Below are 70,990 nucleotides of genomic sequence, written 5' to 3'. Positions count from 1 at the left end.
ACGTTATGGGGCAATAAAATGAAGTCAGCTGACCACCTGAATGTACTGAACCACCAGAGGATCACATCTATGGAGGGTTTCATTCCCTGATGGCACAGAGTGTAAAAAATGATTCTGGGAGCAGGAGCAATCATTTACACACACACACACTGGACACCAGACAGTCCTGACCTTTAACCCCGGTCAGATTCTTTGGGTCGCGCTGGAGAAGTTTACGGAGAAGTTTGATCTCACAGCATCAGTACAAGATCTCGACCAGAACTCACTGTAACTCTGAGAGAGTAATAAATGTCCTGTGACAGCGAGCGCGCGCTGCCAAGCCGACCTTGATCCAGACAATAGAGTCTGATGTTTTTTGGCCAGGACGTCTACAAACACAACATCTTTATTCTGGGATTTAACAGATTTGCTCGGTACGTGTCTGTGATCGTATTTCTGTGGCCGAGCGTCAGCAGTGATGTGGATGGTGTTTGAACGTGGAGACGTGAAAACAGTAAATAATAGAGCTGGAGAAGATCATAAGTAAAGAGTGGAGTGTCTCACCACACTTCCTGTCCCGCAGCACTTGTCCGGGGCCGCAGGGTTCAGGGCCGTCTGCAGGGCGCAGGGTTCTTTTGGCGAGTTCGTACTCGGAGCTGCCGAAGTGCAGGTGGAACTGTTCCCTGTTTATGGACTTGCGGAGAGTCCGGATGGTCTTCTTCAGTCGCTTCTCTGAACGCCGCTTCACACACGCCAGGTCACAACCTTCTGCTGACAGAGACACTCGATAACAACAGAGGAAAATACACACACACACACACACACTTACAGCATGCAATTCCATAGCAGCAGCAATATTCCACTCCTCCTAACAATACACACCCAGATATGATCCAAAGCCACTAAACAGGAGATACTTTCACGAGCGGACGCTTTGTAAATCAAGACGTTTAGTAACACAGAAGGAAGTGATGGGCAGAGACACGTCACACAAGCGGAGGAAGGCGAGAGGGTTTAATGCGTCGCGCGGTGCAGCGAAACCAACCTGTTACCTCCTCTGGGTCGACATCGAGCTCGAACAGCGCCGTGAGGGACGAGCTCTCATCCTCCGCCGCCTTCCGGCCGTGACGACTTCGCGGCCACGGGCTCGAGGAGTTACAGTGAAGCTTCACGAAGCTGAACTGCACGTTCTCCGTCGCCAAGGCCTTCTTATCTAAAGATAAGAGGAAAAACAGCCATTGTTTAGGAGAACATCGTGGAGCTCGCTGATGAAGAGGATAAACAGGAGGAGGAAGGGAGTGTGAGGGAGGAAGGACAGAACTCACAGGACAATCGCATCTGTTTCCCCTTTACACTGTTTGTAAATCAAGAATGTAAATCATGTAAGTTTGTCATAAAACTGAACTCTTACTGTTACAACCAGCAGGGGATTGGTTCTCTATAAAAGCATCTTTTATTCCTCTAAATTACATCAAACTGACAGCAATTACAGTTTATATTTATATACGTAAACACTCACTGTCCTCTCTTTTGAAGTTAATAAGTAACACACACATCTCACAAATGTCTTCTTACAAAAACATAACCAAACCACTAATCACACACACACACACACACACACACACACACATTTTAATCTGTTTATGATCAGCGGAGCATCTCCTGTACACGTCTCTGTGAGTGAGCCGTTGCTAAGGAAACAATAATGTATAAACGTATATTTCCTACAAGTCTACCTGAGTCTCCAATAACTACCTGGACTCCATATTAACATCAATTAACATCAACTGTTAAACTGAACTGCCACCTAACACTCGGTATGAGTGCAGTTCAATCCCTGCTCTGTTTCACCCAGATGAGGATGGGTTCGGTTTGCTCATCAGGGACGATCTGACCATTCTGATTCACACACACACACACACACACACACACACACACACACATTCCATACAAACTTAAATAATTCTTTTGATTGTGTAAAGCTGCTTTGTGACAATGACAATTGTTTAAAGCGTTATACAAATAAAATTGAATTGAATTGAAAAAACCCGCACTACTGTCCGGGCTGCTGTTATAGAGAATTAATCAACACCTTCTGACCAATCAGAGCGCAGGATTTAACAGACAAATCCCAGCGAACACTTAAACCAGAATCCTGTGAGACTGAGATTTGACGAGCCGTGAATTCAGGATTATTTCTCCCAGAGTTCTACAGATGTGTTTTGTCCCGTGAGGTTTACCTGACAGCGCCATGCTGAAGCTCTCGGTGAGTTTCTCCGCACTTCGTTTCAGACTGCATTTCCCCTGAGCCCATTTAAACGTGGCTGTGGTTTTGATCCTGTGAGCGCATGAAGAGTCTAAACAGGAGAGAAAATAAAAGTGTTAGAGTTTCTGATGTTTCATGACACTCTTTGGGAATTCATACAGAATATTAACATTAGATTCTTTGTTAAAAGTATGTAGTGACTGGACAAGTCATGTGACTCAGATGGATATGAAATGATGAGAACTTCCCAGACATTGGACATTTGCATATATAAAACTACATTTTCATGCGTCGTTAGAGAGACAGTTTGATGGTCAGATGAGACAAAAAGGTTTGTGTTTTCTGGCCACAAACCCCCTGAAAACGTTTGGTGTAAAAGAAGGAGCGAGCAGAAGGCAGCAGATATTTTACGGTATCCAGTTCATCCGCGGTTTCGTCTCATCGTTTCATTCTAAGAGCAATGCCACAGAGGTGAGGAGTGGAACCGGTGCGTGCGTGAACTTGCCTGAGCAGCGAGGCCCGGCGTCTCCGCGCTGTCCTCCTCCAGACGGGCCAGGCGGCGGTAGGCCACAGGTCACGGTGTAGGAATCCTCAGTGCCTGCGTGCGCGACATAGCGGAGTGAGAGAGACGCGACAGACGGCGGAAAGCGCGTGAAGCGGAACCAGAGCGTGACGCGCGCACTCACCGTTGCTGATGTTCACCTGAGACTGACAGGTGAGGAAGCAGTGTTCAGCTCCTCCGTGCTTACTGCAGTTCAGCGTCGGCCTCACCGGGACCATCGGCACCGCCGGACCGTCTGCTTCTGAAGGGTCGAGATCATGACAAACTCACAGATAAACTCACTGCAGCGGGCAGGACGGACAAGGAAACTCAATAAAGGTGGGTTTTAACCTGCATACAGTTGAGTGCAAAAGTTTGCATACCTTTAGGGCAAGAAAAGTCAGCGACATGATATTTACAGCGACATGACACCGAGTGTGTAACGAACCAAAAAGGTCAATTTGTTCTTGTGTAAGTGAGTCTCCTGGACGAGATGCCTGTGGGTTCAGAACCGATCCCAGGGAAACAATGGGCTTTTAGAGGAGCTGCTCCTGCCCCTGGGACTTTTAAAAACCTTTTAGACTAATATTCACCTCGGAGGATTTTGACTTATCATAATCATAACATAAACGTTGCCTACTTTTCCATTTAGAAGCCGTTAGGGATGCGGGTTATTTGCACTCAGCTGTATCTGAATCAGGTACAAAAGCGTCAGTGATAAATGTGGATTAAATGTGGATTAACGTTAGTTGCTTGAAACTGTTTTAAGGAGAGAAAGAGAGAGAGAGAGAGAGAGAGAGAGAGAGGGAGGAACAAAACAATTCAAACTTAAACTTAAAGTATCTCCTGTTTTCAGCTCCCCGAATTAAGAAGGAGCGCCCCTAGACTCCGCCCCTAGACCCGAGCTGGACGCCGCCTTACCGACGCAGTCCTTCTTGTTCCAGTGCAGTCTGTATCCGGCTCTGCAGTGACACTGGAACCCGCCCATGGTGTTCTCGCAGACGTGTCCGCAGCCTCCGTTATTCACGCTGCACTCGTTAATGTCTGATGTGAGATAAATATATCAGTTATACAAGTTACGCCTCGTCACGTTATACAGTACAGTGAGTTATCTCCATCAGATATCACAGCGTGTGATGTCACTGGGGTCAAAGGTCAGGGTCAGTCAGGACACAGCATGCCCAGAGCAGGCAGGGTTTAGGGCCTCGCTCAAGGGGCCGGACAACGGGACCCTGGTGGAGCAGAGCCTCGACCCGCTGACCTTCTGATCAGTAACTCAGAGCCTTAACACACTGATCTAACCCCCCCCCCCCGATTAATCCTCATCAAATAAACACTTTAATATTATATACTGTATATAATTACACCAAGTTTAAACATCTTCATAACCTCTGTTTCATGTGTATTGCTTGTGCTCCAAACTCTGTAAAAAAAATGTCAAATAAATTGTTGTTGGTCTTTCGGCTGCAGTGGGTCGCTACAGCAGACAATCCGGTCCGCACACAAGCTCGGCACAGGTTTTACACTCGATGCCCTTCCTGACTCAACCCTCCCGTTGTATCTGGGCTCGGGACAGACACTTCATCCAGTTGTTGGGATTCGAACCCGAGCCTTTCGCATGGCAGACGAAACACCTACACTGAGCCACCAGCGCCCCACTGCCCTGATGACATCAGACACAAACTCATAAAAAGATGAAGAAACTCTAATTATTGATATGAATAAGATTTCACAGACACTCCTCTGTATTACAGCATGACGCGTACGGCGCACACGCTGGCATAATGATCATTAACCCAGTATGTTTTCTTATCGAGGGTAAGGAGGTGTGGTCTGAGTGAGTGTGTAGAGCTGCTGTAACGTACGTGAGGACAGGAACTCTCCAACTGATGTTTCTATAAATCATCAAAGTTTATTATTGGACAATTTTTAGTTTTTCGGTGAGTCACCGTGGTGTAAGAGCGATAACACACTCGGGGACATGCCGTTAGGGGAGAATCATCAGCTCCAGGGCGGTACCCGTCCCTCTGCGTGTTGTTACTAACCCTGTTATTCTGTGCTTTAGTTCGTTGAGCTCAGCACCGCCGTCGCTCTTTATTATAACCTCATCATCTGCGGCTCAACACAGACGGAGCATAAACACGTAATCATTCAGGAGAACCCAGGCCTACCTCCGCAGTGTGCGAGCCCGTAGAGTGTGTATCCCTTATTACACACACACTCGAAGCTCCCCGGGGAGTTCACACACGTCTGGTCACACGTCCTCTCAAAGAAGCACTCGTCGATATCTATAATTAGGCAGATATACAGTACGTCTATAAATATACACTCCCCGTATACACACAACGTAATTACGCACATCTGTCCAGTCTGCATGCACACACTCATTTACAGCTTCAACATCAAATATCCAATATGAAAGAAACAATCCAGGCTGTGGGTAATAATAACAGGGAGACGTGCGTTCCTCCGTGGGCGGAGCCTGTGTGCTGTAGCGGAGCGTCTTCTTAAAGCTCGCAGAGTTAAACATCTTCAAAGACATCATGCAAGTCGATACGGGAGACGCTTCAAAAGGCGCTCTTATCTCTCAGTCCAGCTACACACACACACACACACACACCACTACAAACAGAAGAACAGAAGCCTGACCCTGGCAGGAGCGCTCGTCCGTCAGCAGTTTGAAGCCTTTGTGACAGTTACACTCGAAGCTGCCGATGGTGTTCCTGCAGAAGTGGTCACAGCCTCCGTTGTGGAACTCACACTCATCGATGTCTACACACACACACACACACACACACACACACAAACTAGCACTTTAGGCATAATGTAGCGTATTGCTTAGTGTCTATTGTCTCTTAGCAAATAATGAAACATAAATAAAGAAAAGGTTCTGTAATATTACTCAGTTTAAGAAAAACAATCATTTAGGTTATAAAATTAAACACACTTATAATAAGGAAAATGACTACATGTTGAAAATAATAAAAGAAAGTGAAATATTACACACACTTTCAGAGACATAAGACATTTTTACTTGATGAAATATAACTGTTTTCGGTGGTAATGAATTTTTTTACACTAACACGTAGTAAAGTATGTGCACCCTCACACCCATTATAACCCGATATAACAGCGTTACAACACACGGAATCAATCCGGAATGTTCTACATGCACATATGGGTGTAATGATCATGGGTGCACATACTTTTGGACATACAGATGATCAAAAAACCGGGTTCTGGTCTGACCTTTGCAGCTTTTGCCGTCCGGTTGGAGAGTGAAACCCACAGGACAGCTGCAGCGGACACCCGTGGACGTGTCCTTACACATACTGTCACACCCGCCGTTATTCACAGCACAGGTCTCTAAAAGACAACACACACACACACACACACACACACACATCAGTGCATTATAAACTATATTTATAAATATTTAAGTCATTTAAAGTCACTTCCTCCAGTCAGACCTGCACAGTTGGAGCAGTTGAACGGGTGCAAAAGTTTGTGCACCCATGAGTAAAATCATTGTCAGTAATACGACATTCAGTTCTGCAATGTTACAAAAATTATATTTATAAAGAATGTAACTGCATTAGAAACTTTCAGCTCAAATGTTTATTTAACAAAACTATTTCTTTAATTATACGATTTTTATTTTGTGAAATGGTTTCGTTCTAATTTACTGAACACTGTGAGATTTATTTCTCGTTGTATTTATATGACATTCGTTGTAAATAAATTCCTTGTAGATAACTGATGAATAAAACAATCACAATAAAATCAAACAGCAGATAAAAATCAAAGCGATGTTTTTGAGCGTCTGCTGTTTGTTTTGGACTTTTATTCCTCTCTCTGTTTTTATTCGTCTCTCTCTCTCTGTGTTTTTCTTCTCCCCTTCATGTCTCCTTGTTTTCTTCTCTCTCACTGTCACTGCTGCTCTCCGTAAACACTCTCCTATCTCTTTATCTCCTCTGCGATAAGATCGATCTTCCCCATGCGTGTGTAAATGCTGTATTTTTTTTTTCCAGACTGAACCTGTTTGTTTAAGAATGAAAAGTCTGAAAGCAAACATGTGATGACGGGTTCAGGTCACTATACACTGCAATAAGGCGGAAATAAAGTAAAGTGAATAGAGTACAGTGCGTCTGAGGGTGTGAATACTTTTGAGCAGGGTGATGGTGCTGACTCTGATGTACTGAATGTTCTTTTGATCAGACGGGTGAAGGTGTGAGTTAACAGACGGAGTGTAGAGTGAAGCTCCTCACAGACCCCCGTGTGATATTTACCACATGGATTGTACAGGAGAGACGTGAGCGCGGCGAGCGCCGACTCTCAGCCATTTCACAGTTTGCTCCGAGGCCTGAGGAATGCGGCGGTGCGGTCGGGAGAAACGCGCCTCTGAGTTTACAGTTACGAAAAACTTTACGCTCGGATCAAATGCAAAGTTTATACCCCACTCTGTATCCGATCATGGGAATTTGGGAAGTTTGGGATTTTTTACCCATTAGGAGTCGCCGCTTGACGCGTTTGTCCACCTCGGCGAGAGACGTGGCGTTGTGGTCAGAGCCGGTGGCGGTCACGTCATCTCTCTCTGGAGGGACAAAAAAAATACGTCAGTAAAAGAACAAGTACTGTTGTGATTATTGATCCAAATCTACAGAAATAACACCAGACACCAGGATTATTATTATTATTATTATTATTATTATTAAAGGAAAGGAAAAAAGAAATGGAGAAACAAAAGAGAGAAAAGTGAGAGAAAAGTAAAATAGAGAAAAAATAAAAATGCAACAAACAAAAGGAGTAAAAGAAAAAAACTACATTTGTTTAATTGTAGCAAATAAATTTCCTTTCAGCTTTGATAATTTTCTTAAAAATATATTATTATTATTATTATTATCACTACTACTGCTAATAACGATGTAATTGATTTATATAATGAATTGTTCGGCTGCTCGTCCTAAAGCCGATTCCTGAGAGTCTGAAGCTGAAGCTAGCGCTGAGATCTTTATTCCAACAAAAACACTTTGATTTATAGATCAGATCATTTTTCATTAAATCCCCTACAGACACAGTGAGCTGGGCGACGGTACCAACATTTACTGTGTATTAAATATGAACGAACCCTCAGCGTCAATCAGCAACAGTGATGTTTAAACTCGTCTCTTATTCGGCACCAAAACATCTGGATTAAAAAATAATACAGTGGGCGTCTCTACAGTGTGATATGCTGTGTTCTGATTGGTGAGAAGGTCTGATTAATAACGACGGCTCTGACGGCAATATTCACACACACACACACACACACACACACACAATGTATTTATGACCTACACAGGTGATAATCTGTTCACTGAAAGATCATTTTCTATGAACTTCAGTGTATCTAGTGTTTTGAGGAGCGAGACGCGAACTCACACCCCTCTGTAGTTACACTGCAGCTACGTCACTACAATAACATTACAATCAGCACTGAGGAAGTAAACAACTCAATCATTCAGCACAATCTGGTAGAGAGAAAGAACATGATTATGTACTGTTCATGTTGCTATAAAGCATGTGTTTTTACTACACACACACACACACACACACACACACACAGTAATAAATGAACCTCCAGAGTTCAGTGCGGGGAACCTCAGACCTCCCTGACGGTATAAACTTATTCTGAGCTCGTCTATGTGTGAGGAAGATAACGAGGAGAAAGCTGAAGAATGCAGGCGATGCTGGTGGAGTGAAAGGCAGAGATGGAGATGAAGCGATGATAAACATGGACCTCACACACACACACACACACACACACACACAATGAGCAGACAGTCTGTATGCTCCAGCTGTTGCTCCTCACTATCTGTGTGTGTGTGTGTGTGTGTGTGTGTGTGTGTGTGTGTGTGAGATCTCTATCACTTGCTTTATTTGGAGTTTGGCAGAAATGAAACCCGTCATTGTGCAGCTACGTACCTACACATGAGCGACCGTCGGTCTGGAGTGTGTATCTGGCGTGACACCTGCACACCGGCCCGTGCTCCGTGTCCTCACAGATGTGGTGACACCCACCATTACCGTGGTTACAGGTCACTAGGCAACAAGAGGACAGCCGGAGTCAGATGTTGACGAGGTGCATTTCTACACAGATTCTACTCAGGTTTGCAGCACAACAACAACATCATCATCATCATCATCAGTACCCCTGAAAGCTCTTCACCAAACACGGCACATGTTACATCATTTAGACTTTTAGTATAAAACCCGTGTGTGTGTATGTGTGTGTGTGTGTGTGTGTATGTGTGTCATGTTCCTAACACGTACAGATGCAGCCACGCTGGTTCTTAGCGAGCTCGAACCCTGGACGGCACTCACAGGACACTCCACCTTTGGGCGTCTCCCTACAGATGTGAGCGCAGCCGTGCTCTTTGTTCATGCAGCTCAGGCCTTCTGTGAGAAAGAGAAGCAGTTAGAAAGAATAAAGACAGAAAAACAAAGTTCCAGTCTAGAACCATGAAACCTTCTTCAGATGTCCATCACTGCTATGAACGTTTTAAAGGTTCTTCTGCAGACATTAAAAAGTGAAGGACTATGCAAAGAACATAATTTAGTATTTTTTTTCCTAAATTACTAAAAAATTAAAAAAAAAACCCTGCTCCCTCATCAGTTCTTCTTTATTTTTATGACTGCAGAAGGATACAGAAGACATCAGACCTGTGAAATAACACATTGAACTAAATACAAATAGGTTCATGTTTGAGATCCTTCAGAGAAGCCTGCATTCACCCTGATGACACTTTACACACACCTGGCAGCCCAAGTCCACAGGACCTCCCCAAGTGACTGCTGGAGAACCGTTTCAGGTGACCAGCTCATGAAACCCATGGGAGAACACCAAGAGTGTGCGAAAGGAAGCTATTTTAAAGAATCTCACGTATACAGCTAATTGCTACGCTCACACTTTATGTGTGTGGAGTTTCCATGTTCTCCCTGTGCTTGGTGGATCTCCTCAGGGTTATCTGGTTTCTTCTCACAGTCTGAAAACATGAGCTGTAGGCTGATTGGTGTTTCCACAGTGCACAAATGTGTAAGTGTGTGTGTGTGTGTGTGTGTGTGTGTGTGCTTGTGCCATCCAATTAATGCATGGATGTGTCATAGGTGTTATTTCAAAGCTAGAAATTTAGTGAAATAAACACATTTAACATTTAAACACCTGGTGCTGTACGTCGAATAGACCAGAATAAACTGATTGGAAGCTTTAAATAATGTTAAACTGAGATGAGAGAAATAAATTTAGTGAAATGTCGAGAGAATTTTATGGCTACTGACTCCAAGATCTATTTTTTCTAATTATTTTTTAATTATTTTATAAACGTTCGCATTTGAAATAGAAACTTTTTGCAGTTCTTCCAAAATCCTAAAGGTGGCGCACTCTAAATCATTCCCACACTGGCAGGCAGCACAGCACCCTCTGTGGAAGTGAGTGAATTATTAGCCAAGTTTGTTTAGAATTGTAACAAAATCCAAAATATATATATTTATATTAGATTTATTATTTAGTGAATCACAACATATCGTTATAATATAATATCAGGTGACCCGTGGTGAGGCCCGTCCCTACAGTTATACATATAATGAATATAAAAATAAATGTACTGAAGTTCTTTCTGCCATTGTTAAGACCGCGGGCATGAGAAAGGGAGAGGGGCGTTCACTGCTCCCTAAATTTTCTCTTTCTCCATTCGACTGGATTTAAAAGAGTGTTTTGTTTTGTTCCCTCAGCACATCTGCAGTTTGTCCGAGTGTGATCTGGCAGATTAATAGCAATCAGGGAGTAATTAGCAACACACACACACACACACACAAACACACATCTATCCTTCTCCATCTGTCCTTTTACATATGTGTGTGTGTGTGTGTGTGTGTGTGTGTGTGTAGAACTCTTTTCAAATCCAGTGCTATTTAGTCGGCTGCACTCTGACCCGCCGTGAGTGAGTGTAGCAGGTCGGCGCTCCTCATTCACGCCGAACCCCACGCTGAACGTGTTAATAGGATTTGGCGAGTTTGCCCGGAGAAACCCAATGGGGTGGAAAGCCTTGCAGTTCACTTTACAGAGGGGTGAGGGGGTGTGCTGGGGCTTTTGTTCGGCGAGAAGTGAGAAAGTGACAATGCTCGGGGCTGAGAAGCTCCATAAAAAGGTGCTTTATGTGGATCTACGAGCCCAGCGTCGCAGTTACTGACTCATTTTGTTTCACGTAACGTACGGACTCTTTTTCTCCCCGCGGCGTGGATAATGAACCAGAAGGAGAAAGGGAGCACAAAGTTTAAAGCTGTCACTCGCTATTCTGCTGTCAATCATCAGCTCATATGTGCAGACATTTACGAATTAGCCTGGGTTCTCCTTCGACCTTCGACCTGACACGGACCAGAGACACGTTGAACAAACACCCCAATACACAAAAACGTGCTTCACAGGTTTATCTCTCTCACCAGCGTAGCGGCGCTAAACTCTAACATCAAGTCTTTACACTACAGTCATGCTGAACTCCGATCGGTCAGAAGGTGTTGATTAGTTTCCTATAACAGCGGGCCTGGCAGGAGCGCAGCGGCAGGTAGAGGAGAACTCCATCATGAGCTCATTTAGAATGAAAGCACTGCTTTTAATAGTTTATATAGGAACAGCTTAATTAAACCGCTGAGTAATTACATTCAGTGAAGTATATAATGAAGGAGCGTTTCTCCAGCGTTAGGCAGAGATAAAACTTTTTTGCAGTTTGTCAATAAAAATGTGTAACAAGCTGAGCTTTTTTATCTGATTAAACTCAACAGAAAGTAAAAAGAGAAGCTGATGATGGAGTGATTATAGCTGCTATAGTGTAAGTGTAACTATCTTGCTTGAATAAAAAATATCTAATGATAAAGAAATAATGAAAACGATCCATGAAAAGCATGACGTATCATTCTTTAATAAATGAAAGGTTGTAATTGTTGGTAAGTTGCTTTTGAGTAAAAGTAAGAAGACATTTTTGTTTAAGGCTCACAGTGTTGGCCAAGTAACTGTAACTCCACTTCACCGCTCCATCCTGTCGTGATTTATTTCACATTTAAAACACAGGCTGTAGGATCACCGCAGGACTCCATCACTATACAACCGGTGCAGCGGTGGTGCGCTGTTGAGAAGGTGTGAAGTTACTCACCCACTGAGCGATGGATGCATGTGTGCTGATTGTCACTTAGGAAGAATCCGTGCTTGCAGCAGCACTCGTAACTCCCCACGGTGTTGACACACACGTGCTGACAGCCGCCATTGTTGAAAAGACACTCGTCCACATCTGATGGTAAAGAACGCACAGTACACATTCAGCTCTGAGACTTTACTTACTATATTCACCTTGAAAAAAACAAGACATTTCACTACTTAGACTTCTAATCAGGACGTATCTCAAAGAATTCTCATGCACTGTCTGAAATCATTGAAATCAATGCAAGAAATTCAGTGATACAAACATGTGATAGATGCAAAAAAGAGGTGTTTGTCTGCAGTAAACACAAACATTACTGTAGAAAACAATGCACTAAAACAAAGGCTAAATAAAAACTATTTTACAACTTTGATTTATGTTTCTACACAATAAGAAACAATCATAATAACTTCCTCATTCATCCATCTAAAGGTTGGTGTGTAAATCTGATCGTTACCGCGGCAGTTGTGTCCATCGTGTGCCAAATGAAATCCGTCATAACAAGTGCAGCGGTAATTTCCAGGAATGTTGTTACACTCATGCACACAGCCTCCGTTGAATTCAGAATCACACTCATCGATATCTACAAAGACAGGACACGAGTTAATACTGATTAAAGGTCCCGTCTGTACAGTAATGAGAGGAGAATCTCCAAAATCTTACATTCAGGTGTAACTTTAACAGAATAGAAAAATTCACAATGCCTTTATTTATCCTTCTGCTTAATTATCTCATGCTTCCTAAAATCGACCTTATATTTATAGGTAACCTGTTACACCCACACTCCATCTCTGACTTCATGTTCTTAACAGGAAATGAGGGCTAATAAAGATCTGAATCATAGGAACATTTCACGTCAGGTTTGGGTCGAGCAGGGTCCTGAAAGAATCACTGAAATGCCCTGGACTGGTCACCACCGCAAACAAAGGCAACCGTGTCGTCTTCAAATACTCTGGCTGGCCAAAAAAAAGTTACCATTTCAAAATTATTGGATGGATAGTGCTCAACTGTCAACTTTAATTAATAGTGAAAGGGCATTTGTACACACACACACTGATGAGAACTCACAGGTTTGGGACTAAACAGCTGTGTGTCCATAAGAAAACCACTCGTTATTGAGACTCATCAGAAAAAAGTCTTCAGTTTGTTAGGGATCATAAAGACTGGACTTTGGAGTGATGGAGAAAGGTCATGTGACCTGATGAGTCCAGACTGAGCCTATTCCAGAGTGATGGGCGTGTCAGGGTGAGAAGGGAAGGACATGAAGCGATGCTCCCATCATGCATAGTGTCCACTGTACAAGCCTCTGGAGACAGTGTTATGATCTGGGGTTGATCAGTTACTCAGGTCTAGACTCAGTAACGTTATGGGGCAATAAAATGAAGTCACCTGACCACCTAAATGTACTGAACCACCAGAGGATCACATCTATGGAGGGTTTAATTCCATATCCCAGGACTCGAGCGGTTCTGGAAGCATGAGGAATCATTTTCACACATGGCCTGGACACCACTTTCTGCGTGTGTGTGTGTGTGTGTGTGTGTGTGTAACCATAGCTCTTGGCCAGGCAGTGTATATGAACAAACAATACAGACTGTCAGGTGGATGACTTGCTTTTCTATTTCAAATCCAGCAGCCATTCCACACATCACAAAGGAATGCACAAACATTCTACAGCTGTGTGAGAAATGCAGAATAACTGAGTCCGTGTTAAAGTGAGGAGCCTTAAGGTACCTTCACAGTGAGACCCGTCCCCCTTAAAGCCGGATCTACACGTGCACTTGTAGGATGTTGGAGTGTTTTGACAAATGGCGTCAATGTGACAGGCATCACTTCCCTCTGAGCACTGGTCCACATCTGGAGCAGCAGAACACACACACACACGCATCAGGCGCAAAGTCACGGAATAAAGTTGCGCCAAAACCAAACGCACGCAGTGTAAAGCAGAGACACAAATAAGAAGAAAAAACACAAACTTATAACACACACGAGTAACACAGCAGAGTATATATTAGTGAAGTGAATAAAACAGAGAGACAGATGTAGAGAGAGACAGAAAGAGAGAGAGAGAGAGACAGATGGGAGAGACAGATGTAGAGAGAGACAAGGACAGAAAGAGAGACAGATGAAGAGAGACAGGTCGAGAGACAAATGGAGAGAGAGATAGAGACAGATGGAGAGAGACAGAGAGACAGATGTAGAGAGAGACAGATGGAGAGAGAGAGACAGATGTAGAGAGAGACAGATGGACAGATGGAGAGAGAGACAGATGTAGAGAGAGACAGATGGACAGATGTAGAGAGAGACAGATGGACAGATGGAGAGAGACAGATGGAGAGAGAGACAGATGGACAGATGGAGAGAGAGACAGATGTAGAGTGAGACAGATGGAGAGATGTAGAGAGACAGATGGACAGATGGACAGATGTAGAGAGAGACAGATGGACAGATGTAGAGAGAGACTATACAGATGTAGAGAGAGACAGATGGAGAGAGAGACAGATGAAGAGAGAGAGACAGATGTAGAGAGAGACAGATGTAGAGAGAGACAAGGACAGAGAGAGAGACAGATGAAGAGAGACAGAGAAAGACAGATGGAGAGAGACACAGATGTAGAGAGAGACAGATGGAGAGAGAGACAGATGAAGAGAGAGAGACAGATGTAGAGAGAGACAGATGTAGAGAGAGAGACAGATGTAGAGAGAGACAGATGGAGAGAGAGACAGATGGAGAGTGAGCAGATGTAGAGTGAGACAGATGGACAGATCTAGAGAGAGACAGATGGACAGATCTAGAGAGAGACAGATGTAGAGAGAGACAGATGGACAGATGTAGAGAGAGACAGATGTAGAGAGAGACAGATGGACAGATGTAGAGAGAGACAGATGGAGAGAGAGACAGATGTAGAGAGAGACAGATGGAGAGTGAGACAGATGTAGAGTGAGACAGATGGACAGATGGAGAGAGAGACAGAGAGAGACAGATGGAGAGTGAGACAGAGAGAGAGACAGATGGACAGATAGAGTGAGACAGAGAGACAGAGAGAGACAGATGGAGAGTCTCACCGGTGTTCCGGAGCGCAGCGCTCTTCCCTTCAGTGTGTACCAGCAGCAGCACACACACACATACACACCGCAGCGCAACACTCACACACACCATGATGTTCGGTTTCACTCTCAAACACGAGGCGAATCAAAACTGCATTAATTTACACACACACACACACACAGCTGTAACACGGGTTTATCCTGCTCTGGAGAGGAGCGCGAGCGTCCGCCTCATCCTCACACCGCACTGGAAATGAGAGACACACCGGGAGGGGTGTGTGTGAGTGAGTGTGTGTGTGTGTGTGTGTGTGTGTGTCAGGGGAGGAGGGGGAGGAGGAGGGGGTTCTCACATCTTCCCCGCCTCTTTTGCCCCTCTGCTCTCTGAAACCTTTTCTCAACTCTGAGATGGAACCTGGAACCATCAGCACCTCACCTTCAGTGCGCACTGCGCATGCGTCACCTGGAAACAACACCGGGAACCGGGGCACAGGAGGGTCCAGTTTACTCCCCGCTTTCTGTGGGTGTACAAACAGATGGATGGGGTGCAGTCCTGTTGCAGGACACACACACACACACACACACACACACACTCTTGGTGTTCTCCCATGAGTTTCATGAGCTGGTCACCTGAAACGGTTCTCCAGCAGTCACTTGGGGAGGTCCTGTGGACTTGGGCTGCCAGGTGTGTGTAAAGTGTCATCAGGGTGAATGCAGGATCTCAAACATGAACCTATTTGTATTTAGTTTAATGTGTTATTTCACAGGTCTGATGTCTTCTGTATCCTTCTGCAGTGTAGAACATCATGAACATAAAGAAGAACTCATGGGGGAGTAGAACTTCAGCTTCTGTGGGACTGTATTAAACACACATAACCACACATGGTGCGTTGCAATCACTGCATTTCTACTACCACACACACACACACACACACACACTTCAGGTTCCACTGGAGCTCTCACTGAGGTTCAGGCTATTTTAGGAGCCTTTAATGCTTCACCAGTTTTCCTAACAAGTTTCCTGCAGACTCATTTGTGGTTTCCGTCCGTGAAATAGTCAGAAAGCCCCTAAAAAGTGTTTTTCTTTCTTTCTTTTTTTCTTTCTTTCTTTCCAGAATTTAATTAAGTGGGACGAGCCTACAGTACCAGAAAGAAAGACAGTTCAGTACTGAAATCACCCTGTTGTATTTTATCTATAAGGTTTAAAGACATTTTATTTGTACCTAACTACATGTTTGAAGCTGTGAAGTACACCACATTGGTGTCATCAGTTTGAACGCATATTGTATATACAGCTACAAAGCGCCATCTACAGGACCAAGTCTGCAATAACATCCCAAATTACAGAGACAGAGGGAATAAAAACAGGATGATGCTGTACTCAAATTCTCCTGTGATGTGAACACACCAGAGGTGAGTCTGTGCCTTTACAACATATTGATTTTGTCATATGCAATGATGTGCCTTTTTAATCTTGTATATGAGAGAAGGACATTATTGAGGCATTTAGTGATTTTCCTCATTTATCCTCATTCCATCATTCCATCTTTCTGCCCTGCTGTCCAAATGCCACATTATTAGCCTTGATGGGGCGGCACTTCACTGCACATCAACCTGACGCTTTCTTATCTTTGTCTTTTGCATTCATCCATCCATCTCTCTAGGAACCTTTGTACACGGATTCCCCAACTTACGAACATTCAAGTTACAAATTTTCCGTGGTTCTACTTCCACTTCAAATACAGGAGGAGCTTGTGTGTATTGTACAAAACACAGACACTGCAGTATACCAGATACCAATATTTACAATTATATTCACGATTTTCAGTGTGTAAGTGAATGTATACAATGTCTAAATTCCAGCATATTGTGTGTGTTCACAGTCAGCGTTCACAGTCCAATACAGTGGAAAACAGCTCTGAGACAAAATGGTGTCTGGGATTCCTCTTACGATTTAAAGGCACAGAGACAAGACTGTTACATTTGTGTAAGATTTATTTCCTTAGAACCCAGGACCTGGAGGTGCAAGACAACAGTCCTAATCACTAAGCCACCTTTGTCCTTTCAGGGAGGAGGATTTAATAGTAAACAGTGGATGGCCTACCTCATTTGTTATCGAGTGTAAAGATCTGATAGTAAACAATGTGATGGAGAGACACAGATTTCTGAAATTCAATTAATTTGGAACTGATTATGATGAAGTTTGAATTGTTGAAAGTGACAAAGTGGAATGAAATCAGATCTGTGCAAAACATTAACCTTCTGAATGGCCGCAACATCCGGTCCATGAATTTGTATATTTATTATATTCTTCTAAAGCACTGGTTTGCATCCACACACACAACAGGACACATAAAAAATCCACTTCTGTTGCCATTTCACATTTAAGGTCACTAATACTGTGCATCTCAAATTAAATCTTTTAATTTTATCACATTATTGAATTTCCTTTTAACTTATTCATTTAGTCTCTTTATGAGGTCGTCAGTTCAATAGTCAACTCAAACAAATCTGCTGGTCTGGTTCAACACTGGATTTTCCAGAAAGGAAATGGGTGGACAGTTCTTAGACACCGAATAGCATTACATGGAAAGCTAGTGCACTGTGTAGGGTGTACAATCCACTTGTACTTGTTCCACGCACCAAGTAGTCCATGTGATCAGGGGTTAGAAAGGGGTTTGGGATTCAGTCTTATGTAAAAAGCTAGTTAGCTTTGTAGCTCGTGTTAGCACAGTTTCTTCTGGACCGTGTTTATCTGTTTAATAACAAAACCAGCTCTAATTTACCATCTGGAACATTTTATTTAAAAGCAAAAATGTTAAAGATTGAAGCTGAGGACAGAACCGGCTTCGTCTCGGGGTCTGAGGGGAGCGTCTCTGCTGCAATCTGGACTGCCTCCTCCTCCTCCTCCTTCTCCAGTACTCCTGACTCTCGCTCATAGTCTTGCTCTTGCTCAGTTTTCTCGACGTCTTCATTAGACATGCACTGATCTTCTAAAGGCTCAGAGATTCCTAAAGGGCAGATTGTAAATGTAATAAGTATATAAGACAGACTGTAATATTAAATGTAATAAAAATACAGTAAAATGTATGTGTAAGGACACACACCACTTTCATCCTGAGCTTGTTTTCGCTTCAGTGCATTTTCTCTGATAAGTCTCAGGGCATTCAGACTGTCCTCAATCTTCTTCCTTTCTCTTGCTTGCCATAATTCCCTTTCTTTACGTTCTGCTTCCAAACCTCCGACATGCCAAGCCTCTGCACAAGCCCTTAAACAATATAAGTATAGTTCATACACAAAGACGAGACACTCTTCTGATTACTTCTGCTAAATTTTATGTCCTGTAAATAGCTGCTGCTCCCAGTTAATTACAGGTTTTATTTAAGTACAAAGAAATGTACTGGTAAAATATTCAGTTTTATTATTTATCCTTTTGAGAAGTACTTAAAAAATAGGTTTAAAAAAAGGTTGGAATGTTCATTTAATTTTAGATTCATTAGAAATAATTTGACCATAGAAGCTCGAAACCTTTTTACATGCAATGATCCATCCTCACATGGCAGACTGTTCGCCACCAGCATGTCCCCAAGATCCTCAAGTGGGGTTCAGGTCAGGACTTTATATACTGGTGACTCTGGATTTATTTATTTTTTCACATTTAAACACACTTGACATCTGTTTTTAAGTAGTGATTGTTTTACGGCATCATCCACCATTTATCAGTGATGAAAATTTAGCCTAAAAATGCCCAGTCAGGTTAATGTATTAACGGACATCATTCGGAAAAAAGTGATTATTTATCATTGTATTATTAACAATTCAGAACCAAGATCCATAAACATAAGTTACATAACTTTTTAGTATTTAAAATCAGCCACTTATTGTCTAATTTCACACAGAGGTCACTGCTTTCCAATAAATCTCAACATACTGAAGATCAATCATTTGTATGTGCACCCTTGTACAGTTATTATTCACTCTCAGTCATCTTCTATACTGCTTTATATACCACTTTATCCTGTATTCACTTCTTAAACAATATACTGGGGGGGGGGGGGGGGGTGGAGTCTAGTAGAGATGTGTCTTATAAGAATGTGGAAAATCCATAGACACAAAGATTAATGTTATTATATTTCAGCAATAAATTTAATTAATCAAGAACGTGTTTAACAAATGTTTTCTCATCTGATTAGAAATCTGAAAATTAATGAATAAATAGAAAAATCCGCTTTAAAAATGGTGACAAATACTTTTTAAAAACCATTAAATGAATCCACTGTTATGTAAAGATGATAACAGACTTTAGTATCTACAGCACACACACACACACACACACACAGACTTAAATCATGTAGAATTTACAACTACGTCTTAGTGACGGGGTCACGTGACCGCGTGCAGCGCGCGCCTGCGGTTTTGTCATTGTGACGTCATTGAAGCGAGCCTTTATAGCGAGAATTTACTGGAAGCCAAACGCCATAAAAAGAAGAAGAAGAGCCGTTCGGTCGTCCTAAAGCGGTGTGAATGTGTTTGTTCATTGAGTTTCCCTGAGCGGAAGTGACACACATGGGGCTGGTGGTGAGCGCGCTCCTCTCCGGACTCACCGACATGATGCTGCGCCCTCTGCTGTACGCGACCGGAGCTGCAGCTGCCGCACTCGGCGGGTACATCCTGGCTCTGAGTGACCAGGGTACAACAAAGTTCTCCTTTAAAAAACAATGTTATTCTCTGTTAGCCAAGAGGCTTCAGTCAGACCTCAACCTGAGCGGTGTGTGTGGTGTGTGTGAGAGAGGTGTGGTGTAAGGGGTGTGTGAGCGGTGTGGTGTGTGTAAGGGGGGTGTAAGGGGTGTGTGAGTGGTGTGTCAGGGGTGTGTTGTGTGAGGGGTGTGTAAGGGGTGTGGTGTGTAAGGGGTGTGTGAGGGGTGTGTAAGGGGTGTGTGAGGGGTGTGGTGTGTGAGGGGTGTGTAAGGGGTGTGTGAGGGGTGTGGTGTGTGAGGGGTGTGTAAGGGGTGTGTGAGGGGTGTGTAAGGGGTGTGGTGTGTAAGGGGTGTGTGAGGGGTGTGTAAGGGGTGTGTGAGTGGTGTGTCAGGGGTGTGTTGTGTGAGGGGTGTGTAAGGGGTGTGGTGTGTGAGTGGTGTGTCAGGGGTGTGTTGTGTGAGAGGTGTGTAAGGGGTGTGAGGAGTGTGTAAGGGGTGTGAGGAGTGTGTAAGGGGTGTGAGGAGTGTGTAAGGGGTGTAAGGGGTGTGAGGAGTGTGTAAGGGGTGTGTAAGGGGTGTGAGGAGTGTGTAAGGGGTGTGTACGGGGTGTGTATGGGGTGTGGTGTGTATGGGGTGTGTGAGGGGTGTGTAAGGGGTGTGTGAGGGGTGTGTAAGGGGTGTGTAAGGGGTGTGTGAGGGGTGTGTAAGGGGTGTGGTGCCTCTGATCTTAGAGCTTCACCAGGATCAGAAGTAAAGCTGCTGCTTGTCTGTTTTTTTAACAGTAATAATCACAGTGAAGGAGACGATGATAAATACATGATTGATTTTTGTTTGTGTGTTTGTTTAGACACCATGTGGTCCCAGCATCAGAAGCAGGTGAGTTTGTTCTGCTTAAAACACTTCCATACAGTGAGAGCACTGTGAACCCGCTTTGGATTTTCACAGACATTCGGTTCAGAAGTTCTCCAGACTCCTTCTGATATCGGTTCTATTGATTTAGAACATTTATTCATATTTTAAAAAAATAAATACATTTTCAATTGTAACTTTTATTTACCTATTGGTTCAAAATCAGTTCTAAAATGCATCTAAAGGTTATGTACTCACATGTCCTGCAGAGAACACACTTCTTTTAATCAGATGTTAATCACTTTCTCATATATTCATTTATTTAAACACGCTATAAAGAGTTAAAACTAGAAAATCTTAGAAAAAGCAGATTAATAAACATTTCAGACACAGAACTAGTAGGAACAGAGAAGTGGGGAAAAAGTGAAAATCTTTACTGCAAAAAAAAAAGGACTGTCTACACAGGACCTTTAACTCTCTTGTAGCAAAAAAAGTCACTTTTCCTTTTTTCAGAAGCCTTACAGGAATAACCTAAATTAAATGTTAAATAATTTAACAATAATAAAGAATGAATTAAACAGTAAAAAGTAAAAATAACTAACAGATAGCGCTTGTGCTTTTTGGACACTCGGGCAGCTACAGCACTTCATCATCACTTGTGTTAGTTTATATCATTATTATTTTATCTGCGTGAGTTTGTACTACATGGTTTACAGTAAAGAATTTATTGTTCCTAAAGCTTTTATTGCTCTCAGTCTTATAACACACTGCTAGTATAATCCTCTGAGGATTTCACTCTGTACTCTGAGTCTCAGCTTTAACTCACCAATACACTCACTTACATACACCTACATTTGTGCTTTTAGTGTGTGTCTGTGTGTGTGTGTGTGTGTGTGTGTGTGTGTGTGTGTGTGCATTTGGGAGACATTTACTTTATGCTGATAAAAAATAATAATAATAATAATAATAATAATAATAATATAAACTCACACATGTGATGATTATGAACAGTGTAACAGTTTTACACAGAAGACATTAAAGGGAGCCAATCAGCACAGCACTGTGATATTGAGCGCACACGCCGCAAGAGTTTGAGCAAGTGGAAGTAAAATCTCAAAACAAAATAGAGAGTTTTAGACTAAAACAACAGCACACTACTCCAACACCACCAGTCTGTTTAGCTCCACCTCTGTGTTAAACGTCACATGAATGACTGGTGGATCAGTAGTGCTCTGATTCTGGGTTTGTGATTGTTAATAAGTGAACAAGTGAACACATAAATGCATCGTGGTCTGAACGCAGGGAAACACATGTGAGTGAATCAGCGTCATTTATCAGTGAGATCACGTGTGTATGTGTTTATGAATCAAGATTTGTAAAAAAAATGGTTATTAGCCTACTCGTGCAGCCGTATTAGGAAGGATATTTATGTCATTTATTATAACGTGAGATCTAATCAATCTGTTGCATAAGGATGACTGAAGTAACTATTACACCACACACACACACACACACACACACATTCTAGTTCTTGTTATCATGTTTAAAGTTCATATTACTCACTAGCTGCATGTTGCGTTCCCTCCGAATTACTGATCAAAAACAAAAACTCTATTGTCACTAGGGTTGCCAGATCATACTGTAAAAATGGCTAAAGCTGTTTGTATTGACACACGCAGGCGAATATTGCTTTTGTCTCTCTGTCCTTATTTAAAATTAAGAAGACTAAAAATACAACATTCAGTATTGTGCATCACCCGAACTACACCTGTGCCCTAGTGTGATGGCGTTAGTAACTTAGATAGATAGATAGATAGATAGATAGATAGATAGATAGAGTAGTTTAAGATAAATAGAGTAATTTAAGATAAATCCAGTGTTTATCAATCATTTCTCAAAAGTGTATGAATGTGTGTGTAGCTGGAGGCCGAGAACTCTGACCTGAAGAACCAGGTGATGACCCTGCAAGGAAAATTGCAGAAGATGATGAACCTCCTCTCTGAGAATCACCGGACGTGTGACGAGCTAATGACAGTAAGCAGAAAAACTCCCTTGTCTTGAACTCTTTTCTGATTTCTTGAATTCCAAAATTAAATAAAAAATGTATTTGTCATATACACAGTCATACACAGTAGGATATGCAGTGAAATGCTTTTACAACCGCTTGTGACCTTAAAATAGAAATAACAATAATAATAATAATAATAAAAATAAATACATCTTGAAATAAAATAAGAAATAGAATATAAAGAAACTTAGCTACAGAAAAACATAGCTATTGAAAATATAAAAAAATATATATTTAAGTTTGTGCCTGCGTGCACAAACACTAACGGAAACGCTTATCTGTCTGTTTTTTTTTTCTTTATTTTCACTTTATATTTTGTATTAATTTTGATATACGAACATGGTTTAAAAAAATGTAAAAACTTAGCTATACAATATTGTAGAAAACTATAGAAAACCTTAGCTGCAAATTTTCATGGTAAATATAAACATACACATTATGTACATGAGGAAATTTTTGATGTTTCCGCTGCATGATGATGTTCATTTAACCAAAACAACTATTGTACTTTAAAATGTCTCTATTTTTATTAAATGGAAGTAGCTCATTGCATATATAAACATCAAGCAGTCTGAACATCTTTTCACACTTCTGTGTGTTTCAGAAATATATGCGAGACCTGGAGACTTACAGCCTACACAAGATCAATTATGATGAAGGGGCGGAGACTCTGACGCACAACAGCGAGGCCCTGAAGGTAAACAACAACCACTATTGTGAAGTATGTGTTATTCTATTTCGACTTATTTTTGGACTCAGTGTAGTGAAACAACGCCAACAACGCCACATCAGGCCCTGGAAAAGTCTGCCTGTGTCTCAACGCTACATTAAACCCTTCTTATTTTATTTTAATAATCAATTTAATGATTTTAACTCTCAACTCTCCACCAACGTGAGTTGTGACGCTTTTATCTTTCCTGAGCGTTTAGAGAAGACTCGGAAATGACGTAGTCAGAAGTCAGAAATCCCTGTTCAGAATGAATGTTAGTGCTCAGGAATCCCACAAACACCTAAAGCCCGTTGTGTCTGTAATGAGAATTCTAGGACGCAGTGACCGAGGCAGAGGAGAAGATTGAGACTCTTGTGTTGTCCAAGTTTCATCTGGAGGACAGAATGAGGCAGCGGGAGGAAGCGCGAGGCGCGGGGTGTGGGTCACCCAGAGACTGTGACATGAAAAAACAGGTACGTGAGATAAACCCCTAATTAAAACTAGTTTGAGCACAAAATGACTGGCATTAGTCTGAGGACAGGAAATATCATCACACTGCAGTTTGTAATATAAATTTTAGGTATTGTTTGTACTTTGTAAGAAAAAGCTCTGCCCCCAGCTGTATTTTTAATAATACGCGGTACTGACAAGCAGCCTGCATCCTTTGATCGAAGTAGGCGCGGCGGATCGTAAGACACTAGCAGTTCGCTCAGGTACTGCGGCGCGAGACCATTTAATGCTTTATATGTCAAGAGTAGTATTTTAAAATCAATGCGAAATTTCACAGGGAGCCAATGGAGTGAAGATAAGATAGGGGTGATGTGCTCATATCTTCTGGTTCTAGTGAGGACTCTCGATGCTGCATTCTGGACTAGCTGAAGCTTGTTTATGCATCTAGCTGAACAACCAGACAGTAAGGCATTACAATAGTCCAACCTAGAGGTGATAAAAGCATGAACTAGTTAAAAAAAATATATATATTATTTACATGAGCGTCAAAAGAAAGACTGGAATCTATAATCACGCCGAGGTCTTTTACTGTCGCACTTGAAACAGAAAGGATATTTTTAACATGAGTTCAGTTATTTATGGTACTGTTGTTTGTAAAGATGTACAGTAGGTATAGGATCTAGTACACACGTTGATGATTTTGCTAAAGAGATGTGAGTGAAATGAGCTTAGTCTCTTGAAAGAGTGTAAAATATTCTAGGTGTTGATCTGATATAGATAATTAATCATCTGCATCAATGTTTATTAAAACTGTCTGATTTCACAGTCTGCATTTTGGGCCTGATGTAAGACCAACATCGAAATGTCAGAAAAAAATAGAAGAAGAAAAAAAACAGAATCACTGTTTGGGAAAAGTATCACCCCTCCTTAAACACAAATAAAAATGGCTTAAACTTAATTGGGTGAAGCTTATCACCTTCTCAATGGACTAGAACGATCCCCTTCTGCATCATTTGTACTTGTGTGTTCCTCTACTTATAGTTTCTTCTTCAGACGCATTTAGTAAGAAACAGAAACCATGACAGAGTAAATAGTCAGTGAAGTGGACTGAAAAGAGATTTACTCTAGTTAGTGGTTCACTGCCACATGTGTAGGGGACCAACGCTGATTTATCAGATCTCTCGTCACGGTTCAGCACACACATGAACGGTGGAATAATTGCATCGTTTAAACATCAAATACAGGTTTACTGCTTCTGTATGTCATCATGTTTGTGTTTCATTACTGAGCAAAAACTCAGTCATTAGTCACTCTCCCTCTCTATTGTCACTAGGGTTGCCAGATCACACTGTAAACAAGGCTAAATGATCCTCTACACCTCTGCCCTGGAGTGATTCTGATAGATAGATGGATAGATAGATAAATATATAAATATATAGATAGATAGGTAGATAGAGAGAGAGAGAGAGAGAGAGAGTACTTGGTTAGATATTTATCAATCATTTCCAAAGTGTGCAAATGTGTATAGAAGTAAATAAAGCCATTGCTCTTTAATTGTTGTATTTCAGCATGACCTGTCTGAGGAGAAACACCAGGACGGCCTGGCGATCATTGATCAGCTGGAGCTGGAGAACTCTGACCTGAGGGACCATGTGGAGACCCTGCAGGGAAAATTGAGGAAGATCATGAACCTTCTCTCTGAGAGTTATCGGACGTGTGACGAGCTAACAACAGTAAGCAGAAGACCGCCCTCACCTTAAACACTTTTCTTTCACTAGAAGTGGACGGATTCATGAGGACTGTTCATGTTCCTGGTTAGGTTGATTTAACCAAAGCAACTACTGCATTTTCAAGTTTCTCTTGTGCACTTCTAGTTAATTACAAGGAGTTCTTTGCATACTGTTTGTACACATTGAGCAGTGAAACTTCTGTGTGTTTCAGAAGTATATGCGAGAGCTGGAGGCGTACAGCCTACGCAAGGTCAATATGGACAAAAGGGGTCTAATAAACAGCAAGGAGGCGCTGAAGGTAAACTTTATCTCATGGAATTATGACCAGTGCGTATTTCAGTGAAATCCATAACCTTTTAGTTTTATCATGAGTGATTGGTCAGGTTATTAAAGTGTCTAAATGTGTGTGTGTGTGTGTGTGTTGAATGTGGGTAAAGTTAATAAACATTAATTGTTGTACATTCAGGATGAACACCAGAAGGGCGTGAAGACTATCGCTCAGCTGAAGGCAGAGAAGGCCGACCTGAAGGAGCATGTGGAGACCCTGCGAGGATCAATGCAGAAGATGATGAACCTTCTCTCTGAGAGTCACCGGACGTGTGACGAGCTAATGACAGTAAGCAGAAAAACTGCCTTGTCTTAAACATTTTGCTTTCACTAGAAGTGGGTGGATATGAGGACTTTTCATGTTTCTGTTAGTGATGGGTCGTTCATGAAGGATTCGTTCTTTTTGAACGAGTCTTTAATGTAACTCAGAAGAACGAGCATCTCGGGGAGTGATTTTCTACTGGGCGCGCATGCGCAAAGCATCGCAAAACCTCCGTATGTTATGTACAGGAAACGGTCTTTTGGTCTGAATCGTTAGTTCTTTTGTCACGTGACTCCCATAGATACTATGCAGTGCAATAGATTCAAAAGAACGAACGACTCGGACTAGAAGACTCATGAGAAGAACCGCTCAATTCTGTTTTCTGAGAGGTGAGCTGCTCATTCTGTTTATTGTAATACTGTATGTCTTTAGCTGCGTTGTAATATATTCATTACTGGAACTAGAGCCAAAATGTGTGTATGTAGACGTGTTGGGGGTCAGTTTATTGAAAATGTAACATTTTACTTTATTTCTCATTAAAAGAACGAAATGAACTCAGAAAAGATTTGTTCATTTTGATGATTGAGATTTAAAGAACCGAGTCACTAAAATGATTTAAACTTCCATCACTAGTTTCTGCTGCCTGATGAGATCCATTTACCCAAAACAACTCCGTATTTACAAGTTTCTCTATTTTTATAGTAGCTCATTGTACATGTACAACAAGCATTAAAGTCTGAACATCATTTCAAACATTTGTGTGTTTCAGAAATATATGCGAGACCTGGAGGTGTACAGCCTACACAAGTTCAGTTATGATGAAATGGGGGAGACTCTGGCGCATAACGAGAAGTTCCTGATGGTAAATTTATTTCTCATGAAACTATGACCAATATTATGAACTATGTATTGTGTGTGTGTGTGTGTGTGTGTGCAGTTATTTACTCAGATTTTTTAAGACAAAGTTTTTTTTATTAGAAATGTATTTACACAATTTTAATATTAGATATTACACTAACCCCCATCCCCCCCCCCCCCAACCACCCACACACCATAAGAAAACAACTGCCAGTCAGTAGAAACTGAAATAGGAAAAAATATTGAAATAAACAAATAAACATCAAACAAACTAATAAATATTGTGGAGAAATCAATTCGAAATTGAAGTGGTTTAAGAACGGTTCCCAGACATCATAACGGTCCTGAGTGTCTCACTTTCTAGAATAGTGAATTATTTTCCCACATGTTGAGGTCTTTTTTTCCCCAAAACCTTTTAGTTGATCATAGGCGAGGTTATTAGAGGTCAGGGTATTAAATCATCTGAATGTGTGTGAATGTGTGTATTGATAACCTTAATTATTGTACTTTCAGGACTCCCCAGTCGAGGCTGACCTGAGAGACCAGGTAGAGACCCTGCGAGGGACAATGCAGGACACGAGGGTCCTGCACTCTGGGCCTTACTGGGATTTTAAAGAGCTACAGAAAGTAAGCAGAAAAGCTCTCATAATAAACAGTTCCTTAAAATATGCTTGGACTCGTTTAAACACTTTTCATCTTCCTGCTGCTAATGAGGCTCATTGAGAACACGTTAAAGTTCTGTTTGCTTTTAATGAGTGTACGAGGTCTATTGTTCTGTGAACATTAGGCGTTACGAGCGACCCCGTGTTTAACAATACGTGTTTCATTCAGGAGTATGAACAAGAGCAGGAAGCTCAGAGTCTGCTGATGGACAAGTATGGTGAGACAAAGACTTCATCTTTGGAAAAGTTACTGAAGGTGAACTAACGCTTTTCTCCTGAAACCACACCTGCTTTTGAGAAGTGTGTGTGCGTGTGCGCGTGTGTGTGCGTGTGTGCACGTGTGTGTGCGTGCGTTTGTGTGTGCGTGTGTGTGTGCGTGTGTTTACATGTTGGGGACTTCATGTCCTTTTTCCTCAAAAGTGATGAATCAGGTTATTAAAGTGTGTGAATGTGTGTGTAGAAGTAAACAAAGCCAATACTTCCTAATTGTTGTATTTCAGAATGACGTGGTTGAGGCAGAGGAGGAACAGACATCAGTGGGGTGGAGATCACAGAGGAGTCTGACCCGATGGGATGGACCAGCTGGAGACCCTGTGAGCGTCCGTTCAGGAGACGGGGGACCTGATGTCTGAGACACAGCAGGAAAAACCTCATGGCATTGGACAGCTGCTTTGATTATGAATTATATATTCATGTTTGTTTTTATATGAATAGAGAGCTGTGATGCATGCTAACATTACGAATGTGAGGTGAGTTTGAGCCAGTTTTCAACAATGTGTGTTTTAGTAGTGTGTGTGTGTGAGTGATAGCAGAAGGTTCTCTCCAGGTCCTCCAGGTAGACAACAATGAGATGAAGAAACACGAAAAATCTCATGCGTTATTTTTATACTGTACCTATACTTTAAATACTTCAGCGCTAGAGTGATTCAAAAAAGAGTCAATTAAATACAACTGGGTAGCTCAGTGGTTAAGGCATTGGACTACGGTTCGAAAGATCCCAGGTTCAAACCCCACAACCACCAAGTTGCCACTGTTGGGCCCTTGAGCGCGGCCCTTAACCCTCAACTGCTCAGATGTATAATGAGATAAAAATGTAAGTCGCTCTGGATAAGAGCGCCTGCCAAATGTAAATGTAAATGAATCTACCTGAAACTCCACTATTTAACAAAGGATAAATGCTGTACCCCATATGGACCAAAGACTGCAGAGGACAGTGAGAGAAATAATATTAAGGAGGTTTTGGGTAAATTTGAAAAATAAAAAAAAAGACTCAAATGACCTGTTGGAGCAAATCTGTTCTTCAGAGATGTTACATCAAAGATCATTGTTAAAAGTGATATATAAATAAAATTAAATGTTTAATATGAATTTCAACTGAGTTACTAAAATGATTGACTGGAGCAGCGAGTCCTGACTGCACACTCGGCCTCACTCAGACACTGCCGGTCATGTAATAGTTGCTTTGGATCAAGAAAAAAGTACATTGATAAATGAATGACAGTCAGGGATGACCCCTAGAGGGCGCCTTGTGCCCATGCACTTTGTTTTACTGTAGGTTTTGTGTTGGGACTTTGGCTGGGACTTCATTTCCCAGAGTGCACCTCTGTCACATGGTTGGATTGGTATCACCTGAAGCTTGTTTTGGTTTGTGTGTGTGTGTGTGTGTGTGTGTGTGTAAATAGTCCTTAGAGCAGCCAGTGAATGGTCTTACGTCCATTTTGTTCCCTTTGTTGTGATGCTGCCTTTTTTATTACGTTCAAATCTCTACTAGTCAAAGTATCAGTTCATGTTCTAGATCCTGTCTTTGTTTTGTGTGTTTAACTTTCTTTAAAGACTTAATGTCTGCAATTACACCGTTCCTGCATCCAGCCATACCTGACAAACATTTCCTTTTATATTAGTAAGGGCACTCTGTGTATGCCACCCCAGTACCATCTGGGTTTTATAACACGTATCAGGTAGCAGAGATTTCCCCAAACACCCCCAGACAGTCTGTCCTTATACTGACTTACGTGTATATGTTTAATGCAAAGTATAATGTATCTTATTAAGTAATGTATACTTAGTAAATACTTCAGCATATTCCTATAGAAAGTGCAGTATGGAAGGCACAGTCCGATCCATTACAGAGGGAAATGAACTGAATATCACACACTGATTGAAAAGCAAGTTTACATACTCAGCATCGAGTTAAGTGTGTTTGGTGTGGGCATTGGGCATCTAAATCAGAGGCCCTGGTTTTCTCCTGGTAAAAGGTGGCATGCTCAGCCCTCGATGGAGAAGTGGTAAAGTGCTCGCCCAGCGTTCTGTATCCTTTCTGAATCTTAAATTAATAAAAGATTTGACAAAATAATATTTATATAATAATTGATATGAGACCTCTCTCGACTTAATTAAATTATAAGTTATTTAAAATATATTTACATGGTAAAGTCCAGGCATTTTTTCCAAGTAATATCCGTAACAAAACTATCCCAGTATGACATCACATGAGCTACAGTGACAGAGTTTTGTTTAAAAAAGTGCTCTAACTCTTAATGGGGATCTAAAAAACATGTTTGTCCAACTTTTGTTCTGCTGAGATGAATATCTGAAACAAAAGAAATGCCATCAAACACAACGGAGATTTCCTCTGCAGAAAGAGGAATGGAATAAACAGAGAGGGATTTAATATTCAAATAAATAACTGATCATTATAATTACATAAAATATCAATATATTATTTCTTTGAGATTTAAAAAGGACACCAGCTGATCTTTGTGTAATTCTGCTCCTGAAATCATTCTTGTTTGTCTTCAAAGTTTCCAGGTTCTCCCACAGTCAGAAAAATGGCAGTAAATACAATGGTAATCCCTATTGGCCTCCGCCATCCCTAACTGGACTAGACATGTAACCCGGGTGGACAGTCCGTATGAGGGATACAGTACATCATTCAAATCATTAAAAACAATAAATAAAAAATAAAAATAAAGGAAGAAAAGTGAAAAAACACACACAATTCATACACAATATAGCACTAGGGTGTATCGTTTATATTTAAATCATTAATGTAATTTAAAGGTCTGCTGATTGTGCATTTTAAACAAGTCGTGGATGCAAAGTTTATTCTGAAAGGGAAATGGGAGACACGCACGTGCACGCGCAGCGCGGAACGAGACGGTCACGTGATGCCGGCACACGACGCGGCCTCGGCTGTCTGTTGGTCACGTGACACCCATGGACCTGGCGCGACGGTTTATTTGGAACCTGACGCTGCTACGTCACAGTACGTAGCGCGCGCGCGCGTGTGTGTGTGTGTATATATATATATATATAAAACTCAGTAGCGGTAAACCGTGTTGAGCTTATTGCCGCTTTACCCTCGCGCTCAGCGACACGCGGCTGTGGGGTTTAGAGCTGTGTGATTAATCCGAGTGTAAGGTTTACAGAATAAACCCCGCCCACAACTCCCCCCCCATATATACACACACATACAGAGCGCCCCCTGTGGTGGTGCAGTGAGCAGCAGCCTTTCCCCTGAGAGCGGTCTGCGTTATGGATCCCGGTACCACCATCCTGCGGGTGAAGCGGAAGAGGGGCACCGACCCCGCGGACGCGCTACTGCTCGCCTGTAAGCGCGTCCGAGCCGAGTCCGGTACCGCGCCACCCGAACCGGAACCCGAGCCCGGTCACGCGCGCATCGAGAGCTCCGTGTTCAAGCTCGTGGCCACAGTCTCCTCACAGGTGATGCTAACTAGCCACCATGCTAACACCTCACCTAGCCGCTCTGTTCGACCCGGGTTGTGTACAGAACCGCTTTAATAATAATAATAATAATAATAAAACACTGCTTAAATTAATACGTTAGACCTGTTAGATAGTTTGCCTGTTAGACGGTTAACGTCGCTAATAAACATTAGTTAGCTTTTCAGTTGGATGCTAAGTTGACTAGCTTCAATAAATTCTGTTCTGTTTATCTGACTGGAGGATAAAGTGTTTCTGTTTGTGTGAATGTTTACTTTTTAAGTCTTAGTTTCTGCCTCAGTGATATCACATGATTCTTATCTGTTTCTTACAGTCTGTGTCTAACTAATGTATTTAAAGAAAGTGGTTCTGACTGTACATTGGTCAGAATAAATATATTACAGTATCTTTACATTTTATACATTGGGGGAGCAGAACCCAGTCTCAGAAAAATGTCTTTCTGCTGTCTGTCTTTCTGTCCAGAATTTGTCTCAGCATCACATAAAACTGTCTGTACAGACTTTACTGAATCTCCTGCAGTCCTTAGATCTCTACCTGAAGTTTAATCTGCACCATCAGTGAATCTAAATGTGGAGTAAAAGTGATGTTATGAACAGTTATGTGTGGGATTTAATAATCTACTGTAAAATAATCTACTAATGCGCTACTGTCTCAATGTAAACAAACACCTGCACCAATAGATATTAATTAGAAAAGATAAAGTGAATATTTTGACTGGGATTAGTTCATATTTTCACTTTGGCTGAAATAACAGCGCTGAAGTGGTATAAGTGAATTTTAACACGCTGGAGTGGTTTTAAGACAAAACTTCATCTTTATCCTTTTATCTACTTTTTCCATTTCTCATCTGTGATTCACTCTCCGATTACCGAACAGGGAGTGTATTTGTCTGAGCACCAAAGAAGGACAACTTAGTGTAAACAAGGCGTAAGATACTCAACCTTACAGAATGGGATTTCTTTGTATTAATATTTTAGACAGAGAGTTCTGCTGTACAGAGAGACACACAGACATGGACGTGGGCTTCAACCTCAAATAATAATAATAATATCACTGATTACGTTAAAGATTAGCTAATTATTTTTAGCTTTAACATTTTAACTGTATTTTATTTAAAAATTAAGTTAGTTGTGAAATTAAAGGATAAGTATTATTATTTTAAGCCTAAATAGAATATCTGCTCAATTTTTAAATTTGTTAAAAAAAAAAAAAAATGTTTTAACACAGGTTTGCATCTTTCCTTACAGGACGACCCGGTGCAGACACATGTGCGTGAAGCCCTTTCTCGTCCACGTCTCGCACACGCCTTGCGTCCGTCTCACGGCAGCTCCAGCAGAATCGTCAGAGACTTGCGCAATGCCAAATGGAGCACCAGGAGAGAAGAGCGATACCGCATCCTCTCCAGCCACCGGGCTGGGCTTCCTGCAGAACCCCTCAAGGAAGAAGAACATAAAGACAGTCAGTCTCAGACAGACACAGAACCTCGTTTGGGAGGCGTGCAGGTGTTCGATATCGTTCAGGAAGATGTCGAGGAGGACGAGAAAGATCTTGAGATGGTAAGAATCATCAGTCAGATGTTGCATGTGTGTGATGAAATGTACTGACTAAATGGTTTCTTTAACAGTTCATCAATTTCTTCTCCTCTCTTTTCTGTCTAGAGCCTGAAGTCTGATCCAGAGACGATTCTGTGTAACTCTGTGAAACTGATACGTGAGAAGCTGAGCGTGTCGAGTCACGGAGCTGGAACTGAACACCGTGAGAAAGATGATGACTACGTTTACGATTTGTATTACCAAGAAATGGCCACGCCCGGCTGGATTCAGGACATTTTATCGGTCCAGCCCTACGCTGAAGAAGGAGAGCTAGTGAGTCTAGAGATTCTACAGCCACAGTGAAATAAATATATTTATATAAAACCCTAAGAAACGGCTGAACATCATGTCACTCCTGTACCAGAGTTAGTGTGTCATAACATTTAACAACCAATCAGGATGCAGTATTTTAATGCAGAACATTTTAAGAAGAGGTTTCAAGAAGAGGGCGGAGTTTGTGATTTGTGTATTCATTAAGCAGTTTATTAATGAAACCACACACATTTCCCTGATGCTCCAGTCCTTTGTTCTGTGACTTTAGGGTTGTTGAAGCGTTGCTGTTTTTTAACAAACTAACAATCAGCAGCTCTTTGCCAATAACAGCACGTCATCATCACAGGAACTGAGTGTAACTGCTCGAATCGAACTAATATGATTAAATCCACAGGTACCTGACGAGGTCGTTTTGGAGCAGGAAGTGTATGAGGATGAGGACGATGAAAACGCTGAATGCAACTGGAGAAATGATTATCCAGACGAGGAGGGCAGTGAAGGCGAGAGTGACGACGAGCGTTATGGAGGTGCGTGGTCAGGTTCGGGTTCTGTCTGAGAGTAGCTCTTAGTTTTTTTTTTTTTTTTTTTTTTTTTTTATCGTTGTGGTTGGAAAAATGGATGACCGGGGGGGGGGGAGGGGGGAAATTTCACTGGTCAATTACAATCACATGATCCTCGGGTACAATATTCATGTCAAAATATGACCCTGACCCCCCCCCCAATCTCCGTAATCCATGTCACAGTTTATATTTTCTCATTTGTTACAGCTACAGGTGTTAAAACATATTTCGGGAATTTTGGAAAGCTAACGCTACGCTCGCTCGCCTGCCTCAGAGCTATGGTGTTCGTTTAACGTCACACCGTGAACGACTCTGTTGGACTTCGAGGTTGAGGCGAGGTTTGATCCTCCTGATGTTTACTGATTAGAGATGCTGCAGATTTACAGCCTCATGTCGAAAGCACTAAATAAGGGTGTCCTTTAAAATAAAAATTTAAAAAGGAGAACACGCTCTCGACTGCACAGTGACTGCCAGTAATGTGAGACTTTTGGGATTATTATTTTTTTGTTAATATTCTAAATTAAAAAAAAGTTTATTTTTAATGAATATTTTAAAGATCTTTGGCTAATCTTTCTCTGGGACTTGGGCATACACATGAAATTAGACGTAAAATGCTTCTGGGACTGTAAAGGTATGAAGTAATTCTGATGGGAAATATAAATGTTAAATTTGAAATCTTTAGCCATAAAATTAATTCTACCTTTTTTCTACCTTGATTCTTTTCTGGTAATACAAGCAAGGTTTTTTCTTTTCTTTTTTTTTTTCCTAAGACTAAAATCAACACAAAACAGGTTGTTTGCACATGAAGTCAATTCCACCTGCCGGTGTGTCTATTATATCATGATATTTATAGAATTAGATTAGTAATCCAAATGATATCGTATCAGCTGGTCCCTGGTGATTCCCATCTCTAGCGCCTCCTATGTAGATAAATCACTCCCTGACCTCCAGTAGCACATCATGTCATGCAAAGAGGTGAAAGTGGTGTTATGTGCAAACAACCTGTTGTGTTTGTGTTTAGAGCACCACCTGCAGGATTATAGGAGAATTGTAACATTTTGCCTCCTATTACTATTACCAGCTCTCGAAATGCCTAGGGTTTGTGTGTACGGTTGATCAGATCGATTTAACAGACAATCTATAAGCAGATTTTATCGAACATCGCAGATCATAGTGAGGAGGATGGTTATTTCCGTCTACGGCCCCAATAACAGACCTGACTGTTATTTTATAAAATCTATACCACTAGCGTGTTACACACTTCTCCTCCACTTTGTTTTTCACTTCTTGCCCTCCAGAGCGAAGCGATATTGCATGTCATAAGTCACATGATTACAAATTATTAAGGAGGATGCAAGTGTTCTGTAAAGAGTGTGTGTAAATTCTCTATCTGTTTAGATTTGCTGAGCTTAAGAGTGAATTATTAGTCATTTTGTTGTGTGTTTCCATTTATTTATTATTTTTTCCTTCCCCCTTCAGGTTGGGGTGAGGAGCATTCGTACAGCCGCAGGAGCTGGGAGCGCTATCAGAGGGAGGTGATGGAGGAGGGGGAGGGGGACAGTGAGAACGCAGACGAATCCGACAATTCAGACTGAGACACTGTGTGTGTGTGTGTGTGTGTGTGTGTGTGTGTGTGGTTTTGCTCACATAATCATCAGTCCGTGTTGTGTTTGTGTGCCAGTTGGTGTGTGTAATCCTGCAGAGGCTTTGTTCGTGTTGGGTGTGTGTGATGTGTGGTGTTGCTCTGTTTAATGATGTGAATCCTAGTTTTATAAGAGGTGTGTGACTAGTTGTGTGTTGTGTGAGTATCATGTGTGTGTGGAAACAATCCTGAAATAAGTACTATTCTGTAAATATGTATAGATAAAAATACAGTAAATAAAAAAGGTTTCAAATGGAGAAGTGTTTATTGATGCAGTTATAATAATTTATCACTTCTGTCTCAGCTGCACTTTATAAAAGTGAATTAAATCAGGAAATCACTAAACAATAAAATTAGACGTAAAAACTCCATCTTTCTTTCCTATTTGGGCGTTTTATATATCAATACGCAGTATAATTAAATGTTGATGGATGGGTACACACACAGAATCAGCCAAAAACTATGTATAAAACAATGTGTACACTTTAGGAAAAGAAAAATATTTAGTATATTAGTAATATCATGTATATCGCTATAATAATGTCTAGCAATATTAGTTTTTTCTCTTTGATTGAGTCTATGGTGTGTGTGTGTGTGTGTGTGTGTACACATATGCAGTTCTAGATGTGCGTTCCTGATTATGCTGCAAAAATCAATTCTGAAAAACTAAATTCCTGTAAATCAGATTTGTGGTCACGACGTTTCACAGCAGAGGAGAAAAAAAGATCTGTAGGAGAATATTATTCTGAGGTTATTTTGTTCTAAAGTGTGTACTGATCAACCATATGACATGAAAAACAAAAAATGTTTAAAAATCATGTAAGGCTTGTGGTCACTGATTTCCCTTTCCAAATCCACACACACACACAACCAATGACCTCATAATGACATCATAAAATAAGATTCCTAAGAACGTTACAAAAAATACTATAAAGTGAAAATGTCTTTAATTAGAACCAAAGCATTTAAATTTTTTTTTATTTCTGTTATTAATCACATATAGAATCTGTCTGTTTTTAGAGCCTGTTACTAATTAATTATTTTACATTTTATTGTTTTTTGGGCTGATAACTTTTTATCTAGAAGAGTTTTAATTAAGTAAATGAAATAGATGTTATAGTCTTATACTTTGTTTTTTTGTTGAACAGAAAATAAATTATATGAGAGATCTTTTTCATTTGCCCAGGCGTACAGTTTTGCATTGTAGTGTGAAATTCTAAAAATCCAAAACATCACAAATAAAAGTAGCTAATAAATAAGTTGCGCTTATAAACTTATCATTCTAAAAGGTCAGTTACACCTCCGACCCAGAGACGGATTAATAACGTTCATGAAGACGAGCGGAAGTCCATCAGCTTATGTCCTCCATAAGGCGCAACACACTCGTCCCTGAGAGGAGGACACGCCCTGGGTCACATGACTGCGCTCCTTCACCTGAGCGTAGGTGTCCAGCACTGTGTGTGTGTGGTGTTGGTGTGTTCAGAGGCACATGCAGGGCAGGAAGAGGTGATTTAAGACTTAATCCACCGGGTCCAGGTCTGTGAGCACGCAGAAACACGTGAACTGAGTAAACCGAGTGACAGAACCTGCAGGAGACAGAGAGGAAATAAACATTAGAACCAGAGTAGAACCTTAATTTTTTTTGTTAAACCAAGATGCCAGACTGATCTGAACTGGCAGGACACAGACACCCTGAACTAAACGATTCGGGAACGTTCAGCTTTGGCTTTTTCAAGGGCTTTCAATCATTATTTCAAAATACAGTGGAACTGCTCGGTAACGCAGTTTACAAGTGTTCCGCAAGACAAGCAAAGATTTTTAATACATTTTGACTTGAAAAACGAGCATTGTCTTGGTTTATGAGCACCGAGTATCATGTATCATGCATGCGTTTCTTGTTTTGATACAGAGCGTCACGTGATCACAACTGAGCCAATGGTTTTTCTCTCTTGCGCTGCGGAATTGTGGGTAATCATCTCCCCTCCTGGGTGAATACACACACACTGCTGGTTCTTAGTGCTTGCAGAGGTTCTGTGTAAGGCAGAAAGTGTGTGTGTATGTGTGTATTCACCCAGCAAGGGAGACAATTACACACGCTCTCTGCCTTACACAGAAACTCCGCTCTGTCCTGATTCTTTTTCAAAGGTAAAGTGCAGGCTCATTTGTTTTCGTTTTTAACTTTACAGCAGTGATTCCGTTAGTATGCGCTCACGCAAGTGTGACTAGCGATGTGCCTTGCTAATTCTTCTGATAAAACAGTCTCTCCGTTAATGTGGTGCGCCTGTGTGCACAAACGGAAACACCTATCTGTCAGGATTTTTTTAAAACTTTTTTTTAAAGGTAGAGTGCAGGTTAATTTGTTTTATTTTTACATTATATTTTTTTTATTAATTATTTTTATGTTTAATTTATTTTTAATTATTATTTTAAAATAATTTATTTTTTGGACTGTAGAATGAATAATTTGAGTTTTCATCATTTCTTATGGGAAAATTACATTTGGTTTATGAGTGTTTTGGAATACGAGCCTTCCTCGATTACGAATTATGCTCGTAATCCGAGGTTCCACTGTATTTAAAACTAAACAGTTAAACAAGTCTGTTACCTTCAGTGCCATGAAACACAAAGAGCCCTGCAGGGATTTGATCACAATGTTGATCTCATATCATATCATCGTGGCCTGACCCCAACATGAACCCTGATTGGGCGACACGGCCCTAATGTGTGAGTAGTTAAAGTCCTGCTTTAGGAGTGTGTGTAACTTACGCAGCAGGGCGGTGATGAACGGCGGCCGTTTGGACTCGGGGAGGTGAATCCCCAGGAAGTAGACGGGAACACCCGAGAGAGCGATGGCGATACCAATGAGGGAGCTGAGAGTGTCGCTGTAGAGGGGAACTGCAACCAGAAACACCGTACACAAGCAGAACACCACAGGGTACACCAGGGACAACTGTACACACACACACACACACAAACACACACACACAGAGTCAATAATCCATAATTAGACAATTACAGTTTAATGCATTCCTCTCACAGTTACCGGCCACTTCATTAGGTACACCTGTTTGAATGCTCATTAACACAGATATCTAATCAGCCAATCACATGGCAGCAGCTCACTGCATGTAGGCGTGTAGACCTGGTAAAGACGACCTGCTGAAGTTCAGACCGAGCATCAGAACGCTGAAGGAAGGTGATCTACTGTAAGTGACTCTGTTGGTCTGAGTTTTTCCCAAACAGCTGAAACACACACATCACTAGTGTTTACAGAGAACGGTGTGATAAAGAGAAAATCCCCAGTAAGTTCAGTACTCAGGGTGAAAATGCCTTATTGAGGTCAGAGGTCAGAGTTGAACAGCCAGACTGGTTGGAGCTGATAGAAAGACAACAGGAACTCTAATAACATCTGGTTACACCTGAGGTCTGCTGAAGAGCGTCTCTGAACACACGACACGTGGAACCCTGGAGCAGATGTTCTACAGCAGGAGAAGACCACACTGCTCCTGTCAGATAAGAACAGGAACCTGAGGCTACAGGTCACATGGTCTCACCAACATCAGACACCAGAAGATCGGAGAAACGTCACCTGGTCTGATGAGTCTCAGGTTCTGCTGTGACAGAATTCGGACGGTCTGGTCTGAATTCGGTGTAAACACCATGTACACATGGATCCGTCCTGCCGTGTATCAGCGGTTCAGGCTGGTGGTGGGGGTGTGATGGTGTGGGGGAGATACTGGTTCTCGGTACACTTTGGGCCCCTTAGTACCACTTGGGCATGGTTTAAATCCCACAGCGTACCCGAGTGGTGTTCCTGTCCATCCCTTCATGATCGCAGGATAACGCGTCATGACACAAAGCTGAAATCATCTCACACTGGGTTCCTGAACATGACGGTGAGGTCACTGCACTCACACGACCCCCACAGTCACCTGATCTCAGTCCAGTAGAGCGGCTCTGGGACGCGGTAGAGCGCGAGAGTCGCATCGTGGACGTGCAGCCGACAGATCTGCAGCGACTGCGTGATGACGTCATGGTGATATGGAGCGAGATCTCTAAGGAGTGTTTCAGCACCGCGTGGAATCTTTAATTAAAGCAGTTCTGAAGGTAAACGCCATCGGACTCAGTGCTAGCAAGGTGTACCTAATGAAGTGGCCAGTGTGTGTATATTATTATTAGGTTATTCTGCACACACTGACTAACATTATTCCATGGAGGATTATTATTATTATTATTATACAGACCTTCAGTGGCCGCGCCCTGTCCGGATCTTTCCAGCGTAGGTAGATCTGTCCTGCGATGGACAAACCCACAAAGAACCAGTAGCTGAAGCTGTAGTAGTTAATCAGCTGGAACACATCCTGGACCGTCAGGTAGATCAGAGCCATGGCACACTGCGGCACAGAAACATCATCTGACATCAGTGAGGGAGATATGAGCACCAGGGGGCGCTAGAGATCACCATTTACATTCCTGACCTGCTGATTGGATCATCTGGAGGTTTCTTGGTTTAAAGCTTATTAAATCCTCAGGATGATCTTCTATAGACTTCACTTTATTATTACAAACACTAACTTTAAATCTCATGTCTAGTTTGATCGGAATTATTTTTTTAAATGATCAATTTAAAACAATTAGCAGAAGCCAGAAGAATAAAAATGTATTTACGTGGAAATAATAACACGACATGACACACAACACAACACTACACACCGCTACGCTAGTGTTCTGACGGAGGGGGCGTGGCCTGTCCTGCAGCATTTTTCCATTTTAGCTGTGATAAGATGTACTGTTTACACCGTTACACACTCGGCTTCGCTCTCAGATTAGATTAGCACGGCGAGCTAACGGCACTAGAGGTCGTAATGAGATGAAAAGATGAAAAAACACTTCAAAGGTTCTGCAGGTGGAACTGAAGCTGTGGATGAAAAAGGAAAGAAACTCTGAGTTTAAAGGTCTCGTGTTACTGAAACTCTGATCATTCGTCTGAACAGAGAGTGAATTACAGTAAATTAAACTAATTATGATTATTTATAATTACTTCCATCCACTCCGTGTTCACCTTCGATTCGCACCAGCGTGTGAGAACCTGCAGCACACGGAGCTTAAACCTTCAGACTAGCAACTGGTTCATTTTAATGTCTGAGACAAACAACAAGTTACACAATGTCATGTTCATTTGGTTATTGAGATATTCAGCTAGTTAGATCTGGATATTTCTCACATGGAGCCATAAATAAACGCGCCCGAGCTCGTACTCACGTTGAAGAGGAGCGCAGGGACGGGCGTGAACCTCTGCACGTGGATCATCGATAAAGCGTCCGGGAGATGACCTTCCCGAGAGCCGACGAAGAAAAGCCTAAAAAACACATCTGGAATGAGTGTGTGTGAGATTGTGTGTGTGTGTGCATGTGTGTGTGTGTGTGATTTTGTAATGTATCTGACCTGGATGCTGCGATGATGGAGGAGTTGAGTCCACCGTAGCAGGACAGAGCCACAGCGATGGGGATCGTCCAGCTCATTACACCTAAAGTGTGATCAGCAAACGTCTGCACACACACACACACACACACACACACACACATTACACTGACTGTAAATATGTAATAGTCCTTCTTTCCGCTTCTATATATTTATTAAAGCGCAGCACAGGACGATTCTCAGCCGTTACATTAAATGATGAAGACGTCAGCAGTTAATTTGTTAATTGAATGATTGTGTAAACGCACCACGGCCACGGCGTCGCTGGCGAGGATGGAGCTCATGTCCAGCACGGCGTAGTAGGCCACGTTGGTGAGGATGTAGATGATGGTGACGATGGGCATGGACACGGCGATGGACAGAGGGAGATTCCTGAACAGAGGAACGTCACACACTTTAGCTCTCAGTTTATTTACATGCAGATCGATGTGAAGGCGCGAGAACTGAACCTGTACACACCTCTCAGGGTTCTTAATTTCCTCAGTCACAAAGTTCAGAGTGTCCCAGCCCGAGTAGGAGAACAGGGCGGAGTAGAGGGCCAGGGCGATGTCCCCGGGGTCGTGAGACGACCCCTGGAAGGGAGCTTCAAAGTTTCCTGTGTGACCTTTAAGACGAAACAGATGAGTGTGTTTAAAGACTGCAAGGAGACATGAGAGTTCTGGCTCGTTTTACTTTCTGTAAATGAGAAGCTCTGTAGCGTGGAGAACATCTACATCAATCATCAGGGTCATTTTTCACACACGAGTCATAAACCCCCAGCTGTTATAGAATCAGTGTGTGTGTGTGTGTGTGTGTGTGGGGTAAATAAGTGAGGAGGCGCGGTCTCACCCTGACACAGCTTCACCAGGCCTGTGATGATGATGACGATGAGGGCCAGGACTTTGGCGTAGGTGAAGATGTCCTGCACTCTGGTCCCCCACTTCACATACGCCGCGTTAATGAACGTCAACAAACCTGCGACAGGTGGAGAAATCATCAGGAGACGCTCATCACACGTAGCACTGCTGATGAAACAAACCTGAGAAGTGTTAGTGGTGTGTGAGCAGCATGAGATGATTAAGACACATTCTTGCTGTTCTGTTCAGGTTCCTACTGTACGTGTTAAATAAGTTTAAAGATCAGAAGCTTTATTAGGATTTAAATGCGTCATGTCCAGAACCCTCAGCGTCTTCGTGTAGTCTTCTGCTCATAATCCTTTAAAACATCCTACAGTTGTGTGTTTATTACACCGTACACTTTAATCTGCAAACGAGTCTGTTCAGGGTGGAGAAGTGAGATGTCCAGAGGCGACAGGTTCGAGAGGAGACGCTCGGCAGAACCAGACAAACACGTTTCAGGACACCAGACTGACGAGCGCTTTAGGGCTCCGGGATGAAAAACACGATGAGGTTCTCTCGGTTCACAACGACACACACCACCTCATGTTTAACTCAGTGTTCTCCCTGCTTTGGGTTGTTTTTTTTTTTGCTGTATCTTACATGGTTTTACACCACACTTGCGCGCACACACACACACACACACACACACACATGTAGAAGTATACTTGAAACAGGATCATTTCTAGCACACATTACATCAGTATGGTACTGAAATCACAATATACGAGGGGCGTTCGAGTCAAAGCGGGACTTTTGATTGTGTAGAATAACAGAACTTAGAGAGTAAACACTCCCTTTATTTCTCTATATTCTCCCTGATACACTAATGCACTTATCACAGTGGTTCACTATTGCTTCGACACCATCAAGGTAGAAAGTTCTCTTAGTACACTGGAGCCGTGACCGGGTTCTCTGTCTGTCTGTCTGCGTCTCTTCTGCAAGTCAGCATCAAGTTATGATCACTCACAGACGTACAGACTGACCAGAATTCATCACCGTACTGTGACTGACGTCTTCCGTAACCACTAAACACCTTTACGCCTTCATTCATCAGTAAATTCATAACAAGTCCCGGTTTGACTTGAACGCCCCTCGTGTTAACATCATGATTGTTAAAGTGAGACCAGTGTTATTCCCTGTTCAAAGAGAATGAATATTAAAAGATGTTTATGATTTTTAATTCCCCTACTGAGATTTAGTTAAAAAGTTTAATTTGATATAAAAGTAATAAATACTGTTTCAGGGTTCAGTGTGGTTTAGCGAGATGGAACAGACTGTACGCACAGATGCAGGCTGCGGCGATGAGCCGGGAGGCGGCGTACGGCGGCTCGCAGGTGGGGAACAGCGGCTGCACCAGGTAGTTGGCGAAGGTGATGGCGATGACGGCCTGGCTGGTGGGCTCGATGATCAGGAGCGACGTCCAGAGCCGAATAAAGGCCAGGAAACCTCCGAACGACTCCAGGATGTAGGCGTAGCTGGCACCTGACTTGGTGATCGTGGTGCCCAGTTCGGCGTAACACAGAGCGCCGATCACGGAGAAGATCCCCCCGATGGCCCAGATGACCAGCGACAGCCCGTAGGAGGCGCTGTAGATCAGAACGCCTTTCGGAGAGACGAAGATCCCCGAGCCGATCATGTTCCCCACGATGAGGCTGATGCCGTTCAGGAGCGAGATCTCCTTCTTCAGCTGCATCATCTCTCTGGGCCGGGACTCTTCTGTTCCCCCAGAGCGCTGCGCGGTTACCGCACCGGTACCAGAACCGGAACCGTTCTCCATTCTGCCCTGGAGCTGCTGGAGGTACGAACACTCGGACCTGCGTCAATCTGGAACACAGAAGAGAGATTTCGTAATCGACCTCATCAGTCTGGGAACTCAGCACTAGGAACGGTATAGTGTTATCACGCTCCAGAAATATTGGCACCCTGAACAAAACAGAGCAGATATTTGGGCACACGCTCACACAAACACACACTCACACACACACTCACACACATGATAAGTTTTAACTGACAGTAATTAATAAAACATGAACTCAGACTGAATCATTTCATCCTGTTGTAAAGATTGGATCAGTTCTTAAATCACGGTTGGAGTCGTGTAAACAAAGCCCTGAGTGTTTCATTAGGAACCTGAGATAAGCGTCGGACTGAGTCGGGCTTTTGTGTGCTGTAACAGGAAAACAATCAGCACGCAGTTAAATGATTAAACGCTGATGTCTGATTGGTCCTTACAGCGCTGATAACACACACACACACACACACACACACACACACACTCCTCACACACACAGATTAGACGACTTTCTGACACTTTTCTCAATAAAACGAGACAACAAGGTGATGATGTGGTGTGTGTGTGTGTGTGTGTGTGTGTGTGTGTAAACACTTCCTGATTAAATCACAGACATTCTCAAACATTAACTAGTTCATGTTACTTTATATATACTGTACATACACATTTATATATATATATATATTTATATTCTAATCATCAGCGTTAAAAGGTCTGTTTACATTACATTCTCATTTAAACACTTTGCAGAGTCTTTAAAGACTTTATTGTGTCACTTTTATGGGAACAACATGAATATTGAGCTAAAATTAAATATTTGTCAGATTCTTGTTATTTTCCACTAGTTTAGTTTCCCAGAAGGTCGAATCCCAAACATCTGCACTCGGGCCATATAAAGCCCTGGTGCATGAAGAGAGCGCTAACGTCGCCATGGGAACCCACGATCGTCACTGTGGTTTTGCCCTTGTGCTCGGCTCAGCTGGACGACAAGTAAGTGTGTGTGTGTGTGTGTGTGTGTGATTCATGCCCTTGAAGCACACAATTGTTTTCTTGTTATTTTAGTTCACTGACTGTTTTTTTCTCCTTTTCAGAGTGTAAAGCTTTCACACACACACACACACGCACACACACACACACACACACACACCTCGTTAGCTTTTACGTCATGATGTTGAATGTAATGAGAAAAAACTTAAAGCGTTCGAGGAATAATTCACTAAAGTCTCTGGGTCTATGAATATTGATGAGTATGTGAATTTGGACACGCCCTCACATCCTGCCGCCGTTCCTGTAACTGTGTTTTATTACAAACATCAGCTACCTTCAGCCTCCAGACAGATCAGTGTATCTCCTCATCCACTTGTGTAACAGCAGACCCACACCTGTTTGAACATCTCCCAGTGTTTCCATGATACCCATCATTTGTAATGTTGTCAACAACATTAGCCCGTAAGCTTAACATTCAAACAAACAAATCAGAAATCGCCCCAGTACGAGGTTTTTATTCTTGGACACGATTAATTTAAATCTGTTCAGGGTTTTATATGATGACATCACAACAAGACTCAGACATAGCTCCGCCCCTGATCAAAATCTGCTTTATAAACTACTGTTTTAAATACACCATAAATGTGGTCTTTAAAAATGCCAACTTTTAATAAATTGAGGCAGAACTCAAGAAGTTAAACATACAAACAAACAAACAAAAATCAACAAAAATACTTTTTTTATGAATTAGTTAATCTATTACAGTTATAGTTATTTAATCATTGAAACATAGTCCCTATAATGTAATATTATTGTGTAAAATACTGTAGTCCAGTTGTTTTAGTATTTAAAATGACAGAGCAGATGTTTATAATCGAATGTTTGTTGATATTAAAGAGAAAAAGAGTCACATGACCTCTCCTACTTTCTTTGATCATCTACAAATACCCTGTGCTTTTTTTTTTTTTTTTTTTTTACATTTGCATATTTCCTTTCCACAAACACTAATCTTTTTAAAAACCTTCTCTTGTAATCCTCCGGGTCCTCGAGGCTGCCGTGTCTCTAATACTGCACTGAAGCGTTTCCAAACACACAGTTAAAAGAAAAGCCTTGCTCCGGTGGCTGTAACGTGTCTAACGGCTCTCTCTCTCTCTCTGGTTATTTTAAAACAATAATAAACAATAACAATAATAAAAATAAAAACAAAAGAAAACAATAATAAAGCCTTTATAAATAAGACTTTGTAGATTGTCTCACAAAATAAAATGTCTTTAGTGGTGTTGAGAGGAACAGAGCACCACTGGGGTATTTAACACCAGCATTTACTAAGACGAAAGCAAGAACTCTGCGAACACTGTACTGAAACATCAGGCCTTAGAGTAGAAACCCAGTAAAAATGAACCTTCCCGAAGACCAGCACCATCTGTAACTGGGCTGTATCGCTCACAGGCACTGCTGGAGATTCTGGACCCCTTGATTTCTCTCAGGGACCTCTGTGATCGTTCTCCTGGTATCAGGACGTATAAAATAAGCCATCGTACTGACAATGCATCCAAATGCACAATCTAACTCTAAGAGACAGACGTGTGAATGATTCAGAGCTGGCACAGGGGGTCATCATGAGAAACCTGATGTTCTGTGAGAGATCAGACAGTGTGAGGGACGTGGCATAACGTCAGTCTCTATGGACAGAAAAAATTTACTCAAGATTATAGGCTGCTACAGACAGCGAGAAAAAGCCTGATGCATGTTGGGGGCACATACTTTCTGACTAAATGTGTTGGGGTCACATGGGGTCCATCATGTCTGGCATAGACGTGACCAGAATTACCTCAGTGAAGCACGTGGGCAGATGCAGAGCTGATACGGGGCTGATACGGGGCTGATACGGGGCTAATGCGGAGTTGATGCAGAGCTGTAGAGCTAATACAGAGCTAATACAGAGCTGATACAGGGCTAATACAGAGCTGATACGGAGTTGATGCAGAGCTGATACAGAGCTGATACAGAGCTGATGCAGAGCTGATGCGGAGCTGATACAGGGCTAATACAGAGCTGATACGGGGCTGATGCAGAGCTGATACAGAGCTGATACAGAGCTGATACAGAGCTGATACAGAGCTGATGCAGAGCTGATACGGGGCTGCTTGGGCACAAAAGGTGCTGCGGAGGTGAATTGTACAGATGTCACCATAAACACCTGTGTATTTACCAAAACACTGTCTGACATGATGACACCCAGTCTCCAGGGGCTTCATGACCCAGCATGATCATCACATAAAGCACACTGCCAGCAAAACCACACAAGAGTTTTTAAAGATAAAATACAAATAAGGACCTGGCAAAGTATGTCTGCTGACGTGACTCGAACATAACACCTTTGGGGTATTTTTAAGAGAAGCTTAGAGTGACACGAAAAAAGGCTCTGAAGACGAGCAGACAAGAAACGAATGCGTCCTGCATGTGAAGAAGAATCAAATTGGTCATCAGGAACGAAACTGGACAAACCAAACGAGGATTACAATTCTCCAAGATGAAAAAAATAAGCTGACTTGTTGCATTTCCTGTATGTTTTTTTTTCTCAAAGTAATTAATAGCTATAAATATGAAGGCACAACATGTCAATGTATAAGTTACCTGATGACTGATGAATCTGATACAATTTCAGGTTACAGTATTTGATATTTAAGTGATATTGCACAGGGGGGTACTAACTTCTGTTCTATAGTAGGTATACTGTAAATAAAAGGAGCACATTGCAGGTTTAGAGGAAATCTGGCAACACAGGGGGAGATAAGAATAACAGCAGAAACCTGGCAACCCCCTTTGTTGAGGAGCACAGTGGGACAAACAGGCAGTAAATCATCCAGTGTAAAGATTAAATATAATGATTGATGTTTCTACATTAAAGACCTGATGATTAAACACACACACACACACACACACACACACACACGTGGAGAAGTGTTTAACAGATCAGAGGAGAGAAAGGCTTGTTGTTCACACATCACACACATCACACACACACATCCGATCAGCCCTACATGAGAAACATGTAACTGTCCCATGAGACATGTCCAGGCTGGGACACGTGTCCACAGAACCCGGGTTCGAGCCGCAGAGGGATCTGATCTGAACTCAACAAGTGTTTATTGGGTTTATTCCAGTAAAGAGGAGAGTGTTCTCCAAACGCGCGCGCACACACACACACAGCGCAGAATTACAGCACACACACACACACACACACACAGCGCAGAATTACAGCACACACACACACACACACACACAGCGCAGAATTACAGCACACACACACACACACACACACACACACAGCCTTATCCTGTTTACAGCAGCAGCAGCTTCAGTCTCGGACACCTCTGACTGAGAGCCGGAGGAGACCCGCAGGGACAGGGAGAGAGAGAGGGACAGGGACAGAGAGAGGGACAGGGACAGAGAGAGGGACAGGGAGAGGGACAGGGACAGAGAGAGGGAGAGGGACAGAGACAGAGAGAGGGACAGAGACAGAGAGAGGGACAGGGATCTGATGGTTCCTGCTGGAGTTCCCAACAAGGAATAAAACCCATAAGACCCGGCGGTCCGAATCTCTCTCTCTCTCTCTCTCTCTCTCTCCCTCACTCCGACTCTCATCATGTCTCTTTATTACAGATTTATATTTTTAATAAACTCACCTCCTCCTCCTCCTCCGGTCCTCCGTGTCTCAGCTGGAACAGAGCTCCCGAACACCGAGCAGCATCCTCCCTCTCTCTGTCTCTCCCTCTCCCTCCCTCTCTCTCTCTCTCTCCCTCTCTCTCTCTCTCTCTCTCTCCAGCAGGTCAGGTGACACCGGTAAACCCTGCGCTCACGTGCCCCCTCTCTCTCTCTCGCGCGCACTCTTGCGCCCTTTAATAGCACCATCAGCCAATCGGAAGTCACTCACTTCTCTTACGTCATGTTAGAAATACAGTGTAGAGTCTATAACATATAATAACATATAACACTATATAAAATGTTGTTGTTATCAGTGCATTAATAGGAAAACAATCTTAGCTCACACTTTTAAACTTAAACTCAAACACAGTGTCAGATCTGTAGTACAGTATTTCAGAATATTTACACATTTAAAAATAATCAGTAAACGAACAAACAAACAAACAAACCAAATCATGTGGTTGAATTCTAGAAGCAGTTGTGCCAGTAAATAAAAAAATATAATAAAAAATACATAAATAAATATTGTACATTTGTCATTTAATATTTGATACCTGATAAATAAATTAATTACAAATATTTTAATTGATGTTTATATTTAATATGCATGTGATTGAATAATTACAACTTGTTCAATTTAAAAGTATGAAATAACAACAGTGATTCTAACCCTAACCCTAATTGCCAACCCTTTTTCTGTCCATCATAATTATAAACAATTTTACTTTTCCAATGAAATATTTAATTAATGAAAAACTATACTCTACACTTTGAGGTTAGAGAGAGAGTGTGAGTGTAAAGACTTTTCCTGATTCAAAACTAACATTTTTCTAGGTTCAAACAAAAGGTGAATTGTAATGTGTGTTTATTTATGTTCAGTATATACTGTATACACACACACACACACACACACACACAGATGTTAATCCAGCCTGTATGATACATGATATTACTTACACATATGGTGCTATTTAATTTTGATTTCTTCTTATCTTAAGCTTCTTATCCAAACAATCTTTAATTAATTAAATAACTATTAATCAACAGTCCAGGTTAAACAGATCTGTTGTTTAGAACGTAATGTTTCATTACGTTCTACTCACTAGACTCACTCACTCATCTTCTATACCACTTCATCCTGTATTCAGGGTCACGGGGGGCCTGGAGCCCATCCCAGGAGGCTTAGGGCACGAGGTGGGGTCACACCCTGGACAGGGTGCCAATACATCACAGTAATTGGGGTTCATATGTAGAGTAAAACACTACATCTTAACCTTAAAAAATCTATTATTGTAAGCATACTCACACACACACACACACACACACACACACATGTTAATCTCTAATTTTAACGACACACTTCTCTTTATCTCATTCCCTGAGTGTTACTGTGACACGCCTGTGCAGCTCTTTCATGTTGGTGAATCCAATCACATGATCAATAAAACACATTAAAAGGATTTGAATGGAGAATTTGAATGCCTTTAATCTACTATTTAACGGCCCAGAGCTTTGACTCAGTGTGTGCTGTGACCTAATAAATAAAAGTACATCCTGTGCACTAATACTCGTCTGAAGATTAGCAGGTTAAAAAATATCTTTTAATCATGTTTGTGCAGTGGAATGAGGATTGTTAAATTCCTGCTCATGGTGTTCCACGCCTTCCTGCACACTGGAGTGTTATTCCTGCACTAACACACCCGGTCCTGCTCTGTTCAGACTTGTGCTGATCAGCTGATAGAAACACTCGGTGTGTGTGTGTGTGTGTGTTCCAGGACCACGGCTGAGTAACACTCGGGGAGAGCGCAGCGTTTGGTTTGAAGCCACTGATCAGAGCGCGATTATTTCACTAATAATAAACTTACAGCTATACTTTGGGTCAGATTCTTTTACACCCCTATCAGTAGACATAAGTACAGTCCCCTGCCCTTACTGTTTACTTCTGCATGATGGGACTGGTTCTGGAGACTCCTTCCATAACTGCTTCTGTATGAGTCCCAGTGATTGAGCTGTTAGTATAGAAACAACAACGACATCAGAACAGACACATTAATTACAAATCAACCTGCGACTTGCAGCTTCCGTCCTTCGGGGCCTCAGAGCCTCAGAGCTGTCGTTACAGGACATTCATCATCTTCTCATCTGTTTGTTAATCTCGTCATTTCTCAGGAACGGCACGTGAGGTTCAGACAGCGCTGTGCCTTACATACTTTAATATACGTGACAAATGTGGCACGTTTGCAGAAAGCTGACTTTAAAGGGAAGTGTTTTGAGCACTCGATGCTGTTCGTGGAAACCCAGCATGTGTGACACCACAGTGATCAGTTTAAACTTGGTTTATTGTGGGCTTGTTGTCTGGTTAATCACATGTCACACACACACACAACACAGAACAATCATGAACATGTTACTGTACAGAACAATAAAAATAAAAGAAGTTCTTGTTACAAGATACTTGCAGGATAAAATCCACCACTAGCTGAGGAAGTGTTTATGTTTGTGCAACGTGCACGACGTCCCCTACAGACGAGCATACGATGCTTTAATACTGGAGACCTGACGACGGAGAAAAATATCACCAATCCCAACTCACACACAGGATCATAAAGAGACAGAAACATTTAAAGCTTATGAAGAAAAAACGTCCACAGGATATATATATATATTTTTTTCTGATTAAATGCATCGCTCTGATGATGCTGTAATAAACCACCGTCCTCTTTATTATCCCGGGGTTGACTTAAAAGCATTAAAAGATGATGAATAAGGCTTTAACACCTCTACAGTACAGAAGCTCCTGATGATCAAATCAGCTCTCGTCTGATCAAGTCATACGTCCTAAATTTACATTAAATCTGTCTCTGTAACAGTGTGTAATGCTTCTCAGACGACTCAGGAGCGAAGCAGCACTTCACCCCGCCTGGCCTTTAGGAGATACCCGAGAGCGGGCGTGTCCGTTTGCGGTCTGGAGGGAAACCAGGCCCAGGGTGGTGGCCACCAGGACGGCCACTTTCTCCCCCAGACAAGCGCACGTGTCGAGGAGGCAGCGCGTGCGCTCGCTCAGAGTCATGGCCGCCGTGATGAGCTCGTATTCCTCGCGCGTGACCGCCCGCCTCGCCCGCAGCACGTCCAGCAGGTTGTTGAGTCGCCCCTCGGTCATGAACTGCACGATGGCCTCGCGTCTCTCCTGCAGGAGGCGACAGCAGGTCCAGCCCGAGGACACGGGACACGCGGCTAGAGACAGCAGACGGGTTAGAGATCAGATTAAAAACAGAACATTGGACCAGATATGATTAGATCATCAGCTGCTTTTCTGACCTGAGGAAATGAATCATGACATCATAGTGAGTTTTATAAATATACTTATGTTTGTTTCCTCTTATATTAGTACAGGATTATTAAACACACAGTCTCATACAGACCGATAAATCATTCAAGTGGAATTAGTTTACGGCTGACGCTGAGGGGTTGGAACAGACGAGAGGGGAAATGAGGTCGCTGCTCAGGCTGGTACATAAAAAAGCAGATTTTAAAATGCATCAGAGTAAAACAGAGTTTATTAACTTATCTGTGTGCTTATTATATTATATTATATTATATCATATTATATCATATCATATCATATTATATCATATCATATCATATTATATTATATTATATTATATTATATTATATTATATTATACAACGCTTCTTTATCAGTTGTAAAACAGATTTCCCCGTCAGACTCTTGCCTGCTCACTGTACATCTTAAAGCTGAGATCCTGGTCTAGACCTCGTTTCTGTCCGTGTCCGTGTGTTGTTGAGGACAGAATTTTCCAGACGGTTTTATTAATGTAGAAGATTTCGACTGCCAAACTCCACTAAACAACTCCCTCTCTACAGAACACTGTCCGGGGCCGTAACCCAGAACTCAACCTGTTTGTGTTTGTGTAACTGGATATCAGGAACGTGTGTGTGTGTGTGTGTGTGTGTGTGTGCGTCAGGATCTTAGCAGCCTGGTTTCACAACAATATAAAAATATCCAGCCCTTTCCATCTGGTTTTTATGATGAGTCTGATGATTATGAGTGTGTATAAAAGATAAAGCTAAAGTGTTAAACTCTTAAAGCTGCAGGTCTGCACTAACACATCGCTCGGTCGCTCACACACCCAACAACATGCAGGAAACTCTGAAGAAATGTGAAGAGAGCCGCTGGAACGTCATCATACGCAGCCCTGGAGGAGTTATTACTGTAGTATTACAGTTTTATATAGAAATAATCAAAATAATAATCAAAATAATAATAATAATAATTATAATAATTACCATAAAAGAATTTATAAACTGAATTTACTGTAAAATAAAAAATATACCTTTTTTTTTAATTGGCCAAAAGATTATGACCAACATGATCATGATAAATCTAACATTCCTGTGACACACAAACAACAAATCTCTCTCTTACACACTCAAGAAAGTAAAGACTTTTAAAGAGAGAGAGAGAAACAGTGACTCTCTCGGGAGGAAACGCCGTGGACACAGATAAGGCATCGACGTTTGGGTTTCTGTCATTCAGGAAGTCGGCCTGCAACCTGGCAGAAGTGCTTACTGCGCACAACCCGTGCACCACACACACACACACACACACACACACACCCACACACACACAGAATCTTATACATGTTTGTTGTGGACAAATTAGTTTTAGCTGAACTCAGGTGACAGCATGTAAACACATCGTCTCAACTTACACTGAAGTTAAATATACACCGTCTAGACACAAACATCTCACACACTAAGATTGTCTTCAGTCACCTTTAGCTTTGATTACACACACACACACACACACTCTCACACTCTGTGTCCTGGATCATGTCCGTCCCATCAGGGGATTAAACCCTCCATAGATGTGATCCTCTGGTGGTTCAGTACATTCAGGTGGTCAGCTGACTTCATTTTATTGCCCCATAACGTTACTGAGTCTAGACCTGAGTAACTGATCAACCCCAGATCATAACACTGTCTCCAGAGGCTTGTACAGTGGACACTATGCATGATGGGAGCATCGCTTCATGTCCTTCCCTTCTCACCCTGACACGCCCTTCACTCTGGGATAGACTCAGTCTGGACTCATCAGGTCACATGACCTTTCTCCATCACTCCAGAGTCCAGTCTTTATGATCCCGAACAAACTGAAGACTTTTTGAATCAGATGAGTCTCAATAACGAGTGGTTTTCTTATGGACACACATGTTTGCATGTTTTAGTCTTAGAACTGGAGGAACCAGCTCGGTAATGTTCATTAGAGTTTCTCTAAAACTTTGCTTAGGATTAAAATGATCTCACTCCTGTTGAAGGATCAGGACGATAAGGGATTTATCAAAAACTTTTTGCCAAAATGAAAAAAATTCCCTTCATTTCCTCTACTGCCCCCTATGGACGGTAGCAGAAAACTACCCCGTGCGACTGACCTGATCTGACGGCTCACGTGTGTGTTATACTGTACATCTTATAAAGTGAATATAATCTGCTTCAGCCTTACGCTGGTGTGCAGGATGTAGAGGAGTGTGTACGGGTGATGTCGGCGAGCCGCACGGTGTGTTCGGGGGTGTAGATGCTCCGGTCGGGTGTACGGCCCAAACTTCGGCACAACGTCCCACACCCGGATTACTGCCGGATGAACTGGGCGGGGTGTGTGAGGAGACGCCTACGACCAAAACCAGAGCGAATAAACCGTCAGGCGAGCACGAGAAAGAAGATATATTATGATCTTTCTTTGAAAATATAAAGCTCACCCCTGCAGCATGGTGTAGGGGGCGACGCCCGCGTCAGGGTGGGAACAGACGGACTCCCCCTCTGGATCGTCTCGTCTGGTCTGTGCGCTCGAGCGGGGTGTCTGGACCAGCAAGGCGCCGTCACTGGGATGGACTTGGACATGGCGTACTTTGGACTCGTGCAGCCACTGTGACCCTGGGGATGAGTTTAAGGTCAAGTGAGGACAAGAAACTACAGGTGGAGAGAAAGATATCACAAGTCATCTTTATGTCTTTATGCAAATGAGGCTTTGTGAATATGTTAAACATGTTATATTAAACACCCTGAGAAGCTCCTCCGTAACATCACAGACTGAGGACACGAGCAAATGGGAGGAATTAAATGAATTAGATTTTTTGCATATAAATCGAGAAATATCAGGGATCAAGTTTAAGTGATAAATGCCATGATGATTAAGTGGGCGGAGCCTAAGTTGCAGCTGATGTATTGTTTTTAATTCCAGCAGTTTTTTTTATGATTAAACGTTTAGAGACGCAACGACGGAACAAAGTCATCTGTTCTAGGCCTCAGTGTTAGAGACATACAGTATATAATGAACCCCCTACCTGCAGGTTGTTGAGCTCCAGGGGCAGCTCCCAGTCTGGACTGTGTTTGCAGCTCAGCAGCGCCCTCTCCTGCTCAGAAAACAGAAAACACACCCTTCACTGACTCTCCTCTGACCTCCTGATGTCTTTTCTTCCTGTCTCTCTATTTCTCCTGAATCAGGATCGCTCAGTACCTTGCAGGATCTTATCAGCTGGACCGCTGCACACTGAGCTCCAGGGTCCAGTGTTTCCAGAACCTTCCTGAGCTCCAGCACACACTCTGTTATAAACAATATGGAGATGTGTGTGTTAATGTTATTGTATTTCATAAAAAAAATATATATATATATATATATATATATATATTCAGAAGTTTTTCAGAAGAAAGATATTTATCAAACCTTCAGCCAGCGGACGCTGTTTTGGATCCAAACACCAGCATCGGGTCATGATCCGAGAGAGGGCGTGGCTCTGTGGTGCGTCCGGGGGCAACAGATTCACCTCCACACCCAGCTCTGCCCCGCCCTGGGCGCGCAAAATGAGGTTCTGCAGCTGATCGAAACCTAAAGACATCAACATCAACATCAACACATTTACAGAACAAAAACAGGTGGAAAAGGGAAATATTACAAAACTTTATTTCAAATGATTTTGGTCATTAATCGCCGTAATACTCATACTGTGTGTTAGGTGTGTTAGCCAGTTCAGTACAACAGGAGATGTGTTTAAGTTCATATGGAGTCCAGTTGGTTATTGGAGACTCAGGTAGACTGTAGGAAACTCCAGTCCTGAACTGTCTAAGTGAGGGAGTTTATTATCAACGTCTCCTGTAATAAATAAACTCCTGAACAGTTCATGTGATATTTATTTAATGTGATATTATGGCGCGTCTTCGTCCTCTCTGGTGTGAGTTAAAGCTTTAATCATGATCACTCGCCTCCTCACAGACAGAAAGTGTCTCAGAAGTGAGCAGGAGGATGTAATAATCATTTAGAAACACAGGGTACATCATCCAGTTCACAAAAATGTTATGAATGTTGCTTTTTGGACTTATTTCTTAGTTTCAATAACCACACATAACTGTTATTTCCTCTCAAATACATACTTGTACACGCATGGTGCTCACATGTGACTGAGCCCAGTTTGTGCTGAATCCAGTGTAATCAGACTTTATACATTTATACGTTTATCAGCAACTGAAAAATGCTAAAGGTTCAAAACTTCTTCAGGGAACCAAAACATTCGCAGACCCAAGAGGGTTTTACAGCCTTGAATGGAAGCTGAAAGTCGACACTTAAGTCAAACCCTGACTTTTGTAACACACACACAGACACACACACACACTGTAAGAGTACCGAGGCGCAAACACACACTGTCTCGCTGTTCCAATACTTATGGACCCGGGTGTTTGTCCTTTACATTATGACTGTTATCTAACAGAGAAGTAGAAAAACATGGAAGTAGAAGTCTGAAGAGGAACAAATGAATGAAAACCTAAATGAGAAGATCTGAAACCAGACGGTCTGAGAGACGTCGAGAAATTTACTGCCTGAGAGAGAGAGAGAGAGAGAGAGAGAGAGACAGGCAGGCAGGGAGAAAACTGGGAGGTAGATGGAGAGACAGACGGAGAGACAGAGAGACAGGTAAACATACTTTCACACGGCGGTCGTCTGTTCAGAGTTTCCCACATCAGAACACCAAAACTGTAAAACATAAGCAAGAAGACGAGTGTAACCCAGACGTCACTGAGCTGCTCCTCTGTGTGAACCTCTGCAGGTGTGGAGGAGGTGTGGAGCTCACCTGTACACATCGGCCCTCACACTCGGGCCGTTCTCACGGCCTCCCGCGTCCACCGACGTCTGCTGACCCCAATCACACAGCTGTTATGGAGAACACACACACACACACACACTCAGCTGATTGTCATCATCATCATCACCATACTGACTGCATTACATTACTATTATTATTATTATTATTATTACTATTATTATTATTATTATTATTATTACTATTATTATTATTATTATTAGTCACAGCACTCAGATGTATTTCTGTTGCTACTTTAATGCAGGAATCCTATGTGAGGTGAAGTTAGAGGTGCTTTAGTACTTTAGCTCTGTACTGGTGGTCCAGCAGGACGTTGGTGGTCTTCAGTGCACCGTGAGGCAGAGACACGGCGTGAAGGACGTTTAAACCCTCGGCCACATCCAGCAGGATCCGTAACCGGAGGACCAGCGGCAGGTCCAGGTCCAGGGGGGTCTAAAATACAGCAGCAGAAGAAGAATGATGAAGCACTGAAGCTCAAACATGTTTTGTCACACGTCGAGCGTTGAGAAGGAACGGAATGCTGGGAAATTCCGGACTGAACTAATAACTTTCCCTTCCAGAGAGGCTAAAAATAGACCGTGAGGTTGCATGATCTGTGAGCATGACCCGCGTCTTCCTTCCGCATTTACTCATTTCTCTTTTTTTAGTCATGCTTTAGTTTTTTTTGTTTCTTGGTCAGAAATAAGAGGAGATGACACGATCTGATAACCAGGACGATGGATCAGAAATCAGAGAGGAAGAAACTCGTTCGATACGATCCTGTAACAAAAATGACAGTGGATTCGAAAAAATATAGGCTAAAAGTTTTCCAGGACTGGAAATACCTGTTTACGTATGAAGGGACTGGATTAAGTGTGTTTTTGCTAAAACCGATTTTGATATTGTAAAAAGCATTTTTATAATACTTATTATCATTCTTCGTTTTTTTATAAATATACAGTACATACACATTTGTATTTTTATCAGATAAAAAAAAAGACATTTGCTAAATACAGTTTCATGACCTTTTACGTCTTAGTGTCTGTAACTTTTTAAAATTCAAATCTTTCAATGATCTTAACTGTAACTGTCATTCAGATGAAACTTGACCAATTTAGATTTCACATGAAAAGACGTAAACCTAAAGAGTGTATTATTCTAGAATGCAAAATTGTTAAGATATTACAACATCAATTTGATATGGTTACGGACACTACAGGAAAAAAATCCTTAATTTAGCTCGGAATGCTTTAATGTAAGCCACAATTTTTACAAGTCATACGCTTCTACAGGCTTATTACACTTTTAGTATCAATATGCATGAAGAGATATGATCCATTTTTATTTTAAATGATTATTGTTTGAAGCCAGACAGTATAACGCTGACAAATGGCTGTTTTGGGGCTCATATAAAATCATATAAAATCATCTCTCCAATTTCAAGTTATAAACTTGACATGTTCAGGGAAGCGAAATCGGTCACGTCCATGTAGTGTAACCTTCAATAATCATCAATATCATGATAAACCCCAATACAGTGGACTTTACTGAGAAACACATTCTGGACATATGTGTACACACACACACACACACACACACACCTCATACAGCAGTGAGTGTAGCGATCCCCCAGGCATCCAGTCCCACAGCAGGCCCGTGAGAAAACGACTCCGATACACACCTACAGGCTGCAGAACTCGCTCCACACACACTCCACCCTGCGTCAATGCGTCCTGTATCTGTGACAAACACCTGAAGGGCACACACACACACACACACACACACAACCTTTTAAAACTCAACATGAAAGAGAAAATAAGCCTGACCGGTTTCAGTTCGCGGTGACTCTACACAAGCGTCTGTTCGAAAATACTCAAGAAATTTCATCACATTGCTAAAACCATCAGGACCTCGTGATCAGAACAACACGGCTCTCACACACAGCTTTACATTATTTACATCAAACGTTTGCATGGAATAAATCATATGTAGATCTAACTGGTAGATTTGTTTTCACAGATTTTATTATTTATCATATATGATATAGTTTTTATGTTTATGATCATAAGAATGTAATTACCAAAAATATAAAAAAATATCAGTCATCAGTCCTCTCTAAATGTGATAATTATTCTCATACTGTATGTCAGATTAAAGTCAGTAGCCTGGATGAGTCACATTTACACCTTCACTACCTGTAAAGTGTGTAACATTTATAAGTGCGGAACAGAATTTAAGTAAAAGAATTGCAGGATAAAAGTGAAAAAGGCCTTTTCTATTATTTTATTACCATTTATTCGGCTGCTCTTATTGTTTTACATTTTTTAATATATTCTCCATATATTTTTTATATTGTGTATTTTTGTGTACAGTTATTTTAGTTTAAACTTTTATTTGTATATTTTTATTTTATTCTTCCCTAGTTAAACTTACCCTTTATTTAAATTTTCATATTTATTTCCTATTCATAGTCTTTTATTCTTAGGTCACGAGCAGTTATCTAAGCATTTTACTGCATATCGTACTGTGTATGACTGTGTATGTGACCAATAAAATTAGAATTTGAATTTGAAAAAAAACAAAAAAAACGTGGCACCTTTACACTCACTCTGAAGAGAAGCAGCACCTTTACACTCACCCAGGAGAGGGGGGGCACCTTCACGCTCACCCCAAAGGGGGGCGACACCCTTACGCTCACCCAGAAGGGGGGCGACACCTTTACGCTCACCCCAAAGGGGGGCGACACCTTTACGCTCACCCAGAAGGGGGGCGACACCTCTATGCTCACCCAGAAGAGGGGCGGCACATTCACGCCCACCCTATGAGATACAGCACCGTTATGTTCACCCTGAGGAGGGGGCGGCCCTTTATGCTCACCTGTCCGAGTTTAGGAGTTTGAGAGCGACGGTGCGCCCGGATGTCTTCAGGTGGCCCCGTAGACACGCGCCCACACCGGTTCTGACCAAAGCCACATGGATCAGCTCCGCTTCCTCTACCGGTACCAGCACCGCAGTCATCTCTCTTTCTGTCTCTTTCTCTCTTACACACACACACACACTCACTTTCTCCCCTCTCTCTTTCACACACTCTCTCTGTCCCCCTCTCCTCCCCTCACTCTCTCTCTCACACACACACACACACACACACACTCGCCCTCCCAGACCCGAGCACTGTGTGTATAGACGGAGCGCGTGCAGTACAGAACACTGGTTGCTGGCTCGTGAAAAGTGAAATAAAAAGCAACTCACATTCAGTCTGAGTGACGCAATGTGTTTACGTCGCTCCTGATTGGCTGCCGGAGTGACGGAATTCCCCTTTCATCATCCCACTGCTTGTCTTTCACCTCCTGCTTCTGTTTCTCCTGCAGATAGAGGGAGAGAGTGAGTGTGTGTGTGTGTGTGTGTGTGTGAGTGTGAGTAAGTGTGAGAGTGGTTTGGGATATTTGGATTAGCCCCCAACCCCCCCCCAAAACACACACACACACAAATTCAAATTTAAATTCAAATTTTATTTGTCACGTACACAGTCATACACAGTACGATATGCAGTGAAATGCTTTTTCGACTACCAGTGACCTTAAAATAAAAGCTTAAACATAAGAAATAAATATGAATAAAGGAAATAAGGTAGAAAATAAAGTTAACTGGTAAAATGTACTGTACAAGTAAAAATAAAGACATATTGCAGTAAAGGAAAGAAAACTTTCTTTTTTTAAAAGAAAAAAACTTTTCACACACACAGTGTGAGACTGATGGTGCTAACAGTTAGAAACCCAGTGTGAGGATCTAACGATGGAAACTTTATAACACTTTTGTGATTCTCTCTGAATAAGACCTTTATAAACACGGTTCAGTGATAATTATTTTAGTTGTTATTTCTTAGTGCGGGTTTGCCGTGTAAGTGCTGCTTGTCCGTGTTCAGGTTAGCTTCAGGTTAGGTTCTACCAGCTGATCTGCACACATGAACCTCAGAGACCTGAAGGGTTTTTATTCTTTTATCACATCACAGATGTTTTCAGAGTCCAGAATATTGTGTGATTAAAGAGCAAAAGCCAGACCCTAAAATCAGTTCTGTAATCAACTGGAAGAGTGAACGTGTGGGAACTACAGTGATGTGCTCTGCTCTCCCGATTCTTTAAATCGTGTTTTCATATCGATTGTGCTACTTATACACGTCTGGATTATTTTCTTGAGGTCTCGCAGGGACAATACTTTGTTTAGTCCTGGTAAAGCTGAGGACCTTTATACTAAGCTGTAAATAAAATGCAGTTTTTCTGACGATGTTACTGTCTGTGGTTAATAAAGGGTCAGACCTGGGTGATATTGTAGTTCTGTATGAACTGACCAAATTAAAGCTTATAGGGATTAAATAAAATGGGTCCCAGCATTGATCCCTGATGGATTCCACTTGTCAGTGTGTTCCTGACAATCAGATTCATAACCGCTACATGCGTAACAAATTAATCAGGGTTTATTCACAGTCTGAACTATTTAAGAATTGTTACAGAAGGAAGAGCAATAAAGTCCAGTAACAGCAAAAATGAAATAAAAAAGGCTTAAATATTTAATGATTTGTTAAATATTTGAGAAAATAACACACAGATTCTCCTCCATCCACAACATTTTAATGAATTTTCTCAAGTTTCTGCACATGGATCATGTCTTCACTTTTAGCAACCTTCTAATCTGGACACTCACATAATCTTTGCCTAACTGTATGATTGATTTATGATTTCATGATTTATGATAAAATCATTTCATAGTTGTTTTGGATCATTATCATGTTGGAAAATTTAACCTCCTTCCAGAGGCAACCCTGGAGTTTGAAGTGAAATATCCTGGAAGGATTTGTAACAACATGGATCTTCACAAGAGCCAGTTTTTGGAAACTGAGAACAAAGTACAGAAACTCACAGCTTGTGTATATTTATTTTAAGTAAGCTGTCAGGGTGTCAATAATTCTTGCACAAACCCTCCATTTTTGTGTTTATCGAGAATCATAAACACTAAACTGTCACTAGTGATAAAATCAGATTCCACAAAGGTTTTATTAATGCTTTATTAACATGTTCGGGACTCATGATGAAACTTTCTATAACACAGCTGTAGGTTTATGTAGAGTGTAACTCAGGACTCACAAGTCAGTCAACTTTCCTCTAGGGCGAGGACGACAAATAGCGGGAAGTCCCGTCTCTCCCCCGGCTCACATGTTCATGTGGAGGAAATGCTGAGGCCCACACACAGAACACACACGTGGAGGGGGGGTGTCTCAACAGATCTAAAAATATCTTGACATTTTCAGGTCCATGTCTTATGCTGGTCTCGGTCCAGACTGCACATGGCTTTATCACACACGGCCTGCGTTCAAGTGATTTCATTTCATTCCGTTCCTTTCTTTTTGAACTCTTCTAAGGTATCGCGGGCCTGATGATGGCACGGCGGCTGATCTGAGATCATTCCGCTAATCCGAGGCAGTGAAGGACACTGAATAGTGGCTTTATGCTAGAATTTTCCAGCAGGATTACAGAAACCTTCTGCTCTGCTTAATGTGTTAATGTTCTGTCGAAGTTTCAGAGTCAGCAGAGTCATGACGAGTCATGTTCATAGGACTTCATGACCACATTGAAGGAAATGATCATTTCATAGTAAAAACAATGTAACAATGAAAACAGGAAGAAAGACCTAATAGGTGCACTTTCACATCAGTTTCTAATCAATCATTTATAGCTAAATATAAAGTCACGTAAAAGAAAAAAACAAACAAGAAAAAATATGATTCAGTTTAGTGTTTAGTTCTAATGTTAAAGCAATAGATTATTAAAACTTTTTTATTATTATTATTATTATTTTTAAAGAAGGATTTATCTTAGAGTATTGTTTAATCCTGTCTCCTGATTGGTCGGAAGGTTTTTGATTAATTCTTAATAAAAGCAGCCCAGACAGTAGTGTATGTTTATATTAATACACCATCGTTTCCATAGTAACAGCCTGTTCATGTGTACACTTCATGTGTTTGTGTAACTTATGTAAGGAGTCTCCAGTGTCGCGCTGTGTATTAACTTCTAGAGAGAGCGAGTAAAGAGAGCTGTGAAGGAACGGCCTCGTTTCATGATCATTGTGTGAAGGAACGTATAAGAAGTATGAGGTGTTTTTTTTTTTTTTAGTTTTATAAAAACATCTGTAATGTCTGGAATAATGCAGTGGTGTAAGAGGAATAAAGCACTTGCTGAAAATATCCGAAGAGCATAACCTCCTCTGTGATCACAGTAGCAATCCTGATTCAGGGAATCTTTACAGGAATTTATTTTAAACTGATCTGAATTTAAAAAGAGAGAAAAAGAACTTCACGGACCTCATGACTGATGGCACTTTCACCTTTATTTAGGATTATAAAACAAAATCCCAGGGGAAAATGACCCAAAATCCCTCACACACACACACACACACACACAGAATTAACAATACACACTCCATGACATCACGCATTTGCAAAATTTCTGTGTGTGTGTGTGTGCGTGTGTGTGTGTGTGTGTGTGTGTGTGTGTGTATAATTTGGTAACTGAGTGATCTCCCTGTGTCACTCAGGGACAGTAAAAACCCTGTTGTGTAATTTTCCACGGAGGCATTACAACTTTCTTCTGATTCTGCTTCTACATTTTACTAACGGGTGACTTTATTTTCCACTACGCTTTTTATTTCTTTCCAGTGACTTCTTGTGTCAGTCCCAAGTCTGGATAAATGCAGAGGCTTGTGTCAGGAAGGGGATCTGACATAAAACATTTGCCAAATCAGTGATGCGAATCACAAATATTACTTCTATACCGGATCAGTCGTGGCCCAGGTTAACAACGACCGGCACCGGTGCTGTTGACCTACAGGGTGCTGAGGAAATGTGTAAAAAGTATGTGTAAAATAACCCTGGTGGTGAGGAAGGTGAAGAGGACAAAGGCAGAGCAGAGGACAAAATGGTGGAAGTTGAAAAAAGAAGAATGTTGTGTAGTCTTCAGGGAGGACTCATAGAGGTCCAAGACAGGCTCTGGGTGGTCAGGAGGTGCTCACGGTTGCCAGGACAACTACAGCTGATGTAATCAGGGAGACAGGAAGGAGGGTACTTGGTGTATCATCAGGAAATAACAAAGTGGACAAGGAGATAAAGAAGTCCAGGAGTGTATACAGGTAAAGAGCCTAGCTAAGAAGAAGTGGGACACTGGGAGGACTGAAGAGAGTAGACAGGAGTACAGGGAGATGCAGAGTAAGGTGAAGGTAGAGGTGGCAAAGGCCAAACAAAGAGCATATGAGGACTTGTATGTTAGATTGGACAGTAAGGAGGGAGAGGTGGATCTGTACAGGTTGGCAAGGCAGAGAGATAGAGATGGGAAGGATGTGCAGCAGGTTAGAGTGATTAAAGATAGAGATGGAAATGTACTGATGCCAGGAGGGTGATGGGAAGATGGAAGGAGTACTTTAAGGAGTTGATGAATGAGGAAAACGAAAGAGAACAAAGAGTAGAAGAGGTGACTGTTGTGGAACAGGAAGTAGCAAATATTAGTAGAAGTGAGGTGAGAAGGGCGTTGAAGAGGATGAATAGTGGAAAGGCTGTTGGTCCTGATGACATACCTGTGGAGGTATGGAAGTGCTTAGGAGAGGTGGCAGTAGAGTTTTTGACAAGTTTGTTTAACAAGATCTTGAAGAGTGAGAGGATTCCAGGGGAATGGAGGAGAAGTGTATTACTGCTGATCTTCAAGAACAAGGGGTTCTGAAACTGGTTCTGGTTTTTATCTCTAAGATTCTGGAACATACATGAACTGTATCAGTCAGGATTTAGGCCTTATCACAGTACAGAGACAGCACTCGTTAAAGTAGTAAATGACCTCCTATTGGCCTCTGATCAGGGTTGTGTAACTATGCTTGTATTACTTGACCTCAGTGCGGCTTTTGACACCATTGATCACGCTATTCTTCTTTACAGATTAGAAAATGTAGTAGGAATTAAGGGTACAGCCCTCTCCTGGCTCAGATCCTATCTGACCCATCGTTATCAGTATGTAGACTTAAATGGTGATTATTCTGCATGTTCTCTAGTGGAGTTTGGCGTTCCGCAGGGTTCAGTTTTAGGTCCACTGCTTTTTTTTTTCCTTTACATGCTTCCTCTGGGCAACATAATTCGTAAACATGGTATTAGTTTTCATTGTTATGCTGACGATACACAGTTATATGTCTCAGCAAAACCTGATGAGAAAAAACAGCTTAGTAAAGATGAGCAATGTGTGCAGGACATAAGAAATTGGATGCTAATTAACTTTCTTCTGCTAAATCCGGATAAGACAGAAGTTCTAGTCATAGGACCGCATACAGCTAGGAGTAAAATTCTAGATCACTCTGTAACTTTAGATGGCCTTTCTGTTCCATCAAGTGCAACAGTGAAAGACCTTGGTGTGATTATAGACTCCAGCCTTTCATTTGAAGCTCATGTAAATAATATTACCAGGATAGCATTCTTTCACCTTAGAAATATTGCCAAGATAAGAAATATATTGTTGCTAAATGATGCAGAATAACTAGTTCATGCTTTTATCACCTCTAGGTTGGACTATTGTAATGCCTTACTGTCTGTTTGTTCAGCTAGATGCATAAATAAGCTTCAGCTAGTCCAGAATGCAGCAGCGAGAGTCCTCACTAGAACCAGAAGATATGAGCACATCACCCCTATCTTATCTTCACTCTATTGGCTTCCTGTGAAATTTCACATTGATTTTAAAATACTACTCTTGACATATGAAGCATTAAATGGTCTCGCGCCGCAGTACCTGAGCGAACTGCTAGTGTCTTACGATCCGCCACGCCTACTTCGATCAAAGGATGCAGGCTGCTTGTCAGTACCATGACACAGTATTATGAAAAATACAGCTGGGGGCGGAGCTTTTTCTTACAAAGCCCCAAAGTTATGGAATAGTCTTCCAAATAGTGTTCGGGACTCAGACACAGTCTCAGTGTTTAAGTCCAGGCTAAAAACCTATTTATTTAGCCAAGCATTTTTATAAATAGATTTGCCATAGGTAAAGGAGCAGATCTGGGGGACTCATGGACATAGAATATTATGGTGAACTGGTATGTTTGGATGCTGGCCCCTTCACTCTCATTGATCACTCAGGTTTGCTGACGGTGCTGGACCTGTCTGACCCATCCTGGTGCCTCGCTTCTGGTTGGAGATCTCGTCACATGGATGCCCCGTGTGTCTCTTTGGGATGTGTCTGGTGTCTGGAGATGATTCTCTCGACCTAGAAAATGGTTCTGGCCTTGACTGGTGTTGGCAACTGTTTCTCCGGACACTTGACAGTTCGATAGTTCATACAAGTCTACCTGGGTCTTCAATAACTACCTGGACTCCATATTAACATCAATTAACATCAGCTATTATAGCTGAACTGCCTCCCACCCTACACACTGTATAAATGCAGATCATTTACTGCTTTCTGTTTCACCCAGATGAGGATGGGTTCCCTGTTGAGTCTGGTTTCTCTCAAGGTTTCTTCCTATTACCATCTCAGGGAGTTTTTCCTTGCCACTGTCGCCCTCGGCTTGCTCACCAGGGACAAACTGACCATTTTGATTCATACAAATTCACATTTCATACAAACTTAAATAATTCTTTTGATTGTGTAAAGCTGCTTTGCGGCAATGAAAATTGCTAAAAGCGCTATACAAATAAAATTGAATTGAATTGAATTGAAAAAAGGGGTTTGTGCAGAGCTGTGGCAACTACAGAGGTACAACTTATAACATTTTCGGGTATATTTCCACACCCCCTAAACATTTCTATTCATATTTAACTTTATTCCTACACAAACAATTCATAATCCTGTATTTTCTATATTGTACAGCAGTTTTTCTTATTTTCCTAAAAAGTTTTTTTATATATTTTTCTTATATTGTATATGTTGTACTGTACATATATTTTATTCCTCCTTAGTTAAATTTACTTTTTATTTTTCATATTTATTTCCTATTACAGTCTTTATTTTAAGGTCACGGTCGGTCGTCTGAGCATTTCACCTTAATATCGTACTGTGTATGACTGTGTATATGTGAGGTTTGTCCACTAGAGGGCATTGTGTTTGGTTTGTAGTTTTTGTTGGTAGACTCTGTTTCCCAGAAGGCACCTCGGTCAGGTGATACAGGTGCTCACCTGAACAAGGTAGCTCATTAGTCACGTAATAAATAGCTGGTTGTTGTGGGAAACTGGGTTGGGCGTTAGTTTCAGTTCTGTTAAATGGGTATTTGTTTTGTCTGGTTGTGGTCTGTGTTAGTTTGTTTAATTATAGTTGGCCTTTTGGTTACTGGAGCTTTAAGTTAAGTTTATGTTTGTCTTAATTTAATATGTCTCTTTGTATCTGTGTCTCCTAGCAGGATTAGCCTTTAGGACAATTAGCCTTGTGTGTTTACCCTCATGTGTGAGTAACTCCTTTACTTGTGTAGTTCTTAGTCTGTATAAATACTAACCAGTGCACTACTAACCTGCTTAGATCTTAGTCTGTTAAGTCTTCGAGTCTGTTCGCGCCTTGGGTCTCTGGCTACTAGCCTGTGTAGCAATTAGTCTGCTTAGCTACTAGCTAGCTTAGCAGCTAATGTGCATAACGGCTAGTAGGCCTAGCCAAGCCTGTCTTGTGTGTTTAGCCCCTTGCATGTATTGTCCCCTGTGTTTAGTCCTCTAGTATTTTTAGCGTGTTTTGTCTCGTCTGGTTTCCCATGTCTGTACTGTATATTAGTTTGTGTACTCCCTTGTCTGTGTATTAGTTCATTATTGGTTTTGTTTATCGTATGCTCCTAAAGTACAGCCAACTTCCTTTGATCTTGTTTTGTTTATTATTAAAAGACACTTTGTTTTACCTCAGCCCACAGTCCTACACCTAGCAGTACGTGACAGGATGTGACAAATAAAATTTAAATAAAGCTAATGAGCCAGACAATGAAGCTGTGGGAAAGAGTAGTGGAAGCTAGGTTACGGCCGGAGGTGGGCATTTGTGAGCAGCAATATGGTTTCATACCAAGAAAGGGTACATCAGATGCAGTCTTTCTACATGGAGAAGTACAGAGAAGGGAATGGAGTTGCATTGTGTGTTTGTAAATTTAGAGAAAGTGGTGACACAGACAGTGGTGAGATGTGCTGTAGGTGTGACAGAAGAGTTTAAGGTGGAGGTGGGTCTGCATCAAGGATCGGCTCTTCCCATGGACTATGATTTTTGCAGATGACATTATGCTTTATAATAATATCTTTCTTGTGTAAGAATTAGATGTTTTGTCTCAAATCAAGACTTGGAGAAACTAGTCCATGCCTTTATCACCAGCAGGGTGGATTATTGTAATGGTCTCCTCACCGGCCTTCCCAAGAAGACCATTAGACAGCTGCAGCTCATCCAGAACGCTGCTGCAGAATTCTGACTAGAACCAGAAAATCTGAGCACATCACACCAGTCCTCAGGTCCTTACACTGGCTTCCTGTAACATTTAGGATAGATTTTAAAGTACTTTTACTTGTTTATAAATCACTTAATGGCCTGGGACCTAAATACAATACAGGTATGCTTACTGAATATAAACCTAACAGACCGCTCAGATCGTTAGGATTGAGTCAGTTAGAAATACCAAGAGTTCACACAAAACAAGGGGAGTCAGCTTTTAGCCATTATGCTGCCCGAAGTTGGAACCAGCTTCCAGAAGAGATCAGATGTGCTAAAAGGATGCAGGCTGCTTGTCAGTACCGCGTGTTATGAAAAGTACAGCAGGGGGCGGAGCTTTTTCTTACAAAGCCCCAAAGTTATGAAATAGTCTCAGTGTTTAAGTCCAGGCTAAAAACCTATTTATTTAGCCAAGCATTTTTATAAATAGATTAGCCTTAGGTAAACTCAAAAAAATAACTTGTTGAATGAACGTAATTAAATTATGGAAAGAATTTCCACCTGATTTAATAGCTTTCTTTCAGCGTTAAGCAATTTTGTTGGCCCAACTTAATGTTTTTAGGTTCAGTCAAATTAATCTTATTAGGTTCATTTAACTTATTTACTACAGCTGCGTCCAACATAATTTAATACTGTTAACATAAATGAATAGCGTTGGTACAACACATTTTTCAGTTGTAAATTAAGTTGATCCAATTCAAGTAAATTTAAATTTCAAGCCCTGGTCAACAGAATTCTGTGAAGGAAGGAAGCATAAGACAAACGGGATAAAAGGGAGATTTTTATTTTACACCAGCAGCAACTTACAAATGAGGTATTAATTTAAAAAGATGTACAAAACATAAAACACAAATAAGTATTAATCATAAAAATAAAAATTATCCACCAACAGAAAGTTTTGTACTTTATAACTGTCCGTTATGACTTTTAAATATGACCGTTAGAGACGGTTGGTCAGGAAACTCTTGAAGTCAGATGCAGACAGGACACTTTCAGTCACAAACTGCTGTGAAAAAATACAGAAATAGATTCAATTAAAATTCATGATACTTAATTTATCAAATGAACAATATTTATACTTTCTTCCTCTCGCTTCACAACTCATGAGAACAGACCGAAACCAGAACCGAACCGCAGATTAAGCACGCGCATATAACCGTCGGTATTTTAAGTGTGATTAAAAATACAAAAAATAGCTTAAACCAAAATAACGTGACTAAACATCGCTAAACAGAAGGTGACATTAATGTTTAGTATTTCGTTTCTATTTACAGAGACGGGAATTAATTCCTGCTTACCTTTTCCACACGCGCGCCAAACGTTTGTCTTCTCAACACGCTGTGTTCTCTTCTCGCGATGTCTTCTCGCGATATTTCCGGTTTTGCTATTTCCGGTTTTTAAAGTGACAAGATCTCTTTGGTTTATCTCAACATAATTAAATCTAATACATGTTAAGTTGTTGAATTTCATGTAAATACAACATAATTTATTCATGTTCATCTTGAAAACATGAAATTATTATGTACAAAACACATATTACATTTTAGTACATGTAACAGGTACCCAGGTTCATTTTTTTGAGTGTAAAGGAGCAGATCTGGGGGACTCATGGACGTAGAGTATTATGGTGAACTGGTATGTTTAGATGCTGTCTTCCCCACTCTCATTGATCACTCAGGTTTGTTGACGGTGAGGTGATTGGTTGTTTTACATCTCATTTCCCCCTCATGTCTGTGTTTCCTTCTGGCTTCCCTTTTAGTTATGCTGTCATAGTTAGTCCTACCGGAGTCTCTGCTTGCACTCTACAGTAAATATACATTTACATTATACATTATATGACTGTGACCAGGCCTAACTGTTATCTCTCCTCTTCCCCTCTCTTCCCCCCTCTCCCTCTCTCTCTGTCGAGCTACACATGTCGTTCCTGAGCTGCCAGTGATCCAGACTCCCTCTGCCCTCCGGACCTGTCTGACCCATCCTGGTGCCCCGCTTCTGGTTAAAGATCTCGTCACATGAATGCCCCGTGTGTCTCTTTGGGATGCGTCTCATGTCTGGGGATGATTCTCTCTACCTTGAAGACGGTTCTGGCCTCGACTGGTGTTGACAGCTGTTACTCTGAGGACTTGACTTGGCTGCAGTTGCTCGATAGTTTAAGATTGGAATTGTCTCCAATAACTACCTGGACTCCATATTAACATCAATTAACATCAACCGTTATAGCTGAACTGCCTGCCTACTAACACACAGTATGAGTGCAGATCAATCCCTGTTATCTGTTATCACCCAGATGAGGATGGGTTCCCTGTTGAGTCTGGTTCCTCTTAAGGTTTCTTCGTATTACCATCTCAGGGAGTTTTTCCCAGGGACGATCTGCTCATCTTGATTCCTGCACACTTACATTCCATGCAGACTTAAATAATTCTTTTGATTGTGTAAAGCTGCTTTGCGACAATGACAATTGTTAAAAGCGCTATAAAAATAAAATTGATTTGAAAAAGTGAATATAATGAGAGCATGGAACAGTTGGAGGAAAATCTAGAGAGGTGGAGGTACGCTCTGGAAAACAGGGAAATAAAGGTAAGCTGCAGCAAGACAGAATCCATGTGTGTGAATGAGAGGGACCCAAGAGCAACGGAGAGTGTGGAAAGGAGGTGAAGATGCGGGGCAGGTTGGAATGGGTGGAGAAAAGTGTCAGTTGTAATAAGAGCGAAGAAGAAGATAGCAAAACTGTGCAAAACACACAGATCCTGCACTTAAGTAAAAGTAGAGATGCTCCAGGTAAAGTAGAAGTCCTCCATTTACAACAGTAAAAGTACAAACATATTTGTCTCCAGGTAAACATAAAGCACTGAACTCACTGTAGCCTTAGTTGTCATAGTAACAAAGACCCAGCAGGTGGCGCTATTCCCACTTGAAATACTGTAATACACACCAGTGCTATATTACACAACACAATGGTGCAGGGAAAAGTGTACATTTATTGATGAAATAAATGTGTATTAATTTATTTATCTTAAAATGACTCGGACCCACAAATTAGAAAAACATTAGATTTCA

General features: G+C 41.6%; 5 protein-coding genes across 8 annotated transcripts in view; 2 read left to right on the top strand and 3 right to left on the bottom strand.

The window, feature by feature from the left end:
- Positions 1-15,285, bottom strand: part of scube2 (signal peptide, CUB domain, EGF-like 2) — a 25,661-nt gene extending 10,376 nt beyond the window's left edge. Inside the window, exons 1-16 of one of the 4 annotated variants that reach the window (XM_053513881.1) lie at positions 15,082-15,285; positions 13,751-13,873; positions 12,474-12,599; positions 11,972-12,106; positions 9,099-9,224; positions 8,751-8,867; positions 7,291-7,380; positions 6,036-6,152; positions 5,436-5,558; positions 4,958-5,074; positions 3,708-3,830; positions 2,932-3,048; positions 2,751-2,843; positions 2,220-2,336; positions 1,025-1,192; positions 544-750 (exon numbers count right to left, since the gene is read on the bottom strand). In XM_053513881.1, coding sequence (XP_053369856.1) covers positions 544-750; positions 1,025-1,192; positions 2,220-2,336; positions 2,751-2,843; positions 2,932-3,048; positions 3,708-3,830; positions 4,958-5,074; positions 5,436-5,558; positions 6,036-6,152; positions 7,291-7,380; positions 8,751-8,867; positions 9,099-9,224; positions 11,972-12,106; positions 12,474-12,599; positions 13,751-13,873; positions 15,082-15,175 — 1,993 coding nt within the window. In that variant the 5' untranslated portion in view covers positions 15,176-15,285. The remainder of the gene's footprint in view (positions 1-543; positions 751-1,024; positions 1,193-2,219; positions 2,337-2,750; positions 2,844-2,931; positions 3,049-3,707; positions 3,831-4,957; positions 5,075-5,435; positions 5,559-6,035; positions 6,153-7,290; positions 7,381-8,750; positions 8,868-9,098; positions 9,225-11,971; positions 12,107-12,473; positions 12,600-13,750; positions 13,874-15,081) is intronic. The other 3 variants (XM_053513882.1, XM_053513884.1, XM_053513885.1) reach the window with 3 other exon arrangements.
- A 10,598-nt stretch (positions 15,286-25,883) lies between these two features.
- Positions 25,884-28,601, top strand: LOC128542739 (uncharacterized). The gene is made up of 6 exons (XM_053512711.1): positions 25,884-25,922; positions 26,030-26,179; positions 26,922-27,014; positions 27,524-27,637; positions 27,842-27,928; positions 28,173-28,601. The coding sequence occupies exons 1-6, from the start codon at positions 25,884-25,886 to the stop codon at positions 28,302-28,304; spliced, it is 615 nt and encodes a 204-aa protein (XP_053368686.1). The 3' UTR covers positions 28,305-28,601.
- A 2,554-nt stretch (positions 28,602-31,155) lies between these two features.
- On the top strand, positions 31,156-35,854 carry slc7a6os (solute carrier family 7 member 6 opposite strand). Its single transcript, XM_053512950.1, has 5 exons — positions 31,156-31,395; positions 32,664-32,972; positions 33,075-33,281; positions 33,676-33,808; positions 35,321-35,854. Exons 1-5 carry the CDS (start codon positions 31,207-31,209, stop codon positions 35,434-35,436), a joined length of 954 nt encoding a protein of 317 aa, XP_053368925.1. The 5' UTR covers positions 31,156-31,206; the 3' UTR covers positions 35,437-35,854.
- slc7a6 (solute carrier family 7 member 6) lies at positions 35,730-48,406 on the bottom strand. Its single transcript, XM_053512949.1, has 10 exons — positions 48,311-48,406; positions 43,127-43,666; positions 41,793-41,918; positions 41,424-41,568; positions 41,213-41,336; positions 40,929-41,032; positions 40,746-40,842; positions 39,728-39,877; positions 38,250-38,433; positions 35,730-37,069 (listed from the first exon to the last, which is right to left on the bottom strand). The coding sequence occupies exons 2-10, from the start codon at positions 43,617-43,619 to the stop codon at positions 37,002-37,004; spliced, it is 1,491 nt and encodes a 496-aa protein (XP_053368924.1). The 5' UTR covers positions 43,620-43,666; positions 48,311-48,406; the 3' UTR covers positions 35,730-37,001.
- Positions 48,407-50,650: 2,244 nt separating this feature from the next.
- si:dkey-181f22.4 (receptor-interacting serine/threonine-protein kinase 2) lies at positions 50,651-59,707 on the bottom strand. The gene is made up of 11 exons (XM_053512948.1): positions 59,356-59,707; positions 58,080-58,230; positions 56,782-56,931; positions 56,470-56,549; positions 56,323-56,372; positions 55,071-55,232; positions 54,864-54,949; positions 54,691-54,759; positions 54,106-54,280; positions 53,853-54,017; positions 50,651-51,563 (listed from the first exon to the last, which is right to left on the bottom strand). Exons 1-11 carry the CDS (start codon positions 59,493-59,495, stop codon positions 51,241-51,243), a joined length of 1,551 nt encoding a protein of 516 aa, XP_053368923.1. The 5' UTR covers positions 59,496-59,707; the 3' UTR covers positions 50,651-51,240.
- Positions 59,708-70,990: the final 11,283 nt, after the last annotated feature.

This window comes from Clarias gariepinus, chromosome 15, assembly GCF_024256425.1.
Source record: "Clarias gariepinus isolate MV-2021 ecotype Netherlands chromosome 15, CGAR_prim_01v2, whole genome shotgun sequence".
Lineage (NCBI taxonomy): Eukaryota > Metazoa > Chordata > Actinopteri > Siluriformes > Clariidae > Clarias > Clarias gariepinus.
The sequence above is the reverse complement of the archived record's forward strand: the minus strand, read 5'-3'. Positions and strand labels throughout refer to the sequence as shown.

Bases quoted from the DNA above. Each gene is read 5' to 3' on its own strand.
- LOC128542739 (XM_053512711.1), top strand. From the start codon at position 25,884: ATGACCAGTGCGTATTTCAGTGAAATCCATAACCTTTTA. The intron at 26,180-26,921 runs GTAAGCAGAAAA...TGTGTGTTTCAG, and splicing joins CGTGTGACGAGCTAATGACA to AAATATATGCGAGACCTGGA. The intron at 27,638-27,841 runs GTAAGCAGAAAA...TGTTTCATTCAG, and splicing joins ATTTTAAAGAGCTACAGAAA to GAGTATGAACAAGAGCAGGA.
- slc7a6os (XM_053512950.1), top strand. From the start codon at position 31,207: ATGGATCCCGGTACCACCATCCTGCGGGTGAAGCGGAAGAGGGGCACC. The intron at 31,396-32,663 runs GTGATGCTAACT...CTTTCCTTACAG, and splicing joins TGGCCACAGTCTCCTCACAG to GACGACCCGGTGCAGACACA. The intron at 33,282-33,675 runs GTGAGTCTAGAG...TTAAATCCACAG, and splicing joins ACGCTGAAGAAGGAGAGCTA to GTACCTGACGAGGTCGTTTT.
- si:dkey-181f22.4 (XM_053512948.1), bottom strand. From the start codon at position 59,495: ATGACTGCGGTGCTGGTACCGGTAGAGGAAGCGGAGCTGATCCATGTG. The intron at 54,950-55,070 runs GTTTGATAAATA...TGTTTATAACAG, and splicing joins ACAGCGTCCGCTGGCTGAAG to AGTGTGTGCTGGAGCTCAGG. The intron at 51,564-53,852 runs GTAAGGCTGAAG...TGCTGTCTCTAG, and splicing joins TCTACATCCTGCACACCAGC to CCGCGTGTCCCGTGTCCTCG.
- slc7a6 (XM_053512949.1), bottom strand. From the start codon at position 43,619: ATGGAGAACGGTTCCGGTTCTGGTACCGGTGCGGTAACCGCGCAGCGC. The intron at 38,434-39,727 runs GTCTGTATAATA...GTGTGTGTACAG, and splicing joins ACAGGGCGCGGCCACTGAAG to TTGTCCCTGGTGTACCCTGT. The intron at 37,070-38,249 runs GTAAGTTACACA...TGTCTCCTGCAG, and splicing joins GTTCATCACCGCCCTGCTGC to GTTCTGTCACTCGGTTTACT.